This window comes from Glycine soja, chromosome 1 (assembly GCF_004193775.1).
Source record: "Glycine soja cultivar W05 chromosome 1, ASM419377v2, whole genome shotgun sequence".
Classification (NCBI taxonomy): domain Eukaryota; kingdom Viridiplantae; phylum Streptophyta; class Magnoliopsida; order Fabales; family Fabaceae; genus Glycine; species Glycine soja.
The window spans coordinates 2468205-2540293 of record NC_041002.1 but is presented as its reverse complement, the minus strand read 5'-3'; the positions used below and the strand labels follow the sequence as shown (position 1 = coordinate 2540293).

Here is a 72089-nt window from a genome sequence, read left to right as displayed (position 1 = left end):
ATTAAAAGAAAAAATTAAAACTCATAGCTAAATTGTAGAAAATGAAATTTGATATTATATAATATGTTATTTAATCATAATTTTAATTATTCTTTTTCTCATATATTATTTAAAAAATTTATTTACCCGGCATGACAAGGGTCACTACATTCTAGTTTTTGTACATTCATAAATACTTTCTGATTGCCATTCCTTAATTTCACACTTAAATGTTTTCTCTTAAATATTTTAACATAATGAGTCAAGATGATGATTAATTGAAGTTATTGTATTTGTAAATTTGATTATTAATGTTTTTGGTTTATTTTTGCCTTGATATGAGATACCTTTATTTTATTTTGATTCAAATATATATAACCTTTATTTCATCCTTAACTGTATGTCTATAAATAATCTTGCTATGCATCTTACATAATGATAATTAGTTTAATTATTTAGCAAAAGATTAAAAAATATTACACTTTTGATTAAGCAATAATATTAAAAAAATAAACTTGATTAACTATATTTACAATAAGAGCCCCGCATTTTATCATTTTCTTCATACAACTTATTACCTAGTTGGGGATAGCCATTGGCCTTACTTAGTAACATTTTATGCTAAATCCAAAAATTAAAGATGAATAACAATCTTTTATTCCATTTTCTTCATTCTAAAATAGAAAAACAAATAGTTTAACGTACCTCGCACATAATAATTTGGCAGAATATCTTATTTGGTCCGTGAAAGTGTATGCAGTCCTAAATTTAGTCTTGAATGTTAATAAATTAAAAAAAGTCCATTAAAGTAGCTTTGGGCTATCCTTGGCCAGAAATATTTTAGTTAGCTTTTTATTAATAAAAAAATTTGTTTGGCTATTCTGGTAAATATATATATTTTTAGTAATTTGTTAGTAATTTTTAACATTTTTTGAAGTATCACTTGAAATAACAATTTTTTTAAAATATTAACTTCTAACTTTTTATATTTTCTTTCATTTTTATTTTTAATATATTTATTTATTTTCCTAGTTATTCTTTTTAACTAAATCATGATTTTATTATTTTTCTGTCATTTTATATTTTTTAATTACATTAACAATTTATTTTACTAAATACTTATAATTTAATAAATTAATTTTTCATTTCTTAACTTTGAGTGAGCTTTTCAGCTCATTTTAGCAAAAATAACCTTCATCCTTCATATTCTTCTTTCGTTTCAAATAGTGCATGTTATAATTAAAATGCAATTTAGTCCAGATATTCAAGGACTAAACTTCATTTTATAAATGATGTACTATAGTATGGTTTGTGCGTGTTTTGTCTGAAAGCTCTAAACAGTATTCGAAGGCTTTAGACAATGTTGTCAACTTGCTCAAGATATGGTTTGTGAGCTGCAAGAAAGAGTCTTGAACCTTCCTTTTTTTGGTTACATAGTCAAATATAAGAAATTGTACTGCTAGCTACAACAATTGAGAATATGTACATGTATAGTTTTCTTTTTGTTTTATTTGATCCAATAAAAATTCAATCCCTTCCTCTGAAGTAACTATTCTTCCCTTTTCTTTCTTCCATATTTTTGTGTTTATAAACATTTCATTTGATGAGTTATATTTATTCATCTCTAATAAATATATCGTTGATGCTTTTTACATTTCAACACTCTTTTTTTTTTTATTGGGTTAACCTAGAAAATAAGTGTTGAACACAAAGCGGTGGCAATAATTTTGCCACATATGAAGGAATATAATCCATGTAAAGGTTTATAATAACATAAATGTGAAACGAAAAGGGGGAAAGAGAGCCACCGTAGAAAAAAGAATTAAATTCTATAGGATCAAATGAAAATAAAGACATGCCTTCAGTTTAGTAATTTTAGGGGCATTGCACTTTTTTTTTTTTTATATATATACAAGATGCATTATAATGAAATGGAATTGTACGTTCTGTGTTGTTTGTGTATTTGTTTGTCGATTTTGGATGTATTTTTTTCGTATTGGAATATTGTATATTTGGAAGGTATGTAATTTTTTAAAATAGATTTTCTAAATCAATTGCGACTACAACTAATGTGAAAAGAAGACTTTCAATATTAGATATAAGCACAATTGATATAAAGAAATCTAATTTCTAAATCAATTATATTACTCAAAATCATCCATCTAAAAAATCATTTTTTACATTGGTTTTGAAATCGATTTAGAAAAATACAAACTTTCTATATTAATTGATTATACATTCAATTACAAAATTGATCTAAAATAATAAAAATAACTAACCTTGTCAGCCTTTTGTTGCTTGCACATTACCTTCTGTTCACAAAGAGTCACTACGTGTATTAAGGAGAAATCATGTGACTTACAACTCATAATCATAAAATTAGTAACTTTTTTTTTCATTTTCGCCCAAACATCTTATTATTATTACTAAGCCCTTGGATTAGAGACAAAAATTAGAAGAAAAAAAAGTAAGTAATTTTAGAAACTTAAATGAAATCATAAAAAAGTTCAAGAACATTTTTTTATATAATTTTAGGATTAATATAACAGAAAAATATAATTTTAAAGATTAAATTAATCATTTTTACTCAATCAAACTTATCTTTGTTAATGGCTAAGTGGGAGTTTTGTCCTTTTATATAAGAGACTACCTTATAATTTATTTTTTCTGTTTAACAAAAAGAAAACTCAAAATTAAAAGAGTTTAATGTTTATATACAAATAATATAAAATAGTTTTATATATTCATTCAATCAGACATTACTATTTAATTTATTTTAAGATATTTATTTTAAAAATTAATAAATTTATCGTTGGTAATTTGTAATTAAATAATCATATATTTTTTACACTATAAATGCATAATTTTTTTTCTCAAATTAAAATGCATCTTACATGTAGTTGTCCCATGACAAAATGTATACCATTCTCCAATCCACAATGGCCCCTCGAGATATGTAATTTGCAAATGCCACCCGCTATGAAACATGGTAACTGAAAAATGACAACAACAAAGGATGGATATAATTGTAACTATCATTGAAAAGATTAATCAGTAATCAACCTGGTCATGATGATTGGATCATTACATTGGCTGGATTGTTTAGCAGAACAATTTGACTAAACAAAACCAAAATCAAACAGAAAAAAACTACAAAGTGATTGTCTTTTATTTTTTCTGATGAAAAAAAAGGCTCAGGTTTTTCAATTCTATTTTCAAACTGGAAGGTTGTATATTACCTGTTTTGAGCAATTCATCATTCTACCACGTAATTTTTTAAATATCTGAAGAGAGAAAAAAAGTGCTCCGATAAATTGGGTTTTCTTCCAAAACTGGTGATGAATTGAAATGGATTACTTATTAATTGGGAAGGATTTTCAAAAGAACTTCTAATTGAACCCAAATTTATGGCGATTGATACAATGAAACTGATTCTATTTAATTACTTTAATTGAATTTGAATCTCCCTTTCATGAAGGTTACTTTCAAATGGAAATCTAAAAGATGCAAAAATCTTTCTTTTTCAAACTTTAGCAACACAAATTCCTAACCCTTTTTCGTCTCCTAGAGATGCTCCCTCTTTTCTCCTCTCTCTCATAAGATACTCTACCTTTCCATCCATCTCTTCTATGGGGTTGTCTCCCAAAAATTCCCCATATGGCCATATATGGGACACTTTATGACGCATACCAAATCACGTGTATTATCAATTTTAATGGCACCCCTTTATGGTTGTTAGAGTTAGAGATCTATGCATGCTCACCATGTTGTTAATACATAACATATATTTGGACTTGTATATATGGCACCATGGTGGTCCAGAACTAGTCTTCAATTCTTTATAGTATTATAACTTGCTTGTCTTGTAGATACATTCTATTGAAGAGTACTTTCTTTCTCTAAACAAGTGCAGATCAAAACCTTGTTTCTGAAAGTGGACAGAACATAAGCCATAGCAATTCCATAATTGGAATATAAAACCGAACCTCTGTGTCTTTGTAGATGAATGATGCCTCATGTGTTGCCCTTGTGCCTCGCCACTTGTGAATTAAAAAACCTCTTACACAACTACTTAGAATCTTGTATTAAAAATGTTTTCTTTTTTGTAATTTGGCATTCCAACCGAGGTAAAAGATAAATATCTTCTGCTACATATTAGAGTATATTAGACCAAAGAGTAAAGATATGAAAGGTGTGAAATTTTAATTAACCAACCATAGGTTGTCATTTAAGGCAAAGAAATTCAGTCATGGATCGACCAATATATTTGTTAAGGTATCTAAATGCTATATAAAAAGAGGGCCTCTATCTATGAGATGCTCTTGTGAGCACTTGAGTTGTTTGTCTGTGAAAACATCAATTTTTTTGTTGCAAGTTACTTTCCTTGTGTTAAGATTCCCCTTCTAAATGGGCTTAAGGTACCTGAAATCCACGGTCAAAGACTCAAAGAATGATTACTTTGAAGGGAAAATAATGATGAGTCTTTGTCCTCTAATGAGGGCAAACTTTTCCACCTTGAAACATCAGTGATTGATCATGAGCTTTTGGTTTTCAGAGACCACACCACACACACATAATACAGACACACACACCTTGAAAAAGAGCTTCGATTAATTAAGAGATGTGTTGATTGGAAACTACCCGCTATAGGGGTCTGATTGGTTTGAATAAAAGAAGCTTTTGCCCACAACATTACATCAATGATCCATGTGGGTTTGAGTACGCACCCTTCTTGAAATATGAGTTGCCTAGAGTTCTTAGTGAGAATGATGAGGTTTCTGTCTTGGTGTTAGCGATTTTGAAGTGTCCCACCACCAGGAAACAAAGTTCAAGAGGCAGTGGACACTTGCAAGGACAAAGGATATATAGGGGAAGAAGCGGGAATTTAATTGAATTGACCATGTCCATATGACCAAGTTATTATTGACCTATTGCTGGGAAATATGATTGGAAAATAGAAATAGCATATTTCAAGCGTGTGTTTGAGGCAATGAGCATTTGAAGTCTGAAATTAACTGATCAAAGATCATCCAACAATATCTCGAAGCTAGTGTGCTAAGTTGCCAAACAAAACTTTATGTGGGTGGATTTTAATTACATGCAGTATTTTTGTTTTATGGGTAAATGATTTTACATGCACTTTAAAGGTTTAAAACAAATTAAAACACTTGTGGCCTTAATTAGCAAAAGTCATTGGGACATGCTAGGTGCACCCAGCAACATTGTTGGTGCACCCAGCAATTAGGTGAATGGACAAAATTGCCCTTGTATTAAAAAAATAATTCCTTCTTTCGGAAAAAGGTTCTTCCGGTAGAACAATTTATTCTATCAGAAGAACCTTCTTCCGGAGAAGTTACCGGAAGAAGATCTTCCGGTAACTTCTCCGGAAGAAGGTTCTTCTGGATGAACAATTTGTTCTACCGGAAGAACCTTCTTCCAGAGAAGCTACCGGAAGAAGGTTTTTTCGGTAGAACAAATTGTTCATCCGGAAGAACCTTCTTCCGGAAAGTTTTCGAAAGAAGGTTCTTCCGGTAGAACAAATTGTTCATCTGGAAGAATCTTCTTCCGAAAGAATAAATTGTTCTACCGGAAGAACCTTCTTCCGGAAGAACAATAATTTGTTCTTCCGGAAGAACCTTCTTCCGGAAAGCTTCCGGAAAAAGGTTCTTCCGGTAGAACACAAATTATTCTTCCGAAAGAAGAAATTATTTTTTTTAACGCAAGGGCAATTTTACCCATTCACCTAATTATTGGGTGCACCAGCAATGTTGCTGGGTGCACCTAGCATGTCCCAAAGTCATTTTAGCATGATATTAGTAAATGCCACAGCAGACCATGTTCCTCCTGCAGTCCCTTTTAATAGGCTGTATGGGCCCAGGCTGTGTCAAAGATCAGTCCATCTAGCTTTGTGCTGGCTATTTGGTTGAGTTAAATTGCAACCTTAATATCACATAAAACTAATATTTATTATCGGTTAAAGTATTTTTTAATCATGTTATTAGTAAAAAATATTTATCGACTTTGTTAATGATTAATTTTTATCAAAAAACTTACTTACTTTTAGAGAGATTATCTTCTTCTAATTATATTTTTTTTATCCATAAGATTCAAATCAGAGATATTATTATTTGTTAATTCCTTTGAGTTTGTAGATTTTACTTTTTTATTTGGTTTTGAGAAGTTGGTCAAAAATAAGAAAAAAAGAAGTGGAAAATTTTCTTTTTACTTGAATGAGTGAATGAAAAAAAAATTGTATAAAATAGATGTTTATATTAATTAAAAGAATTAAAATTTTTAAATACATATTATTGTTTAACATAAAATTGTTTTTTCTGTTATAAAAATTATTTATTCCTAAAAAATAAAAAATATATAATGCAATAAACATTTCTCCTGCTTTGCATGACAAGTTGGGGAGGAAAATTACTTATATGTGAAAACTATAAAAGACATATTTCTTTCTTATTTATTTTATCATAAACAGTGAAATTGTGGTATTTTCATCCAATTATACTTATCATTATTTGATAAATGACGAAGATGATACTTTTATATCACGCTAATTAAATAATCTGACATGACTGACATCGAACTGCCTATAACTTAGATTTGATGTCACTCTTTTTTATGAGAAAGTTAGTATTTTTTTTAATTTTTAGTGTGTCTTTTTTTTAAATTATAATATAAAACATCAAAGTTCTAGATATTTAAAGAATCTATTTTAAGTAACTTTGAAAAAAAATTATAAGTACTTTCAATTTCAAAAAGTGTTTTTTATGATTACAATCAAATTAAAAAATATTTTTTCTTCTAGATAATCAAACAGAAAGCGAATCTAAAATAGTTATAACTAACAACTCCTTTATTAAGAAAATATTTAATATTAATAAGATAATAATTGAATTTTTTAAGAACTAGTTTTAAGATTAATTATATTTATGCAAAATTTATGTTTATTTCTAATGTAAATTATATTCCTTATGAAAATCATTTAAATTTCTATTATTACTCTAGTCAAAATGATTTATATGAATAATATATAAAAAATACATATATGAATAATAAAATTTATAAATAATTTGTTACAATATTTTCTTGATCATCATCATAATTTTTTAAAATTAATTTCATCAAACTAAAGTTAGATATTTATTATAAAAAATAGTTTTATTAATTTTAAAATAGTAAAATATGTTGGTGTGATTATTAATATTTTTCATAACATTGTGGAATTTTTCATTCTCTTTACTTTGAATTTTTTTAGGATGCCTACTAAAACATTTCTTACATATTATAACAATAATATTCTTAAATGATTTATTAATTAGAAATTGAAGATTTTTAAAAGAATTAAAAATAAAGTATTAAAAAGTATAGCATTTAATATATTTCTAAAATCAACACTATATATTTTATATTTTTTAATAAAAATTAGTAAACTATGAATATTTGTTATTAGTGTTTCTTATTCTTAAATTTAATTTTTTACATTATTTAATTTAATATGAATATTTTTCAAATTTTCAAATAAGTATGTTAAATGAACTAATAAGGATACTGTTGTATTTTTACATTAGTAATTTTTCTTCTCAATTCAAGAAAATTTGATTTTAACCTTTCACTGAAATATTTTTGTGAAAAACTATGAGTATAAGATATTCCTAAAGAACATTATTTTTTGAGAATATTTTTTTAAATTACATTTTAAACACACAAAGCTAATATTCTGTTTTAAAGTAAAAAGTTTAAAATTTTGCCCCTCCACATAGTAGAAGTGTTAATGGATTCGGATAACTCATGAACCTGAATGGACACAAACAAATGTCAAAGGGTTTTGATGCTGTTTGAAACTCATAAAATTGATGATCTAATTCACCGATATGATTTTTTTTTTAATTTTTATTCATGTATTTTTATATTTATTTAGTTGTGTTTTATTCAATACTTCATTGTAAAAAATTTAAGACAAAATGAAGTATTTTGAGTCCTTAGAAAAATATAGAAATTTGATCCAATTCAAAATGAAGTATTTTGTCCAATTTAGATGACTAATATAGTTAATCCAACTCAAATCAACTCATGTCCCTTAAATTTAAAGTAATAAATAAAGAGCAAACAATGACAACACGATCTATTTAGAAAAATGACAAGGACAACAATTAAAAAAATTTAAATGATTATTTTGGCCCTTTATTTTTTTTAGTTTAATCCTTCACCTATAAAAAAAATTATTTTTGTTTTATATCTTATTTAAAATAGTCATTTATCTTTTTAAAAAAATTATTTTGATTCTTTATCTTATTTAAAAGGTTCAAAATAATCCTTTAATTATCCATGAGTGTTATTTGAAGACAAAATCAAATATATTTGAATAGTTAAAGGATTATTTTAAAATTTTTAAATAAAATAAATTATCAAAATAAACTCTTTAAAAGATAAGTTGTCATTTTGAATATTTTAAATAAGATAAAGGATTAAAATAATTTTTTTTAAAGATAAAGAATTATTTTGAACAAAATAAATAAGATGAAAGACTAAAATTATCATTTATCCTTAAAAAAAAAACATTATGAAAGAAAAACTCAAAATACGCAATCTAGTCCCAAAATGATTACAGCCAACCTGATCCAGGATTTTTATCACACTGAATATCAACTTAACTTTTTTTTTTTTTCTCTCAGCTATGAAATTACTCAACACTTACCCTTTTGATGACCCAAAATGCCGCAATATATCTATAAGTCTGGACCTCAAATCCAACTTTGATCTAACAGAGAAACCAACGATTCAAGGAATTAATTTAACATATGCTTTGTAGCCATAAAATCGGACACCAGTTTATTAATAAAAAGATAAATAAAAAGAGACCCCAGTTTCCTTATAAACTAATTGAGTTGGACCTAAATAAACTTTAAAAAAGTCTTTATTGAATACCAAGAAAGATTTTCTATTAATAAAAAAATCATATCATATTTAATTAAAAATTTTAAATAATAGAAATAAATTTTATGATATCTAATTAAGAAAATTAAGATTTTTTAACGAATATAATAAAATCTATTGATATTAAATTAATATTTCTTGAAACTTATAAAAGGCATGCGATATTAAAAATATATAAACTTAGATCAATTTTTTTGTTAGGATAAATTTTATGGGACTTTCTAATACAAAATATCAATATCATACCCATGAAACAATCCCACCAAAAATTTTGGGTGCGTTTGGATAGAGAATTTTAATTAAGGAAAGAAATTTATCAGAGAATTTAAATTTCTTTAATTTAAAATTCATTGTTTGGATGTTTTTTTTTGAAGAATTTAAATTATTGGAATTTTAAACAACTAAAAATGTGGAATTTTAATTTCATTCTAAAAAGGTGAGAAATTGAAATTCTCTTCTTGAGAGAAGAACTTTCTAAAACTTTGGCGTATTTTCTTTATCACCTTCATTCTCGCTTCCACCTGCAAGTTCTCGAAATCTCGTTCTCGGCGACTCTTCCCTCACGCCGATGATCCTCTTCTTCAAGAAGAACACTGTCTGAGCTTGCGGAGCGCCGATCGGGTGCGGGCGTAAGGGGACACATAGAACTACACCCGCCGGTTAGGGGAGCAGCCATCGATGCCCATCACGCAACGGAGGTGATCGCGGGCACAGAGGGTCTGGGTCATGCCTTACGTCGTTGACTAAATGATGTGATCGAGTACGATGGTGTACGCCGTCATGTTTCGATTTCCATGCGACTCCTCATGCCCCTTCAATGTTTTTCTCTTTAGAAACGCACCAATCATATATTCTCTTCTCTTCTCTTTGCATTCATTTTCTTTCACCTTCACAATTTTAATTTTTTTATCTAAACACAAAATTTTGAAAATAAAAGAATTTCAGTTAAGTATTTGAAATTCTTATTTAAATTCTCTTGTCCAAATACACTCTTGTGATTTTCACATTTTCACATGCATGCTTTTTTCTAGCCGTTGCAGGTTTTTTTCTTAATTCTCCCATCACATATAATCCCATTAGCATTTTCAAAGGGATTACTTTGGACAAATCAATGATAATGGAGAGTGCGTCATTTCATGTGTGGTCTTGACTGCGAAGGTGGAACCAAATAATCTTCAAGGAAGCAAGTATAGATGTTGATCGTGTTTTTGATGCAGCCCGCTATCGTGCTTGGAGCTGGTGCAAGGTAAATATAAAAGGCTTTGTATGTATGCCACTTGGACCCGGGTAGTTGTCTAATGCACTTTAAATAGATGTTAGTGGTGGGCTGTGTAGTAAGGATATGTTCTCGTGAGGTAGTGCAGATTTGCTTAATTGGATGGCTCGTGGCAATGTTTTATGCTGCTGACTTTGTCTTTTAGACACTCACGTGTGGATCTATGTATCTCGGAAGGGGCACCGAGTGTGGTGAGCTTGATCAATTGTTCTATGTATGTTATCTTTTGTACTTATTGCTGTGCTTGGGATTGTCGTCACACCACTTAATTTTAATGATATTATATAATAACTCTTTTTTGCTATGAAAAACAAAAAACAAGCATGGGATGTCCAATACAAAAGCTAGCATTATTGATCTTTGCTCCCGGGTTAGCTAGATGAATGTTGATTCAGAATTCTGATTTTTGGTAAAGCTTTCTGGATTGGTCACAAAGTATGTTGTGCTCGGTTTGTGTCATATGCTCCTGTACTCCTGTACGAAGGCTGTTTTAGGCGGTGGTTGTTGTTGAATCCGATATTGGATGCTTTCCAGGTGTTCATTGGTCGAAGTTGGTAGTGGAAATATTTTTTATCAGGGTGAAAGTAAGTTGGCATCAGTTAGTGGAATAATTTAATTTAGTTAGTGTTCAAATTAGAGTCGTAGAGGTAGACAAATATCAATATTTAGGTTGGATAAAGAGTTGATTTATGTAAATAGAAAAAAATCTCAATTTCTATTCTAAGATAATGTAAATAGAAAAAAATATATGATTTTATTTTATCTTTTCTATAATAATAGATACTATTGGGTTTTAAGTGATATCCCTATCTTTCTTATATAAGATAGAGTTTTCCTCTTATCTTAATTAAATCTACCAGATTCTCTGAATTTAAATAGTCTACTTGGCCAGCTATTGAGTATGGAGGCTTGTCGAGTCCAAGTTGTATAGTTATTGTGTTGATCACACCTCGAAGTAAAGTTTTGGGTGAAGGGTTCTCATCCGGACGTGGTGCTTCTACTGCTTCGCAAGTTCTATTGTGTTCTCAACTCTTATCTCACTTCCGATCCTGATCACATGATTGACCTTTGACAAACCTCTATAGGTGCTCCTACTGGATCAGTTTTTCAATCTTATCCTTCAGGGTAGTGCAATTTTTAGTGTTGTGACTAGCGACTTGGTGATATCGACAACACTTGGATTTGTATGCTCCAAGAAGAGGTCGATTTTTAGCCGGCAACTAGATCAACTTGGTGATGCAAGCTTCTTCCCCTACTCGCCTTCGACTCTCTATTAGCAGGGTGTAATGGCTAAACTTGGACCGAGGCGGTCTATCGGCTCTAGATTTTCCTTGATTATGGTTGCTCTCGATTTTCACCTCTCGTTTCATTGGTTTTCTGGAAGGCTCTATGCGCACTTTCTCCTTACCTTTGGTCATCTTTTCCATCTGAATGAATTTGAAAACTTTTGCTCTTAACTCATCCAATGTTGCAGGTGGTTTCTTGCATAGGTTGTCCGAGAAGGAACTTGACTTCAGTGCTATAATCATTAAGATAAGCACGACTTTTGGGTTCAAGTTTTTAATCCGTACTGAGACTAATGAGAACCTCTCCATGAAATCGCGAAGTGGTTCATCTTCATTTTATCTGATGTTGGCGAGTGCCACAACAGTCAGGTGGTGTGGTATGCTCGTCATATATGGAGCTCCAAAGCGCATGATAAGTGTCACAAACGAGTCAATGGAGTTTCTCGTTAACCGAGTATACCAGTGGAATGTTGTACCTTTCAATGTCGTGGGGAACACTCAACACATGATTGTGTTGTTATTCATAAACAAATTGGTTTCGATGGTTGGCCACATTGGTGTTATCGTTGTTTGCAACCATTTATGATATAGTAGTCAAAAGAGAAGTTTTCTTTTAGTCTTACGGTGGATGCTAAATATTCTTATCAAATTTGGTAGAATCTTCTCACGGTGCCATTCCTCTATGAGCTCCTCTACGAACGATGGTAGGGTGTACCTGCAAAGACACTCCGATGCTAAGTTAGATTCGTAAAGGTAGGCATGTATCAATATTTAGGTTAGATTAAGAGTTAGTTTACCTGAACCTTGATAATTCCTTTTATAGAGGTGAAATTAGATGATAAGATCTCAATTTCCTTCTAAGATAATGTAAATAAAAAATAATATGATTTTATTTCATATTTTCTCTAATAATATATACTATATGTTTTAGGGGATATCCCTCTCTATCGAGTAGAAAATAGAGTTTCATTCTTACCTTAATTAAATATACTAGATTATCTAAGTTTGAGTAGTCTATTCAATCGACTATTGAGTATGGAGACTTGTGAGGTCTAAATAGTACAATTAACATTATTGTACATTGAAACAAATCACATATACATCATGGTTGTACTTATATATGATATTGGTATGTTGTTATGAATAGGTGGAGAAATGTTATATAGGAATATATGAAAATTAAGAACAATTAGTTATTAAAAGATTGAATTTTTTTATTGATTTTACTTTTTTTTATCTATATCTTATCATTTATTTGTAATCTCTTTCATCCACTCATTATAACTTTGATTATTTTTTAAAAATTCATGAACTTATTTAAAATCTTATAAATATATAAAGTCCTTTCAAATCCCATAAATTCATATATTATAAATTCATTAAAATTCAATCTACAAAATCCTAATTTTAAAAGTCTTTTAAAAAAATTTAAAAATCATTACATTCTTACAAAATCTTTTAAAATCTACAAATTTCTTTGTGTCTAAATAGTCTCTTAAAATCTTAATTTAATATATTGTATAGAATTGTGTTTTGGAAAGTAGTTTATAGAATTTTAAAAACAAAATATTATTTCAAAAATTAAATTCTATAATAATGATTTTGTATCAATGTTATAAATGTAAAAGATATATATGATAATAAAATTAGAAAATAAAATAAAATAGTAACGTATTTAGGAAAAAAAAGAAAAAAAGAGAAGTGAGTATAGCAAAAGACCGAAGTTAAGTTACCCTGTCAGTGCTTTGATCGTCAGTCCAAAACAGAAAGAGTGGGCCTTGGCAAGGCTTGTGGGTATACATCATTCGGTTTTGTGTAAAACCAAATCAAACCAAATTTAAATCAAATATATGCAGAGTTTTAAAATTAAACCACTTATGAAAAACTAAAAAAGAAACTATTTTGGTTTTCAACCAAGTTGGATTCAAACTAGCTTTTAAATCAGTTTATGGGCAAAATTGGATTTGGATTATGCTTAATTTTTTTTTGAATATAATGAAATCTCCAATTATGAATATATCTTCCAATAGCACTTTATTTTATTCTAATAACTTTCGGTGTTATTAGTAGCTAATTTTGGACATTTTATTATTAGTTTTAATATTTCAGAAAGTATAATGAAATTTTAAATACCTATACTATTGGTTTTGAAAATTCATCTTCTAAGGTCCTCAAAACTAGCTAACAATTATGTAAAAATAACAAGAGAAAAAATGTATAAAATCTTATTTACATTAAAATAGATTAAAATGTAATATATATTAATCTTTCGAGGGGTAAAAGATATATATATATATATATATATATATATATATATATATATATATATATATTAAAATAATAAGGAAAAAACGTGTAACTTAAGCATATCTTAAGAAAGGAAATTGTAATTTATTCATTATTTTTTATTAAATAAAATTTGTCCAAATAGTATTGTTATAAAATATTTTTATAAATAGTTCCAAAAATATTGGTTGAATTGTATTTTAGTATGTATGTATTTTTTGACGGCAACAATGTTTGAATATAAGAAACAAATATATATGAATAACTTAACTAATTTATCTGTAAAATATGATTGTGTTTGCAAAACATTAAAAATGAGTGAAATAATAAGGATAAAACTGAGTGCACACTTCATTTGCATATTTTGAGAAAATAATGATTGCTTTTATTAATTTTTGGAAAACTTAAAAATAAGATATTTTTTTAAGAAAAAAAACTATTCCAAACATATTATAACTTGATTGAATAGCTGGTGTATATTCTTACCGACAACAAAAGATAAATTAATGCCATTAAAATGAAATAATAGACCCTTTATTATGTTTAATATTAAAAGGGAATTCGTATGTCGTGAAAGAGTAAATAAGATATTTTTATTTAACCTTTTAGAAGAAAAATATTTTATTGTTTTATGACAAGCTTTTTTTTTTTCCAAATTTAACCTGTTACTAACACATACACAATAGCATACGGATACAATTTTTTTTCCAACTATCCTTACTTTTATCATCTAAAATAATTTATTTAGGTATCTCATTTGACCTAGAACAAACAATAAAATAAAAAAGTGAAAAATAATCTAAACTGTCCGTAAAAATAGAATCAGAGGGAAATGACATTTTATTGAATAAAATAGTAAAAAATACTAATATTTTGTATCCAAAAGGATAGTACACATCTACATATCAAAATGCAAGAAACTTAAAAATAAAATAAAACAATAAAAATAGGAAGAAAAAAAAAAAACAGAGAAAATGGAAAGAGAGAAAGCCGAAAACCCTAGAGGCAATATTTTGTATAAAAAGGGGCATTGAATCCCTAATGACTCATCTCACTCTTCAATTCAAATCCCTAATGTCTACCACTCTCTCGAACCTTCCTAACGCCTCCTCTTTTCTTCCTAAACCTAAACCCAAACCCTCTCTTCCTCACCCACAAACACCTCTCACTCACTCCGCAGCACTTTTATCTCGTACGTTCTCTATTCCTTTTTATTCCTTATTCAATCCGAACCATAACCTATGATTCTTTCTATGTCAAGTTTTTTTAGTTTTTCTGTCTTAATTTTGCTAAAATGTTTTGTCTTCCTGGGTTGCATGGCGTCAATTGTGTCTCACTTTTGTCTGTTAAGCAGCTTTTGGAGCAAATGGTGTGATTGTGTTTTACTATTACTGAAGCTACATATTTGTGACTTTTTGTTGTTGTTGTTGTTGGGTTTTATGTCATGGCAGGGTCAATTTGCTTGAGGAATCTGTTGCCAAAGGCAACGTCTTCTGAAGAGCGATCCACTGGAGGAAGTCAATTTTTCAATGAGAAACGCGATGGTGTCATAATCCTGGAGAATGTTAAAGAGGATAATAAGAATGAGTTCGATAAAACGGTGATTGAAGACACAAAAGAAGAAGAGTTGTCTGATGATGGACAGGGTCTGTCATTTGATTTGATGGATAAGCTCAATGTAAGGGTCACTTTAAACCACCTTGCCTATTAAGAATTTTCTGATCTCTGTAGTTTCTATTCGCATATATTTACTATGAATTTGATGGTTCAGATTTGTTTGTGTTTCAAATATTGAGTTGTTGTGATATGACAATTCAGTTTATTGATGGCATTTTTGGAATATGAATTTGGTGGTTCCAAGGCACATGTTATTTTTTCCCTGATGGTTTAGATTTGTTTCTATTTCAAATATGGAGTTGCTATGATGATAATCCAGTTTATTTATGGCATTTATAGAATGCTTGATGATACTTCGGCAGTCATGTCGAACCTGAGCGGTTACCTGAGCAACTCCACACAGTTACCTTTTGTATTTGTGAAATTTTTGATGAGTTTGACTTATGGGAAGTTTACTTGAATATATTTGTTATCTATTTTTATTTTTGTTTGCTTGAATATGCTAGTATTACCTATGAAACCCACAGCTTCAAAAGCCATTGTGAAAAATATTTTGTCCGAAGAAACCATTAAAGCATGGGTGTCTTCATTTTCTTTACTAAAGTGGTTGGATGTTACATCTTAAATCAATGATGCAGCATCATTAAATTGTTTCTTGTTTGACTTAAATTTTTCTGATGCATCGTTACTGACTGGCGTTTGTGAAACTCACTGCTTTTTTCCCCACATACTGAAAGAGGGTTGACTGTAATTTTTGCTGCCTGTGGTGTCTGCATTGCATTACTGATATAATATTAAGAATTAAAATGACCTGGTTTTAAGCCTTGTTTTTTAATCTAACCTTGCCCTCAAATTTTGTCTTTTACAGTTTGATACAGATGACACTGGTTCTATTGTCTTGTATGGGGGTGGTGCCTTGGTGGCTCTGTGGCTAACATCAGCTGTTATTGGTGCAATTGATTCTATCCCATTGGTGTGTATCAAACAAACATCGATCCTGTAAATATTTCAAACCCAAACCCAACTGTTTCGTATGCTGATATTTTTGTTGATTAACAGATTCCGAAGTTGTTGGAAGTTGTTGGGCTTGCATATACAGTATGGTTCACTTCCCGTTATCTGCTTTTCAAGGTACTTACCTAATTTTTGCTAGTTTGGCTGATTTGTTGTCTTGATTACCAGATTAATTAAATTTGTTAACCTGCAGCAAAATAGAGATGAATTGGGTGCTAAAATAGAAGAGCTCAAGGGACAAATTTTCGGTTCAGAAGATAATTGATTGTTCTGAACGGATGAAATGTTTGTGCTGTCTCTTAAACAATGTACAGTAACAGTTACCTTTGTTTTAGTTTTGGCTGAGAAGGAAAAATATAGTCAGCACCAGATTTCTCGTATTCAAGTTATTGACTGCTATTGCCAAATTGCCTCTAGTGCATTGTGGGTGCATGTTGCATTTTTTATTGTTTACATACGGTCTATATTTTTTTTAAAAAATTGTAACTAGAAAAATTGAGGACGTCTGGTTTCCAAAAGCACACTCGATATCTAACATTAAGGATGCAATGTAGAGGAGGGAATTTCTTGTACATTCATTATTTTTTGTTTTTTCCAAAACTACCTCAGCTCAAATGGATTCTTAATCTGTAAGCAGGGATACTTTTGGAATTTATAATAATTTGTTGGGTGCATGATGCAATTGCCTGTAGAGGATCATTAAATATAGCTATATTTGATGATTAAAACTATGATGCGTTTTAGTGATTATATATCATTTAGAATCCCGTCATTGAAATTTCAATAGTGGTGAAGTAATACGAAGGTTGTAAAATGAATGAGTACAAGAATTGTGAGGAATGCTGAGATTTCAGTCTCCATCTTAGATATGCGATACAGAGATAGACATCAGTCATCCCAATTCCCACATGCCTAACCCCTCTTTTTTATTTGTCTTGCTGTAAAAATTACTATGAAAAATTTTAGATGGGAACAACATTATGGAATATAAGTCACTGTTTCTATTACTGAAAAAAAAAATTGAAGCTAGCTTCAAATATTAGTCAACGTTTGGCATTAAAAGACTGAAGTTTGTGTGGAGATATATTAGGATTCTATCAGTGAGTTATAGGCTGGTTATAACGAAAAATAACAATACTTTTTTGTATTTAAAAATAACAGAAAAATTTGTCCTCCACCTTTTATTTTTTGAAGAGGTAAAAGCAAAATTCATTTTGAGAAACATTGTCAAAGCCACAAGCGTGACAAAGACAAGAAAAAAAGAAAAAGCTTACAAAAGTTGAGCTGCTGTTTAACGGCAACCACAGTACACTATCCAAAACATTAAAAAGTCCCAAATATAACAAAGTATTGCAGCATATTAACGGAACATACAGTACCACACTCATAAGTCATAACCGCTGAATACCTTCCCATCTTGAAACTTATTGAGCGTCTGTGCAATAAACAAAAACCAGTACGTACCACAATTATGCCATCCCAGGTCGCATATAAACACTATCTAGGACCTTTCCACCAACAAGCTAATGAATATGAAATGACACCTTTTGTAGACAACCATTGCCACGACAAAATCATAATCTTTTCCACCATATCTTGCAGGTCTTGTTGCTGCCCTGAAAAAGCTCAAATTTCTGGTCTTCCAAATAACCCAGATGACAGAAAACCAGATCACATGCCATATACGTATGGGGGGGATTACGCTCACTGTGGTTACCATTCAGATACGCAATAAGCATTTTTAACAAAGTCATATCCTTCCACCAACACGAACAACTTCTCTACCTTAAATATTTAAACTTACATACAGGGCATCTTCCAAGTCACTGTATCATATGCAAAGAAACGCAATAAGTGTTTTTTTGAAAGTTATCTGTATAATTTTCAACAAATACTCATACATCATAGTAATCTGTATCATAATTTAAACTTTCAAATATGGCATCTGTCATGCGGTCTTCTATTTCTTCTGTATCATATCCATAGTAGTCAAAACCATCTTCTATTTCTTCTGTATCATATCCATAGTAGTCAAAACCATCCTCGGAACTTCTCCTACGTATGTAGACAGTTCCGGTATTACTGCCATCTGCTTCTTGTGTGGCACCACGTGCATGCATTTCAAGTATGAAATCAGAAATGGAACGAATGTTGACGAGCAAATAGCAGAACAATGCGGCAACTGGAGCTAACTTGAAGCTCATCTTCATCACTGTGACCAAGAAACATCCAACCAAGAAGTTAAACACACCAACTTCGAATCCAAGTTGGAGTTGCCGCGACAAGCTCATAGCCATCAATGCAAATGCGCCACTGGAAGTGAGGTTCATCATTTTGCCGTGCGCATTTTCCACCTTCCCTTCTTCACTACGGTCTTCGAAAACAGACCACAGAGAGGTGAGCGTTAAGACCACAAAACCCACTTGTGCTTTCAACAAGAAACTCCTCCCATGTCCCCAGCTACATCTTTTAATGAAGAACATGAAGATAGATAAAAGTGAGCTTACGACAGTGTACATGAAGATCTTCAGCGCGTTCCAGTGTCCGAACATGTTGTGGAAAGAGGGACTGAGGGCATAACAGCTGAATCCAACTATGCTTGAGACAAAGCCTGTTAGTCTCCACAGCAAAGGGTGGATTAGGAGTTTTGATATTGAGGTTTGAATGGCTTGAATTTTGGTCATTGTGGCAAGGAAGAAGAGTAGGCTCAAATGGAAGAGTTAGAAATTAGGAGGAGGATTTAAAAGAATTACCAGTTTGCCAAACAGAGGATACCCTCGCTTGCGGAAAGGCAGGTTTTCTCCGTGTGGGGACACAGTTAACTTGGAAAATGCCTCGAAGGTCTCTTCTTGACCATAAACGAGAAGAAATTCTGGGACATTCTTCTTATCAAAGTTTCTTTTTGAAAAGCCAAAGGAAATACAATTTTATAGGAGGAACTTGCCATTTTTTCTTGTTTATTTGTGTTTAGATTGAATTTCTAGTGTAAATACAACAGTTTGCTTTTTGATTTGCATGTTTGTGTACAAATGTTCAGCCATGGAAGCGGTGTCATCTGTTAATTGAGAACTAAAATTAGTTATAAATCGTTTGCTAGAAGTGCAAGCTGGCCTTGTTGGGCAAGACTCGTGAGAATCAAATTGTAGGTTGTTATCCCAAGTATCGAAAAAAGAGAGTGACCAAAATTAAACAAAAAAAAAAAACCTTTATTGGAATTGATACAAGAAAAAAGTTATTTAATCCTTGATATTTCAATAACTAGTATATATGAGTACGTACATGTATAGTAGTATTTTACTAGATTTCCACACGGCTGATGCAAGAGATTTTTTGTGTTCAATAACACGTGGATGAAACAATAATGATTTAAATAAATAAAAATATAAAAATTATTTGATTTAAAAAGCAATATATTTTTTGATAATTTGATTCAATATCATACCAACAGTATTATAAAAACCAATCCAGTCGAGAACCTAGGTTAATAGATTAGAAGTCGAATTGATGGATTATTTATTGGTATGATTGATATGCTATATATATTAAAAAATTAAAAATATATATAATATAGCTAATAGAATATGAACAATCCATAGTTTATATTTTAAAATTACATAATTATTTATTACTATAAATTATTTTGTTGGGTATTATCATTAAATTACTAAGGAAATTATTATTATTTTCTATGACTAAATACAAAAATTGTCAAATGATCATGAACAAATATGATGAAGATGTGCAAAATACATAAATATTAAATTATATCAAAGATCAAAATAATAATAATTAGTTATTGTATATTTTTATCAAGATCAAAATAATATTATATGTTAGTATTCAATAATTATCTATTAATAGTTTAATATGTTTTAGGAATTGTAAAAATCTGTAAAAAAAAAGAAAAAAGGATCAACCAAGTGAAATCATACCAATTTAGTGTCATCACAGGGTCTTGGTCAAACTCAAATGGGTCAAATCGGGTTGACCATAGTTGACTATATTTCTGGTTCGATGACATAACCAAACTAGCGAAGCCACCAATTCCCATTTGAACTAATCCAATCGATCGAATCGATCCAATTTTCGCAACTATAATATCACAATAACATCATTAATAACACATGTCTTATTTCACTCTAACATGACATGTCTACTATTATTCATAATCAATCTACTATCCCTAATTAAATTTGTTTAGATAATACTTTAACAAAAAATTAATTTGAATCATAGTTATTGGACCCAACTCAAACTAGTTGGGTTGACCCATTGGCTCAGGAATCCAATCGGTCTGAATCACTTGTTGGATTGATTATGCATGAAACATGGTGTAACCCACTTTGACTTGGCCTGGAACTAATCAACTTGGTTAACTTGGTGGGTCATGCATTCTTAAGTTTTTTTTTTTTTTACAATTGAACATCACTCATGTTGGAAAATTCAATTTAAATTTTACACGTGTATTGTTTGTAAATTTGCTTATTTTACCAAGCATAACCGCATTTTAAAATGTGAGATAATAAAGTTGTTGTCATTTTCTATTTTTTCTTGACTAATTTGTGTGTATTAAATTATGTCTGCCATTGTACAATGATGATATATATTTTAAATTCTAGCTTAAAGTTGTTTATATTGAATTCTGAAAAAAAAATGTTGCATGTTCAGTTTTAAACAAATTCATAACTATATATGCTTCTAAATATGTTGAACATTATTAAACTTTAAATCTTAAGTGTACAAGGTTATGTGTTATAAAATTATTTAGATTTTTTTAATATAGGTCGGGTCATGCGAGTCAAGTAATGACTCATTGGATCAACTTATGACCTAATGACTTAGTACCCTGATCGAGTCAATAACTAGTATAAGATCATTGGTTTAAATAACATTTTAGGAAGCAAAAACAAAATTTAAAATTACTAGTGACCAACAATATATTTTTTTATTAGGGACCAAAAATAAAATTCAATAATTTATTAAGAATAAAAATATCATTAAACAATAAAAAATATTTTTTGCCCACTTCAAACCCTAATATCACATCTTATAAAATGCTTTAAATATTAGTATCAATTTCCACTAAATTTATAATTGATAAACTTTTGTTCTTTCACATTTCAAATCACTAATATTATTCTTTTACAACGAAAGCAAATTTTTTATTCTTTTTTATTATAATTTTTAGAGAAAAAAACAAATAAAAATTTTGCAATTAAAAAGTGATAACAAAATGTAAAAATGAAAGGAAAAGCCCCCTAGTAATAATAAGTTCCAACTTGAACATATAATACTAAAGTCCCCACTTAATTAATAAAAATAATAATATTACTCAATAGAAGCATGATACGAAATAACACATATAAATTAAAAATAATAAAATGAAGTAGTACAAATCAACTATCTACTAAAGACTTAGATAATAACTAATAAGTCTTTTTGTCTCAATGAAATTGAGCTTAGAATTTAGATCATGTAAGTAAGACTTTGGATTTAAATTTTGTAAATAAAAATAACTAAATAAGTAGTTGAGTGATAATATCTCAGTAAAGGTAGTTTAATTATTTTTTATATAAATTAATTATTAATAAAATCAATGAATATTTTAATCAAATAAAATTATTAAAAAAATATTCTTAAAAACACTATGATTAAAAAATAACTTCTACCTTTCTACTTCTATCATATTTCGTACAGAACATCTCCAATTTTTATTATTTTATTTTCATTAGAACATCATTTTTTTGGCGACCCCCTTTTTCTTTCATTAAAACTATGTAACTATTATAATTTATGCTTTTACATATTTTTTAAATACGCTTTTACATTTTAGTTTAAAAGAAAGAGTACATATCCTCTGCAAGAAAATACAGTAGTATTTGGAACAATAACAAGATTATTGATGAATCTAAGACTTAAATCATATATAAGGCTATGTTTGGTAAGCCTTTTCATGAATTTATAAGTTTCTTTCATCGAATTAAGCTTGTTTGGCACACAAATTTATTTTTTAAAAATTATTTCAAGTAGCTTATGAAAAATAAGTCAACTTATAAGCTATTAATTTTTTTCTCCTCACTTTTATCTTCAATATTTTATTTTCTTCTTTTATTCAATTTGAAAACTCTCTTGTTGTTCTTTGTCTAAAAAATCCTCATATCTAATTTTCTTTCTTATCATGCAACTTGAATATTCAAGTTCTTTTAGTACAAATAAAAAAATGAATTTTTAAGAAAAATTATAAATAAAATATTATTTTATTTTATTTTTTGTTTTAAAATAATAATATTAATAAATTATTTAAATGTTAAAAAAAGTATTCTAAACAATATAATTATAATAGAGTTAATTTAATTTAATTTTACTTTTTCAAAAACAAATAAAAAATTTATAATTCAAAATTAAAAAAAATATTATCATTATTAAAAATAAAATTCAAATATTAAATATATCATTTTAGTTAATTTTTAATTTTTGAGTTCCTAACTTATAAGCACTTAATTAACTTATAAGATAATTTTACCAAATATCTTCATAGACCTGATTACACGAGATCCATAATTATAACATCTCATTTATTTTATTATTTTTCACTTTTCACATGTAAAAGTTGGAAGAGAGAAGAACACCAACAGACAAAACTAGAAGACTCAAGGGAACAAAAAAAATACCGAATCCGAATACAACCAGCCTCCGGCTTTCAATTCAATTCCAATTCCAGTAATTTCAGCAATTCAATTCCAGCAATTCAGCAGGTCCGGGACGTACAAAGGTGCACCCACTGTACCCGAAATGCATGCACACTTTGCTTCGTTATAAAATTCGTTTCTTTGTCTGTCTTTTTTTTTTTTTTTTTACAGCAATAGAATTACCTCATATCATTAATAATAAAGGATTCAATATACCTTGGTGTTATATGATGTATTTGTGGACTAACATACTAGTGACTGCCCTGGCAAGAGTGTGAGCCACCATATTTGCATGTTGTCTAGCAAACTTTACAGAGATGTATAAGAGGAAAGGAGGTTCCTACAATCATAAGAAATGACCCCAACCTCAAAAAAACAAAAACAAATCCGGTTTGGGCCCCAAAACTGAGTCCACATTGCATTACTGACATAAAATTAAATGAACTGAATTTTGTTGGTTTTTTTTTTTATATAAAAAAATCTAACATGCGTCCTCGTTTTTGCCTTTTATAGCTTGATACAGATGACACTGGTTCTATTGCCATGTATGGATGGGGGTGGGTTGGTGCCTAAGTGGCTCTGGTTAACCACAGTTGATATTGGTGCAATTGATTCTATCCCGGCCCATTATATTGGTTTGCGTCAAACATCGATCATGTAAATATTTCAAACCCGAAGCAACTGTTTCACATGCTGATATTTTTTGGTTCATATCATGCCACTGTTTCCAAAGTTGTTGGAAGTTGTAAGGCTTACATATATAATTGGTGAATACAAATAGAATGATTTATTTTTATTTTTTAAAACTAATGTTAGAAAACAAAGTCTAAGGACTGCAACCTTCTTGAACAGAGATTTATATTAATAATTAAACTTGAAAACACAGAAGCATTGTTACTGAAAAGACTCATACTGTAATGGTAAGAATTTTAATTTTAATTTCAATACTTTCTCTTTGTTTTGCTTAATTTTTTAATAGAGGGTTATGATGTGAGGATGAATAACTAATGAGGAGATGAATTTTGTTTAGTGACATTGAAGTGTTGAGAATATTGATGTATGATAATAATTTATTAGGTGTATTTATGAAGGATGAACTAAAAAAGAAAATGATTAAAGCAGATAGTTCACAAAATTTATAAAACATCTAAGATTCTACTAATTGGACAAATGATATATATTCAAAAGTCAAAGGATCATGTGTTGTCTTGGCAAGCTTCCACATCAAGCAAGTTCATCTCAAGTTCCTTAAAATGCGATTTGCAGAAGATCCACAAATTAATTAAGTCTTAGAAGTTATAGATCAAGAGGTGAGGATTTATAATTCAACTTATTCAAAGATTTAATAATGATATGATACTTTACAAAAAAAACATTCTTCTAACTTAGGTACCTATAAATGGTTCTACTAGTAAAAACCATCGGAGTACAAACGATCTCAACTAAGGGTGAGTTGAAATTTAATAATTAATATATTGACAATATCGTTTTTGTTAGCATATGATATAGCTTGTAGTGTATCCGTACTATTAATGTATGTAGTAAGTTGACATTTAATGATTAATATGTTGACAACTAGAGGTGATTATTTATAATATCATTGATTCTTCTTATTAATCCAATTCACAAACTCATAGCTTTTATGTTTATCCTTTTATATGACAGAAGTCCAATCTAGTGTTTATAGCCCAATCTAGTCAAATGTGTTTTTTTAAATACATGTTTATTCTTAGCCAATTGTTTATTCTAGTATTTAACTATATATTAAATTGAAGAATAAATTCATTTAATCATTTCTTGATTTTTAAGATAGGACCTATTGTGGAAAAACTTACAAATGACTCCATGAGATTAGGTGCATTTGAAAGAGTTGCTATCATTTTGTGAATGAAAGAAATTTTCATAACTTACAAAGGATGTTTTGATTGCCCATTGCTCCTAATGTTCTTGGAACCAAATACTTAATTAATTGTTTCATAATTTCTTGACATAGACGCCCAGAAAGTTTTGTATGGTTGTCTTTCTATCTTACTCGCCTATATTTATAAATTTTCATTTATCACCACTTTGTTTAAATTTGACCAATAAATATGACTTTTTAGATTTTTTTTTTTTGAAATATAGATGCTTATATTTTGTTCAATATTGGTTTATGATATTAGCGATGTTATTCTTAATAAGTGATATTGTTATTCCAGGAATATGATTTAGATGGTGATGAAGATGTAATAATGCTTTGATTGGAAAGACATTGATATTCTAGATCTCTTGAGTGGATGCTAATTAAATTCTAAATTGTACATATGATTGTCTTTACTCATTGACTTGTGAAATTCAAGTATACAAGAAATTCAAACAAAAGATATAGGAAGTAATATTTTAAGTTTCAACTTTCAAGTGTATAAATTGTTGGTGGTTCCTTCTATTTCAAGTTTCAATAATCGTTCTTTCAATTATATTATTTTTTTAAAAGAAAAAAGAAAATATATTTAATTAAAAATTATAATCATCAAAGAGTGTAATTAGGAATTATTTTTATTATTATTATGGCATTTACATACAAAAGACCGTAGGTACAAGTAAATGACTTTTACCTATAGTTAGAGATTATAAATATAAATTAATCCTTATGAAAAAATAATCTCATCAGAACGTTTCCGCGGTCGAATACATTTTGAATTTGATAAATGCATTGCTTGTGAAGTATGTGTTCGTGTATGTCCCATCGATCTACCTGTTGTTGATTGGAAACTAGAAACTGATATTCGAAAGAAACAGTTGCTTAATTATAGTATTGATTTCGGAATCTGTATATTTTGTGGTAACTGTATTGAATATTGTCCAACAAATTGTTTATCAATGACCGAAGAATATCTTTTATTTATACATTTAAAATTGTAGGTGTTATCTATAGTGATAGTCAAATTTGACTATAGGTAAAAATATATCCATAGGTAAAGCCTATGGTGACAGACTATTAGCTATCATTGTATGTTCTCTTAAGGTTGATGCCTAAAACATCACAAGAATAAAGTCTTTTATACATCTACCTATAAATTTTGGACTTCTAAAGATAGTTTTTGTCGGTAAATTTAAGTCATTTTCCTTGTAGTGATAATTGACTCATTATATTTTTGGAAATTCAAAGGACATTGTACAATATTAAAAGTTTTTAGTGTTTCTTCTTAGTTATGGGAATGACAATTATAAATCTTCTATTTCTAAATTAAATTTGATGAGTTATTACTCTACAAAGTTATTACTCTATTTAATTAATTAAGCAAAGGAGGATTCTAATTTGGTCTTTAATTTTATAAAATATACTTAACTTTGAAAAAATAATGAAATCTTAGAAATGAAAGACTAAATTATGTTTTTATAGTTCTTATATTTTTCTATAATAATAATTGAAGAAATTAATAAAGGTAATTTTCTTAAATTTACCAATATAATTAGTTTGTGTTCTTTTTGGTGAACATATAGTTAGTTTAATGTTACCAGTAATAAGCTAATAAAAGCTATACATGACAATCCCGACTAAACAATTGTGCTAGGTATCGTTACTTAATTAAGGTCATATTCAAATTCATTTGAAAGCTATGGTTTTGCAATAAATATCATGAAGTTGATGAGAAATATTTTATTTTAGATAAGCAAGCATTATTTTATTTGTGCACTCTAACATCATTTGGTATATGCTTCTACGTATCCTTGTCACTAGGATTGGGGCAGGGTAATGCTAGAAAATGAAAAAAAAAAAAAGAAGTGGCATTATTACATTCTCTTAAAAATATAGTATTCATTATTAGTTACGACTTTAATACTTTCTAAGATGGTCCCAGCTAATAACCGCCTTAGAAAATGTTCTAAAACAATCGTTAGCTAATAACTGTTGAAGAAAGTTTAACTATTTTACGACGGTTACCGTCGTAGAAAGTTAGACTTTTTTACGACTCGTCCAATGCGTTTTTTAATCATCGTTAAATACCTTTTCCCATCTTTTAAGACTTCAGGCTCCGAAGAACTTGACTCATCTCTATCACGTCCAGGGACATTAGAATTTGCCTCATGTTCAATTAATACATCTAAATTTGCTTCAAGGTTTGACGAACTTGCCTCATCCATATCATCTGCAAAGATATCAGAATTTGCTTCAAGGTGTATGAAATTTGCATATTCTATATATATAATCTAGGAACTCAATTGAAGCTTGAATAAATTCGATAAATAGTTATTTTCATCCCTAAATATGTAGAATATTGATAAATTCATTTCCGAAAGGTGAAAATTCAAATTTTAGTTTTGGAAAGTGAAAAAAGTGGGACAAATTTATTTATCTGTTAATTTTTGTTTGTTACTGTTAATGAAAGAACTTACATACGTAATACATTCAGGGATAAATTTGTCAGCGCTTTACACATCTAAGGATGAAAATAGCTAGCTACCCAAAATAATTTAATCTTCATCTTCTGTATTTTTTTAATCATTACAAACATAACATTACAATAAACACTTAAAAAAAAACAAACATAAGTTAAAACAAACATAAACAATAAACATAACATTGATTAATAAACATATAATTTGTCTAGTGCTCTAAAAATTTCTATTGTGAAACATTAGATAGTGACAAAATCAAATTAGATCTATTATTTTTGTAAGGATTAACTTAATAGTTGTACATTTGTGTTTTAGTCTTATATTTTGGATAAAATACTGTCACATTAGAACTTTCAAAGTAATAGATAAACTATACTTATTAATCAATATTATATTATTATTATGTTTGTTTCAACTTAAATTTGTTTTTCTATTTTTAACGTATTTATTATAATATTATGTTTGCAATGATTACAAAAGAAAAAATATAAAGATTAAATTATATTTTAGATAAATAATCATTTTTGTCCCTGAATGTTTAAAGTGCTAACTAATTTGCTCCTCAATATGTTATGTAAGCTCTTTCATTAACACAGAAGTTAACAGATAAATAGACTCATTGTACTTTTTTCACTTTCGGGGACTAAAATTTAAATTTTTATATTTCGGAGATGAATTTGTTAGCACTCTACATATTGAAAGACGAAAATAGTCACTAACCCAAATAAAAAAGGATCAAATTAAAAAAAATAAAAGGCTAAAAGTGTATTTTAGCAAAAAGATTCATAATTTCATAATTTGTATATTTTAATCCTTATAGTTTGAAAGTAGTCTTTTTAGTCCTTATAATTTACATTTTAATTATTTTTAGTTCTTCTAGTTTGAAAGTAAATTTTTTAGTCATGTACTTTATATTTTAATTTTCTATTAGTTATTATCATTAAAATATAAGTAATATTATCAATTACAATTAACTATAAAAACATTAATAAGTAATTCATAATCAATTTATTACAAGAAAATTTATAATAAAAAATAATTGATAATTTATAACTAATTTGTAACTAATTATTTATATTTATATATATATATATATATATATACATATATTTGTTATAACAAAAATTAAAAGATAATTAAAATACAAATTATAAAAACTAAAAAAATTATTTTTAAATTATAAGGACTAAAAAAAATTGAAATATAAATGATAAGAAATAAAAAATTCACTTTCCAACTATAATAAATAAAAGATATGAATCATAAAACTATATTAAGTTTACCTTTGAACTTCCGAAGAAAAAATTTCAGGACTTCACATCCACACGTCTTTAGAAAAAGCACTTCTTTAGATTTCGCTATATTCTTTGGAGAAAAAATACTACGAATTTCATTACACCAATACTTCTTTAGATCAAGGATCTCGCGAGATCTGCGGCTGATAACTGCTCTTTTCGAATCCCCTAATTCAATATCTTTCAAACTTGGCTCCTCTTCATGATCATCTGCTACATGTTGTGTGGCAGCACATGCACGCAATTTAAGCAGGGAATCAGAAATGGAACGGTTGTTGACAAGCAAATAACAGAACTATGCCGCAAGTGGAGCTAACTTAAGGTTCATCTTCATCAACGTCACCAAGAAGCATCCAACCAAGAAGTTAGTGACGCCAACATCGAATCCAATTTGAAGTTGCCGCAACAAACTCAAGGCCATCAAGGCAAATGCTCCAATTGAAGCGAGGTTCATCATTTTCCGGAACCTGTTTTCCACTTTCCCTAGTTCGCAACGGTCTTCCCAGAAAAACCACAAAGAGGTAAGCGCTAAGACCACAAAAACCACATGTCCTTTCAGCAACAAACTCTTCCCGAGTCGTCCCAAGCTCCTCTGAGGGAATATGACTCAATGACATCATCAGAATCATAAGTAGCTTCTCTTATTTCTGAAATCCAATTCCTTAGGCTTTCATTACCATCTTGCTTTCTATCTGCAACTTGCAAGTAAGACCTCATCATCCTCAATTCAGTTTGCAGTTGCAACACTTTGTCTTCCGCCCCATAAAGGAACATTCCTTCTTGAATGAGCAAATCACCAAGACTTTGCACTATGAAGTTCACTATAGCCTACGACATCTTTCAAGGTTTTCCTTCTTTCTCCCAAGCAAAAGCTTTTCCTGATTAATCACAACCCTTTTGCTAATTCTCAAGCTTATAACACTGCTAGTGCTATTTATTGAACAAAGGGAAGAGAATAACCAAAGCAACAATAGAGGGTTGAATGAGCTTTTACTCAATTAAGTTCCTTTATGGTTGCAAAGTTAATAGAACAATCCTCTTTACGGCCACTATCAAACTCATGAATTAGTGTAATCAAGATACTTGTATTAAAAAGAAAGGTTTTATTGATGACCAATCCTCTTTAGCTGTATTCTTCAACTCGTAATTTAACAAAATTTTCTAATTACAATTGAATAATTAGAATCATGCAATTAATTGGCTGATTAGGCTAAAAACAAACATTAAGTATCTAAAGAAGTTTCAGCATAACAGCAATAGTCCAAACCCAAACACAAAACACCAAATTTCTCGAAACCAAGCCAAATGAAATTCCGAAAACCATACACACATAAAAGGATTGATTGGAATTTGTGTGGTTTAGTGATGGAATTTGTGGTAAACATTTGCATATCATGGTTAAGACTAGAGGATTAGGCCGTGCGTTAGGTAGGATTGTTGCCAGAGGTCTAGGGAGAGGGGATGGTGATGATTCTGACGGTGCTCCCCAGCACCGAAGGCTGACCGCATCGGCACGCAAGCGACATCTACTTGTCATTGTTGACGATGATGTGCCTGCGATACCTGTAGACTCGCCTGCTGTACTAGAGGCAGAGGCTGCTGTAGTTGGGGATGAGCCCATGGTAGATGTTGCCACACAGGACATCGATGCAGAGACTGACGCACAGGATACCGGTGCATAGGATGCTGTAGATGAGCCTGAGGGATTTCCTGGTGGAACCAGGGACCCATCAGTGCTTATGGAGTATGCTGACCATGTTGCGGCCAGCGTATGGTATGGACAGGCATTTATAATATTTAAGTCTGTTAAGTATTCTTTTTTATTGAGTTTTTGGTTATTGATTGACGTTATTTGAACAAATTGTGTGTTCCTTTGTACTTCAATTCAGGAACATCCTGAGTTGAAGTTATCCTCTCATGGAAGGAAGGTGCATAACTTAGGCAGGCTTGTTCCTGCAATTGAGGACATGGTTGCTGGGACAGGATTAAGTCCTTTGATCGCATGTTCGATAGACACCGGCGATCATGGACTTATATCCTCCTTTGTGGGGGAGGTTTCGATCATGCTGGACGACATCGTGTCTCTTCTCCATCTGTTGATCGTTGGCACATTCCATGACTTCTAGCCTCTGCGCAGCGACGAGGCGGTGCTGTTGTTGGTTGCGTTACTGATGGTCTCACCAGAGGTGGCCATGGCCGAGATAGGCCAATGTGGTGGACCATACGTGCGCCTGCAGTGGCTACAAGACATATACCAGCACAGATGTCAAACACAACACTAGACAACTGCCGCTCGCGCTTATCTTCTGCATCTTTTGGGTTGCACTCTTTTTTCTAATAAGAGTGCAACCCATGTTCATGTTGTCTACTTACACACCCTGTGTGGCCTCACTCTTGCTGGGAGGTATGCATGGGGAGCTGCTGGCCTCATCCATATGTACAATTAGCTTAATGATGCCAGTATCAGCACCAACCGACAGCTTGTTAGTTACATCACGTTGTTATAGGTAATTAACATGTATTTCATAATTTAATTACAAAAATGTTTTAATGAGGGTATATTTAATTAACATGTATGACTTTCGTGTAAATCCTGTAGTGTTGGATATACAAGCACTTTTCGTCAATTGCGGAGTGCAATGCTGATCCGAACTACGACGAGGTGTCACCACGTGCGTGTTGGTGGATTGCGACAAAGAAGATTGTGGAGAAGGTATCTACAACGACGTACAGGTAACGCTTAGATCGTCTGAGGATCTCAGATGTTTGTTGTATGCCATGTACGAAGCACCGACCTGTGCAGGACTTTCATCTGATTTCGTGCTTCTCAGGACAGCTTTGCTAGGGGCCTGTTGTTGTCAGATACAGACCAGAGAGGGTTATGCACCAGTTCGGCTATGTCCAGTGCATTCTTGTGTCCATTCATGGGTGTCATATGATGACGTAGATGATACATAGACACACTACTCAGACCATCTGGTGGCAGCAGGTGATCTATGTGTTGTGCCAAGTCAATGTGCGTCTAACTACATAGACTAGTTCTTCTTCATATCTCATCCATTCATGATTGCGCCACAAACGGATCCTCCTCGAGATGCATATACAACGCAGCCAAGTCATATCCCTCATGAGGTAGCACCGACATCGACACATGTGGATCCTGATGCAGACGAGCTTAGACATGCAATGGTAAGTGTTACTATTTTGTTAGATGTATGTCATTTACTTCAATTATTTTAATACTAATTTATATAATTCGTTTGTTTTTTTATTTAACAGGAGGCTTGCCATGCAATCGCTGACACGTTGGAGCGTCATCTCATCCTAAATGAAGTCACATCAGGCACATCGACACATGATGTCATTCTAAAATGCCTCAGGATTACCAAGGGTGTCACAGAAGACGACAATGTATATGTGAGGTCTTGACGTAGGCGGCGCACAAATCAACAATAGTTTATTCACACTTTAGATATCATTAGTTTTTGACGATGTATTTGACTTAACATTTTGTATATTTTAAGTTATTTTGATTAATAATATTAGTTTATAATATTAGTGTTATTTTGTTAATTATGTTTAAATTACTTGATCCGAAATTCATACCAAATTCATTTGAAATTCATCGACATATTATAAAAGGAAGTAAGTAAATTACAAATGTTAAACTAATATTACAAATGTCATTTAAAATTAGGTTTCAATAAAATTAAACTTTTTAAAAAAATTCAGTCTCCTACATATCAAGTTGATCTGTGAAAAACTTGTGGATCAAGTTGATCCGTGTAAGACTCGCGAATCAAGTTGATCCGCATTTGGTCCGCGAGACTTACACGGATTAACTTGATCCGCAGGAGACTTTCGCAGATCAAGTTAATCCGTAAGTTTTCTACGGATCAACTTGATCCGCATATCGAAACATTAGAGAAACATTTCTAACATTTTTAAGTGATGCTGGATGCACCAACAATAACGCTGGGTGCACCTAGCAACACCCTTTGTTGATATATAAGAGTATTAATTTTATAATACCAATAACAAATTCATTTCAATACCCATTCCTAAAGCTGAGTGCTCGACCTCATCATGTTGTTGCATATATCTATGCAGAATCAACAAAATCAAACATCGAAGGAAAAAAACTCTCGCGAGCTTCGAAACCTGAAAATAGAGTGGTGATACCTTGGCTAGATTAACATAGAAGAAGAGGGGCTTCTTGGTGTTAGAGACCTGAATGTGATTCTTCTTATATGAATCAGAGATGCTGATGTTGTTCACTCCCTTTGTTATGCCTTCAATTGTTCTCTCTCACTCTCACTCGCACAACCAAAAACCCTAACAATTTGTTAATGAGGGATTGTGAAGTAACTACGCCGGTGAGGGATTGCAAAGGTGCAGGTGAAGGATTTGGAGTCCACGGCAGTGGATTTTGCAGTGCTTCGACTGCGCCAACATCAAAAGGGAACTCGTCAATCCCAAACCCCCTTAGTGTACCAAAAACTAGAAGCAGAAGCAAGAAGGCAATTAGAGTGAAATAAAGGCAAAGAGCGTTAATTGGAGAGTTAGAGTTTTGAATTGACTGACTTCGATTTCTCCTTGGTCAAATTAAGCAACAGAGAGGACGCATGTGCCGTAGCGATGGACCTCATCGGAATGACAGCGGCAGCCGCCTGGACGCTTGAATGGAGGAGATAAGCCGGTGAGGAAACACCAAAGATAGTAGATTTTTTTTTAGTGGAAGAATTAGGAGACTAAATTTTAAACACAATGCTATTAAAATCGTTACTCAACATTAAGACCATTTTTATAAAATTTTATTTGTATATCTCTTGTTATTTGTAAAATTGGTATCATATTTTATTTTAAGATAATTTTTGAAAACGGCGGTTGATTTTGTGTAGTAAAATATAATTTTGTAGTAGTGTCACTTAATTAAAAATTTTAAAAATCAATTTTTTTAGAAAAAGAAAAATCAACGAAAAATCAATTTTTTTGCAAAATAAATTTTGAATACTTAGCCTAACTTTAAATAATCAATGATATCATCATTTTAAAATTTCATGAGTTTTAAAATAAAAAATATTAATTAAATCCTCCCCTAGATATTCACACCTACAAACAAAACAAGCTATAAAATATCTTGTCATGAAATGTAAGCCCTAAATATCTATGGTAAATTGTAAATCATATAAATATAAAAGCAGAAATTTAGAAAAATGACAAAAACATTTCATGTCTACCTAATAGTCTACGTGTGTTATGTTATTTTTTAACTTTTAGGTGTGTTAGTTTGGCTCCGGATAAGTCTAGATTGATTTTGATTTCTTGAATAATTGTAAATTTAATTTTTTTCCAACCAGATTTGTCGAAATCATGGTAGGCTAAGTTGATCCATCAATTTTGATCCGTTTTGATGGCTTTAGAGTAAGAAACTATCAACTATTTAATTAGTAATCATTTGTTGAAATTTAACACTATTTGATTACAAATTCAAAGAACTACGCTGTCTCATTGACATTATTTTAAACTTTGGATATTAAAGCGGTTAAAGTGTTAAGAAAAGTAAATTTGTTATTTGATCGTACAAATTATGTTTAATCAAAACAAATTTTATTTATAAAATATATCATTATAAATTCTAAAAGTCTCTTATGAATATATAACATCATTTAACTAAGTTTATCTTTTGAGAGCTTCTTCAACAACTTCTTTCCAGATGTCAGCAACTTCTGAATCTTCTTTGAAGCACCTACTTCTTTAGATTTCTCTATATTCTGAATATCATTCTCACTAGAACTAAGCCTATCTGCTTCTTCAGAGATTTCATTAGAATATGCTTCACCATGTTGCAAAGGTGCCACGTCTGTCTCATGTTCACAAACACCAGAATTTGCTTTATTTGTAACACATGCAAAGTTATCAGAATTTGTTTGATCAGGGTCTTGAGAACTTGGCTCGTCTGTACCACAGGCAAGGACATTAGGATTTGCTTGAATGTCTTCCTCATTTGTATCACGTGCAAGGTCATTAAAATTTGCTTTAGGGTCTTGAGAATCTGCCTCATTTTTTTCATGTTCAGAGACATCAGAATTTGCCTCATGGTCTTGAAAATTTGCCGTATTTGTATCATGTGCAAAGGCATCATCATCAGAATTTGATTCAAGGTCTTGGAATCTTGCCTCACCCTTATCATCTGCAAAGATATCAGAATTTGCTTCAAGGTGTAGGAAATTTGCATACTCTATATATATAATTTAGGAACACAATTGATCTTGGAATAATATGGGTAAATAACTATTTTCATCCATGAATGTATAGAATGTTAATAAATTTATTTTCAAAAGATGAAAATTCAAATTTATAATTCTTGAAAATGAAAAAAATATGACAAATTAATTCATATGTTAACTTTTATTTATTACTATTAATAAAAAAATTTAGGTGATACATTTAAGGATAAATTTCTCAGCAAGTTACACATCTATGAACGAAAATGACTATTTATTTCAAATATAATTTAATCTTCATCTTCCTCATTTTTTAATTGTTACAAATATAACATTACAAAAAAATACTTAAAAAAACAAGCATAAGTTAGAACAAACATCACAATAAACATAATATTGATTGATAAATATAATTTGTCTCGTGCTTTGAAATTTCTATTCTAACAACATTAGGTGGTGACAAAATTAAATTGGATCTATTATTCTTATAAGGATAAACTTAATAGTTATGCATTTTTCTTTGAGTTATAATTATTAATCAATATTATTCTTATTATTATGTTTGTTTTAATTTATGCTTATTTTTTTGTTTTTTATTTTTTTAAGTATTTATTGTAATGTTATGTTTGCAACGATTAAAAAAAGGATAAATAGAGATTAAATTATATTTTGAATAAATAGTTATTTTTGTTCCTGAATATGTAGAGCGTTGACAAATTTGTCCTTGAATATGCTATATAAACTCTTTCATAAATGATAATAGATGAAAGTTAACAAATGATAAATTTGTCACACTTTCTTCACCTTTGAGGATTAAAATTTGAATTTTCATATTTCAAAAATAAATTTATGAGCGCTCTATACATTTAGAGAGAAAAATAACCATTAATCCAAATAAAAAGGATCAAATTTAAAACAAAAGACTAAAAGTGCATTTTAGTAAGAAGGAAAAAATAAATGACACCATTCACCATAAATTTAAACCAGTTAATCTTTAATGATATAAATTTTATTCTCATTATGTATTAAATATATCTTATTTTTAGTTGATTTTGACTTGAAACTCAACTATATATATATATATATAAAATTTATGAACCAATATTAGAATAAACAAGGATCAAATTAAAAAAAAAGTGTATTTTAGTAAAAAGAAAAAGATATATAACTATCTTTAATAAGTTTACCTTTGAACTTCCGAAGAAAAAATTTCCGGACTTCACATCCACACTTCTTTAGAAAAAGTACTTCTTTAGATTTGGCTATATTCTTTGGAGAAAGAATACTACGAATTTCATTCCACCAATTCTTCTTTGGATCAAGAATCTCACGAGATCTGTGGCTGATAACTGCTCCTTTCGAATCCCCTGATTCAATATCTTTCGAACTTGGCCCCTCTTCACGATCATCTGCTGCATGTTGTGTGGCGGCACGTGCACGCAATTTAAGCAGGGAATCAGAAATGGAACGGTTGTTGACAAGCAAATAACAGAACAATGCCGCAAGTGGAGCTAACTTAAGGTTCATCTTCATCAACGTCACCATGAAGCATCCAACCAAGAAGTTGGTGACGCCAGCATCGAATCCAATTCGAAGTTGCCGCGACAAACTCAAGGCCATCAAGGCAAATGCTCCAATTGAAGTGAGGTTCATAATTTTCCGGAACCTGTTTTCCACTTTCCCTTGTTGGCAACGGTCTTCCCAGAAAGACCACAGATTGGTAAGCGCTAATACCACAAAAACCACATGTCCTTTCAGCATCAAACTCTTCCCGTGTCGTCCCAAGCTCCATTTTTTAACGAAGAGCATGGAGATTGATAAAAGTGAGCTTACCACGCTGTACGCCACGATCTTCTTCGGGCTCCATTCTTTGACCAAGTATAGGAAAGAGGGGCTGAGGGCATAACAGCTAAACCCTACTATGCTTGACCCAAAGCCTGTGAGTTTCCATAGCAAAGGTTTTGATATAGCACTTTGAAAGGATGGGATACTTGTCATTGTTGCAAGGAAAAATAGTAATGCATATGGATAAGAAGAATGAGTGGAATTGGAATAACTCAATGCATTATCAAACATTTTTATTGTTGCTATATCACTGTTATTATTAAAGTTGACTCGAGACTAAAGACTAAAAGAGTCCACTCTATGCATTAACGCGTTAATACATTAACGTGTGATATGTGACAGACCCATGATTGGGCTTTTTGCTCAGTGTGCTAGCTAGCTATAGATGGGAAGTAAATTTGCCTAGTTTGATGTAACTTGTGAAAAACTAATTTTCGTAGATCATGTAATCGGACAACACGATACACTACTAACATAATAATATTTTTGTGATGGATTCACAAGTAGATCAACACATCTGAAGTTAAAACAGAAGTTTAAATATTAATTTATTATATTTATAAGAACTTTGTTTAAATTTAGGTAGATTAATATTTTATTAGTAAAAGAAGTTAAAAAAATATTTAAAATGTTTATGAGAATAACAATAATTTAAATTTACAGAAAATTAAATCAAATAAGAGGATAAATTAAATATGAATTAATTAAAGATAGAAAAGATGAGAAATTCAATAATATTGTAGAAGAAAATTTAGAAGATGAGAACTTAGTCTACCAAAGTTACTCTTTTATGTAATGTTAATGATTTTTCTCTACTTATAATTATTTTAATTTACACCTGCATTTATTAGTATATTGTAACTTTGGTCTCCACATGAAAGAACTTTATTTATCTATTTTCTCTCCTAAATCTCCTTTACAGAACTAAAATAGTAAATTGCATTAAAAATAAAGATGTACAAGAGGCTAAACAAACATCAACATATCCCTAGTGATGACTTTATATTTTGATATTCTTTCTCAGTTATATTAGAAAATCAACAAACGCTACTCCTAAATCTTACTATGCAAATGGATAATCAAGTTGCAAGCAATAATATTAAGTACGGGAAAAGATAATACAAATGTAATATTAATAAATAGATAGGAGGAGAAATGACATCAAAAGTGGTTGGTTGCCAAGTTTTTAACAAATGAAGTTTAGTCTCTCATTGTCATGGAGGTTTTGCAATTGCAAAGAGAGGAATATATCTCGTAAAGGGGGAAAATATAAGAAAGGGAATGGAAGGAAGGAATGACTTCCAATGCTTACTTTTCCTTCTTCTAGTCTTTGTCTTCTAGAAAGAATTGCATTCTCTCATAATTTATGTGTATATTTTTCTCATTCTGTCTTCTTCTTTTATAAGTGCAAATTAGTGGACTCCTTGCACTAAGTCTGTGTTTACTTTCCTTAATTATCCTTTCTTTTCTTAATTAATCTTCTTTCTTAATTAGTTCTAATTTTCCTTGATTATTTATGTTTTTCAGGGCTTTATTTTACTCATTAAGTGATGAGAATCCTGAAACTGGCCAAATACAGGCTAAAGGTCCAAGTGGAGAAGGACAAAGTCCCCAAGTGGAGAAGGATGAAGACCCAGAGGCAAAGACACTATCAAGACTATTAATTGTTGTTGAAGACCCAAACTAATTTGAAGGCCCAAGTTAAATAAGTTTAGTTATAATTATTATTTATTGTAATTTTGGCCCAAACAATTTAGAAGACCCATGTCTATTTTTATCTTTTTGTTCACATACACTATAAGTATTTGTTTTTGTTTTCAATAAAGAAACTTTTGGGCATTTTCATAAAATTAGGTGAGAGTTTCTCTCTAGGTTCCTTGTTGAACCAATTATCAGACTTATCAAGGTAATCCTTGTGGCGTCTACCCTGACTTATCTTCCTTCACTGGAAGTGGCGTCATCCAAATCTCCGTAACCTGTATCAAATGATCCGCTCCTACTCATGTTCACATCATCTAGTATCAGAGCTTCGGCTCTTGATACAGGTTCTATCCTATCCTATTATTTTTCATTGTAATATGTCCAGGTTTGTGTTTTGTTCTTGTTCTGTTATTTGTTTTCTTGTTTGCGTCTTGTTGCATTCTTGTTTGTGTCTTTATTTTGTTCTTGTTCTTGTCACATTTTTTGTTCTTGTTCTTGTTTCTTGTGTCTTTCAGACTTTGTGTAAAAAAAAATCTGTTTGAGTTCTGTTTCAGGTAAAAAAAAAAAAGTTGCAGAAATTTAAAAAAAAAAAGAAAAAAAAGAAAGAAAGAAAGTGGGTGTTTGATCTTTGAACACGAAATTGAGGCAGTTAGAGGATTTTTTTTGGCTGAAAATCGTGTACCAAATCCCCTTATTTGGATTCTCCTTTGAATTCTAAGTGTTTTGATATATAGTGGACCTCAAACGGACAACCGTAGCAAAAGTTATGAGCATTTGAAGTTTACTGGTCATATCTGTTATCTAATTTGTTATCCTATCCGTTATCTTATTTGTTATTATCCAAATTAAATCTAATTTGTTATCCAAATCCAATATAATCTATTATCCAAATCAAATCTAATATATTATCCAAATCAAATCTAATCTTTTATCCAAATCAAATCCAATCTGCTATCCAAATCAAGTCCAAGTTGTTATCCCAAATCAAATCTGTTACTCAGTCTGTGATGATTATATTGTCTTTCCTTTTATTTTATATTACCTTGTGTGTCTAATTTGATCCATCTAGGAACTTAAGAGGGAACACGGGTGGTAAAAGGCAAGAGTGAAAACATCACACAAAAGCCTATATTGAGAGCATCAAACACGAGTGAACTACCATCAAAGAGAGAAACACGTGAGTAGAGTGTGGTGAGGTCCAGAATTTTTTTTTAATTTACTGCAAAATTCTTTGTTCCTTAATCATGGCAGGAGCTGGTGACAATGGTGGTGTATATCATCAACTGGACGGATTTCAGCGCTTATTACTGGACGCGATGACTACACAAATACAACGTTTGTTGAAACGTAACAATGAAGAGCTCTACAGGTGAATAGAAAGACTAGAGCACCAAATGAATCCAAATGCTGGGAGACCTTATGGTGGAAACAGAAGGGTCAATGATGGATCGAACCGAATAGAGGGGCAAGACAGAATTGAGGGAGTAAAACTCAATGTATCCTCTTTTAAAGGCACCGGATGCCTACCTTACCTGGGAGATGAAGATTCAGCATGCATTCTTCTACGATGATTATCCGGAAGAGCAGAAGGTGAAGTTAGCAGCAGCTACATTCTCAAACTATGCCCTTGTTTGGTGGAAGAAAAATGAAAGAGAAATGAAGAGAGAAGGGCGAGAGATAGATACATGGACTGAGATGAGAAGGGTTATGCGAAAGACGTATGTTCCAACTAGCTACAGTAGAACCATGCGACAAAAACTCCAGAGGTTATCCCAGGGAAGTTTGATTGTTGAGGACAAGGAGATGGAGATGGCACTAGTGAAGGCCAACATTGAAAAGGACACCAAAGCAGTGCATGATGGCTTCACCAACAAGATTTCTTTCCAGCACCATGACCAGAAAATTATTCATAAACCTCTATCCCTCAGAGAAGTGTGTGATAACCAAATCAGAAGGAGAGAAAAGAGAGAACACGAGAGAGACAATAGTGAGGCACCACAGAGGAATAGAAAAAGGAAGAGTGATACACTTGAGAGATGGAGTGATACACAAGAGAGAGAGAGCGATAATTATAATCAGTTAACTATTTATGTTTCTCCTAGTGTTCAACCCTTATTGCAGGAATTTAAAGATGTCTTTCCTAAGGAGATTCCTCATGGACAGCCACCTTCAAGAAGCATAGAACATCAAGTTGATCTCTTTCCAGAAGCTTCATTGCCTAACAGGCCAACTTACAATAACAAGCCCCAAGAGACTCAACATAAGCATGCACAAGCCAAAGTTGAGTATGTGAGAAGATTATATGACCAAGTGAAGGTGCAAATTGCAAAGAAGAATGAAAGCTATGCCAAGCAAGCCAACAAGAAAAGGAAGGAAGTGGTACTTAAACACGGTGATGATCCTGGACATTTGAGGGCAAATGTTTTCCAAGAAGGAGGGAATGATGAGAATCCTGAAACTGGTCAAATACAGACTAAAGGCCCAAGTGGAGAAGGACAAAGCCCCCAAGTGGAGAAGGATGAAGGCCCAAAGGCAGAGACATTATCAAGACTATTAATTGTTGCTGAAGGCCCAAACTAATTTGAAGACCCAAGTTAAATAAGTTTTTAGTTATAATTTTTATTTATTGTAATTTTGGCCCAAACAGTTTAGCAGACCCATGTCTATTTTTATCTTTTTGTTTAGATACACTATAAGTATTTGTTTTTGTTTTCAATAAAGAAACTTTTAGGCATTTTCATAAAATTGGGTGAGAGTTTCTCTCTAGGTTCCTTGTTGAACCAATTATCAGACTTATCAAGGTAATCCTTGTGGCATTTACCCTGACTTATCTTCCTTCACTGGAAGTGGCGTCTACCCTGACTTATCCTCCTTCACTGGAAGTAGCGTCATCCAAATCTCCGTAGCCTGTATCAAACGTTCCCCCCGTAAGGTTCACATCACTAAGCTTCATAAATCCATCACTTTTAATATTTTCTGCGCAAAAACTTAAATGATGTTAATTTAACAATTATTTTCTCAAAAAAGAAAAATTAGAAGAGAAAAATTACAAATTCCTCTATAATTTAACCCCTAACATATACTCATAATTAACTGTTATCAATTTCACAACGTAATATCGACTATGGTTCCAAGAAAATTATCGTAAAAAAAGGCAATAACAATGTCGTAATTAAGATGAAATGGACTAATTCGGTTTCGTTAAAATTGTCTTTATTTATTGAGTTCAATGATGGTTTTTAGTAGAAACTATCCCTCTTGGAGAAATCTAATTTCAACTTAAACCTCGTCATCTTTTTTACTCTCGTGTTCATCTTTCTTTGAACCTCTCTATTCTTGTCACTGCCTCTCGTGCCCTTGTCTTTGTGTTTCATCATCTTTGTTTCCCCTCATTGTTATTGTCCTTTGTTCTCGACCTCGTCATTGTATAGATCTATCACATTTGGCTTTTCATCCCAATCAGAGAAAAGTTAGGGTTCACAACTTTCCCTTTTACTTGCAAATCTGAATCGAATAATAATCAATCATTCATCATGTCATTGGCAAAGAAGATCACGTTGAAGATTTTGGACGATAAGGCTTGTGAGGTGGACGAGGCGCTTAAGTCTTAGATGATAAAGCACATGATCAAGGACGACTGCGCTGACAGCGACATCCCTCTACTGAACGTGACGGGGAAGATCCTAACAAAGGTGATTTAGTTCTACAAGAAACATGTCAAGGCCAAAAATCCTGAACACAAACCCTTTGAGGACGATCTAAAGGCTTGAGATGCCGATTTCGTCAAGGTCGACTAGATCATACTCTTCGATCTTATCCTGGTCTGTTCCCTTTTTGATTCAACATTGTTATTGTTGTTGTTCACTACACATGTATTTCTGTTTCTTGGTTTTTATTAAAATACAAATAAAAAGCCTTTTACTACATTTTTTTCTCTTTCAAGATTCTCTTTTTGCTTCTTCTCCATGTCGACTCTTGTTGAACAAGTTTCGTAAAGTAAGAGAAACAATGTAAGCAAGAAGAAGGAGGAGAACTTCAACACCATCGTTGTTGTCGTCGTTGCCATGGAGCTCATAGCTGCCACCAGTACTCTCACAAAGAAACTATCAAATTGCGATGGCTACAACATCTCAAGAAGATCTGCGTACAACGACATTTTTGCCACTCCAATCAAGCTCTGCGCTCCGAGCTTCTCCTTCAGTTCGACAATTGCCACAAGATTTTTTGCACCATCGCTGGAGCCTCGATTCAGATCCTCAAACTTGTATAGCTCAATGATAGAAGAAATAAAAATGATGTTCGGTGCTCCATGTTCAATTTCTTGAATGCCTTTAACGGGTTAAAAAATCTAGGCACTGTTGTGGTGCCTTTCTAGGAGCTTGTTGTTGAGCCAAAGAAGAAAGATAGCTTTAGAACATGGTGAGTTTGTTTCCAGAGTTTTTTTTTTGCATTAGGGTTTTAACTTAATGTGACTTTGGATATTAAGTGTGCATGTGCTTTTGCTTGAAATCCATATTCGATTCGAGAAAGTTTGTTCTTTGAATTTGGTTGTCAGTCATGTGAGTTCTTTTTTAGAGGAGAAAGGAGAAGCTATGTTTTCTTTTGCTCTTTTTATTTATTAGTTAATTATGAATTATTTGTGGTCTGGTTATGCTCTAGAGCAAGTAAGTGGAGAGCAAACTAATAATACATTACTTTTTTCACTTTTTTTTTAAAAAAAAAAAAGAAAGAACAAATCAATGGTCCCTTTCACCATTCCTTTTATTGTACTTTACTAGTGGAGAAGAGATCTTGTAGGTTAAGGTTAATGGGGCTTGATTCACTTCCAAATACCAACTTGGCATCAAACACATACCAACACCACCTCACATTCTGTTCCAAGAAGTAGGTCAATGAACTTTGTTGATTACTTGCTTAAATTTTACACATGTTAACCCAACCAAGTGAAAACCTCAACATCATTCAGAGAGGTTCCTTTATTTCTTTAGCACAAAAAAAAACCATGGACCTTGTTGTGTTCTACTGGGATGATGAGAGTGAAGATCAAGAAATTGTGTCCATTTTTAGGAAACAATAAATGGGGTTGGGAGAATCTATGCAGAGAGAGATGCAGGGGAGCAAGAACAAGGAGATTGCTAATGTAACAAAGGAGAGGAACTACATAGTCTACACTAAGAGAAAGAAGATTTCCAAGTTTGAGAATGAGCCAAGAGTAGTTCTTCCTTTGAAGCATAGTTGAAAGGTTTGAAATGACAATGAAGCCAAAGTTTTGGCACAAGTTTTGTTAGAGTTTTGTGGTCTTAGTCCCACATCACTTGGATTGTTAGAGTTTTGTAGTCTTAGTCTCACATCGCTTGGTTTGTAAAAACTTGTGTCTCATTAGTGTTATATATAGAGACACCTTGCAAGTTTTTATGTGTACAAGTAATAAAAGTGATCCTACTATAGTCGTGGACGTTGGCACATACATTGTGTGTTGAACCACGTTAAAACTTTTATTTTTTCTCTCTTCTCCTTATTTCTCTTTTTTGTTATTGCTCTACCCAATAACTGGTATCAAGAGCTTTTGGTTACTCCACGGGATTTCCTTAGTTTAAAGGAATTAGTTAGAGTCTTCTCAATTTAGAGGAGGTAGTGGAAGCAATGGCATTAGAAAAGGGAAAGGTAAAGATCGAGAAGTTCGATGACAGAGATTTCAGCTTTTGGAAGATGCAGATAGAGGATTATCTATATCAGAAGAAGTTGTATCAACCCTTATCAGGGGTTAAGCCAGACGACATGAAGCAAGAAGAATGGAACTTGCTAGATCGACAAGAGAGGAAAGGTCAGACAAAATTTAAAAGTGGCATTACTTGCTGGAATTTTGACAAGAGAGGTCACTTTAGCAATCAGTGCAAGGCACCAAAGAAGAACAAGTCTCACAAAAACAAGAAGCGCGATGATGATGAATCCACAAATGCAGCAACTGATGAATTTGATGAGGGGCATCACACCACTTTTGGAGATAGAGCTTGAAAGGTAACAAATGGCAATCTCGATGTGGCTCGTGGAAAGAAGCAAGGATCTCTTTACATGATTGTCGATGAGGATATGGTAACAGTTACTGAGGCTGTCAATAATTCAACCATGTGGCATCAAAGACTTGGACACGTGAGTGAAAAAGGAATGAAGCTTATGGCGGCAAAGGGTAAGCTATCAAGCCTTAAGCATGTTGATGTTGGTGTTTGTGAACATTGTATCCTTGGAAAGCAGAAAAATGCCAACTTCTCAAGGGCAGGGAAGACTCCTAAAGTTGAAAAGCTGGAATTGGTTCACACAGATGTTTGGGGGCCAACCCTAGTGAAATCTGTTGGAAACTCACACTATTATGTCACCTTTATCGATGACTCTACCAAAAAGGTATGGGTTTATTTTCTTAAAAATAAATTTCATGTGTTTTTTGTGTTTAAAAGATGAAAAACAGAAGTTGAAAATCAGACAGGTCTAAAGGTTAAAAGTCTGAAATCTGCCAGTGGCTGAGAGTATGATAGTCACGAGTTTAAAGACTTTTGTTTAGAGACTTGTTAACCGTTGGATTGTCCTGAAATTCTGACACAGCCTTTGGGACTCATTTTCGCACCTTTCCATTGTTTAGATTTGCGAAATAATGTTCATAGAGAGAGAAATATTTCTTGCACAAAGACAGTGAAATTAAGGCTCTAATTCATTCTCCTTCTCTCTATTACTTGGAAACCCTAGCATAGTAACTAGAGGAAAAAACTTGAAGAATCTTAGAAAATTGTTAGAGACACTACTATACACACGTGAGTCCGCTTAAAGGTAAGGGATGAGTTTATCCCCATTGGGGTTAAAATGAACTTGTGTAGGGATTCTTAAAAGATCAAATTGTGATTTATTTTGGGGTGTTTATTGTATTTTATCTTTATGATTATAATCACAAGATTTTCATGTTTGACGAGACAATTGATGCATTAATGTGAATTAGGTGATAAAATTGAGTGCTCTTAATTTTTTTGTGTTTTTGAACCTATGATTTTGATATGATTATGTGAAATTATTTGAGGGACTTTACTCTCCATGTTGTGAGAAACATTTCTATATAATTAATTTGTGTTTTGGACAAGATTTACTAGATTAGCACGAGAACACACACACACACACACACACACACACACACACACACACACACACACACACACACACACACACACACACACACACACACACACACACATTTGTGTTATGTAAATATTAATATTGTGTGATATTTATATGATTCATGAGGTGCGATAACAAGTTGCATTAGGATTATAGCATTGTGATTGAGATTGAGTATAAGTGTTTTATTAATACTTAATGTGATATTACTTGTGTTATGAATCATGAATTATGCAATAACTCGACTTGTGTTTATCTTGAGAAAAGTGCTTATATGTGAGGTTTTAAAAGAAAAGTGTATGCTTCCAAGTTATGAACCTTAGGTGTTAAAAGGAATGTGTAATATTCCATGTTAGAAACCTAAGGTTTTAAATTGTAACGCGATGTATTAAACGTGTTTGAAAACAAGTGTGAGATCGTGAGTATTGTATAATTCATTAATAATGTCTTTATGAAAAAAAATTAGGGAATGGACCTTTATCAGGAATGTGAGATCCTAACAGATTCTTCGGAGTCTAGGTCTTGGAGGTAAATACATTCGGTTTGAGTACTTTTTTAAGTCTATGTTGATCCCATGTGATTGGAACATTCTAGCAAAATAAAGTGACCTTGACCGATCACCTTATTATTTCACTTAGTGAAAGTGACCTAACATACTCATTGTGTGACGTGTCTTGTTATGTATTCCTAGCACCCTGATGTTATTTTTCACCAACATAGTATCACATTGCATATAAGATTGAGTCTTAGTTATATGTTATACAGTGTTTGTGTAATGATCATTATGACTTGTTACATGATAATGACTAATGAATTGTGTGAATGTGAGATGTTATGTTGTACTTGAAATGTGTTGGTCTGAATACATGATTAATGTGAAAGTGTGAAATGTAATTTTGTGGTTAAATCCTTGGGGACCATTGATGTTACACAATGAGTGATACAATGATTTGAATTATGCTAAGTTGAACTTGTTATACTTATATTATGTGTGTGTGTGTGTGTGTGTGTGTGCAAGCGCTTTTATTTATCTCTACCTATTTAGGAATGTGATAACTCATTTCATTTGTGTTATTTGTATTTGGATCCTATGATAACCTTGAACTTTGTGTTCATGGGAGCAGATGATTATGTGGATGACTTTAAAGAATATCGTGCTAAAGGACATTGAGACACAATGCTCTGATAAAATGTAACAATGGGGCATGAATTTTTGTATTAATTGCATGAAGTTTTGGGCATGTAATTTTTATCATTTTTGTTTCGCATGCTGAGTTTTTTGTTCATTCCCTGGAGTTTTGAACGACCTTGTTTTGAGTGGAAAATGTTTCCATACCCTTAATTGATAAGTCTTTAACTTGGTGATTAACTTGAATATGAATTTTTTACCTACATGAACTCCTTTATGTTTATTGAATAAAATCATTTTATGTAATTTTTTATTTTCATGTATTTTATTATATAAATATGTATATCAGGGTAGAAGGTATCACAACTGATGTCTATCAATTGTCATTGGTCGACATCGGCCAAAAAACAACCTTAATAAAAATCGATCAAAAAAAATTCTAGTTGACACTAGCAAAAAAATTGTTTCAACCAATATTGGAAAAAAAAACTAGTTAACACCAATAAAAAAAATAGTTATGGCCAATGTCGGCCAAAAACAGTCTCAACTGACTTTGACCCAAAAAAAAATTGGTCAATGTCTACTAAAAAATCCTAGTCAATGTTGATCAAAAAAAGTTTTAGTCGACGTCAATTGAAAAATCCCTAGCGGATGTTAATCAAAGAACATCATCGACTAACATTAACAAAAAAAAAACTCTAGTGACCTCAATCAAAAACAAAATACTTTTGACCGACATCGATCAAAAAATAACTCATGCAGAAATTGGCCTAAAATAACTTAATTAATATTGGCCATAAATATCGTCGATTGATGTCGGACAAAAAATTATTTCAACCAATATTAACTAAAAATTAGTCTCAATCGAAGTCAATCAAAAATAACCTTAGTCACCTTTTGTTTGGGCTACTATTATTATTTTAGAAACTATAAAAAAAGTTAAATATATTATTTAAAAAAATAGGTTTTAAAAAATATATCTTTGTGAAAGATATCCATCCATAAAAAAATATAGTATATTATCAAATGAATTGTATGATATTTATGAAATAATTTTTAATTGAACAAAATGAAATAATAAATTTTTTAATCTAATCCATTAAGATACAAATTAAAGATTAATTCAATTCATCCATTAGTCACACCTCGACACAAAAACAAGTTCTGCGACACCTAACTCTACAGCAGCTAAACTATGGGATAAACTAACGTTCCCCTACATGTCATTGAACAATACGCTACCCAAAGTCACAAACTGTAATTTTTTCAAAAATGCTTATTATGTAAAAGAATTATGTTCTTAAAATAAATAAATTAATTCAAATAAGTATAGGTATACTAAAATGTGTTAGATTTATTTGTACGGTTTAGCATGTGAATGTGATAATAGTTTCTGCTTAAAAATTATTTGTACGGAATGAATAGGAAATGAAAAATAAGTATTGTCATGTAAACTGAACAGAACTGGTCAATTTCACTGAAAAATCCATTATCCATCCTTGCCGTTATAGACTTCCATGTATTTGCTCGTATATCAAAGTAGTTTCTCACTTTAAAAATATTTGTGTGTTGTGTACAAATACTTAGTGATAAATGATAGTAGTATTTTAGATTTGTTGATTGTGAATTCAAAATGATTTATAAATGATTTAAATATTTTTAACTCTTATAATTTAATGTTTATTTTTCATCCTTACAAAATTATTTTTAGCTTTAGTTTTCTGAATTATGTTTATTTTTTAATCTGTTTAGATAATAATAAAATACTATTTAAAGCATTATAAAAATAAAAAATAATAATTAAACATCATTTACAAAAATTAAAAAATATAAGAAAAAAAACTAAATTATAAAAACTAAAAAAATATCTAAACCTTCATAAATGTGGACGGTTGATCTGATTAGAATTTCGGTTTTTGTTGCTAATATTACTGATGTAGTTAATAATTAGCATTTACGTTCATCACCAAACCTGTCACATCATCTGCTACCGTATCAGCTACGCATTCAACGCCAAGTTAAAAAAAAAAAAGTACATTAAATATTTAGCCGACTATTGATAAAGGACCATTAATTTTGGTATATACCTATTTATCTTTTATCCATTCTTTATTCAATATGCTCTATTTTTATCCTACTTTAAATAACATATTTGAAAGAGAGAAAAAAATCCCAGTTTCATATTAAATATGTACCGTATGTGCAAATAATTGGTCATCATGTTCGGAACTATGAGCATTTTAATTTGGTGGCCAGATTCAGTATTCTTGCCATCTGCATATCGTGTAGGCATCTCAAGCAGGTCATAATATGAACTTTCTCCGTGTGGGGTTCGAATTAACAGTGTGATTACTGGACATGGAAAAGGAAAATGGCTGGAAAATGTCAAGATCTCAAGTTCTTGACCAAAAACGAGAAGAACTTGTAGTTGTGGGACATTGTTCTTATCCAAGTTGTGACCCAAGAGTATTGCTTACAGCTCAAGCATACGCGTTCATGTAAAAATTGCATTTTCATGCTTGCATTAAAGAGAAATTTATAATTTGTCATATTTTTGTATCCACTTCAATTAATCTAACCAGCCAAGAATAATGCTTAATTAGCACCCCGCATAAGCCTTAACTAATGGTGTTTTCACTTGCGTTTGATAATTAATTGACGCAAAGTCAAAATAGAAATTGTTCTTAAGTAACCAAAATAAACAAAATGATTGATTGATTAACGGCAACTGTTACCACACAAAAGCATCCCCGGAGAAGATAAAAAAGATCAAGAGAGAAAGGAGTGAATAAATGCATCTATATATAATATGCAAGATTAGACCTCCTCAAGGGCTTAATGAGTCAGCACAATAGCAAATTCGGTTGAGAGTGTCAACAATTTTATTAATGCCATAAGGCCATCACTAATGGTATTGGTGGGAAGGCTAGTCTTCTCTATACAAATCCACTCCGTAAACTGGACTCAACAACACTACAGTCTTGCTGCAACCACTTCTCCTCAAAGCCACAAGATTTCAAAGATATTGAAGTTGTATTCTTTCTTGATTCTCTTCCCATCATCATAAATATTAGTATCTGACACTCTTTTTAATAGTCTCTTTATGTTTGACTGCAATTTATTAAAAATTATCAATTTTGATGAATCTCATTTATCATTTAATTATTTTCTCTCTTAATTTAAATTTGAAATTTATCAAAAATTGATAATTTTTAAAAATTTCAGCACGGAGACAGTGTTAAAAGAGTGAGAGAGTGTTTTAGCATTCCTCTCCCACCATATATTTGCATCTCTCTTCCCAAATCTCTCCCGGGTGCAGACAGAGTCAATAAACTGTCAAATTAAAACCTGCTAATTTTCTAAAAATAAATTTATTCTTACTCACTAGATGAAAATTTTAATTTTAATGAAATTTGGTAACATGCAATCTAGGAGCATTTCATCATTTCACCAAATCAAGTACATGTTCGTAGGATCATATTTTTGTGAAGGAACATGCATGTAACATCTTTTTGTGGAGGAATCTCTACAAAACATGGAGCATGCTTTTGACTAGCCTGATACTATATTACTTGAATCTGATACGGCGAAGCTCCCTTGTTCCATCAGCTAATTGCCTGATTGCAAGGTGCACTCCAGGTTCATCTAGCTCTGTCCACTCTGTCTCCATGAAACTGGCATTGCTCATAGAAGGCTCATATCTAGAAGAGGTGGTTATCCTTGATGCTTCTACAGATGGCCCTGCATGGAAGATTTGGCCACCACCGTGATCCATAGCTTCAGAAGATACCACTACAAAAAAAAATGAATGTATTAATGATAAAAATTGTGCTTTCTTGTGCAGACGTTAGTCTTGAGCATAGAAGAATCTCTTTTCTGTTCAAAGGCAATTATGTACATTGAAAATCTTGAACCGGATATCATTTGTTGAGGAAAAAAACACTTTAATTTGTTGCAAAGTCTTTTTAGTATTCCAAATCTGCAGCCTTAATTACCACATCTGAAGTATTACTCATTTTGGTGCTCATGTGAGTTAATGGAGGAAGGTGTTTATAAACCATCCTTGGCTACAACCTATGAAGCACGGACACTTCAGTTCCTTGTCGTGTCGGAGTCCGATACCGACACGACACCCGTACTACGTTCTATATTTTGAATATTACAGGTGTTCACATGTCTGTGTCCGATGTCCGTGTCGGTGTTGATGCTTCATAGGCTACAACTGCTAAAGAGTCGAGGCTAAGAATTGTTTATAATCACTCTCCTCTCTTAACCCATTGAAACATCTTTTATAGGCCCACATGAACAATAAAGCAGACAAAATCTCGGAAGTGGTGAGTCTAATCTTACAGCAAGCAATATCTCATGTTTGGTGAGTCTAAGCGAACTTTGAAGGCCACACACGTGAGGCCGCAAGGTCCTCTTGCCCTGATACTGGAAAAAATTGGAACTACCAACCTGACTTGTGAGTGATCTGATACTATCTGCTGCTCTTTTGGATTTCCCTGATTCCTTCTTGATTAAACTTTCTCTTTCATCATTAGTGTCACCTTCTAAGACACCAGAATTTGCTTCTAAATCTACATTCTCTCTTTCATTACCAGTATCACCAGGTGCAAAGACATGAGAATTTGCTTCTAAATCTACATTTTCTCTTTCACAACAGCATCACCTGCGAAGACTTGAGTATTTGCTTCCAAATCTACTAAATCTACAGAATCTGCATCTTGATGAAAGAGTAATCCGCAAGCCCGTTTTGTTGGACCACGTGATTGCATATCAAGAAAAGGAACGAATGGATCTAACTTAAAGTTCATCTTCATCAATGTCACTAAGAAAAAGTTAGTGAGACCAACTTTGAATCCAAGTTGGAGTTGTGGCGACAAGCTCACTGCCATCAGTGGAAGTCACGTTCGTCATTTTCCCATAGCTGTTTTCCACTTTCCCTTCTTCACTACGGTCTTCCAGATACGACCAAAGAGATGTAAGCGTTAAGACCACAAAACCAACTTGTGCTTTCAACAACAAACTCCTCCCACGTCCCTGGCTGCATCTTTCAACAAAGAGCATAAAGATACAAAAAAAAGTGTGCTAACAATGCTGTACACGATGAATTACCTCTAGTAGCAAAGCCATTGGATAAACTTATATTTCCGTACATGTCATTGTATTACTGAACAACACGCTACTCTAACTATTAATTTTTTTAAACGCCTCGTATAATGTAAAAAATTATGTTCCTAACTTAAACCGATTCAAATTATATACTAAAATGTGTTGCAAACTTAGAGTTTGTGTTAGGCTGAATGGAGGTGATTCAAGTCCTTTAACATGTGATCTAAGTTTCTACTTAAGAACTATTTGTACGAAATCATAGGAAATGAAAATTAAGAATTGTGATGGAAACTGAACAGAACTCTCCTATATTGATTTCCTTGCCATGTTATAGACCTTCCAAGTATTTGCTCATTCATTTATAAAATAGTTTCTAACAACAATCTTGGGACATCCACTTCTCCTCAAGGCCACAAGACTTCAAAGATATTGAACTTGTATTCTTTCTCGGTTCTCTTTCCACCATTTCTTTGCCCCTCCCTCCCCAAATCCCTTCCGGTTGCAGACAGAGTTGATAAACTGTCAAATCAAAACCTAATAATCTTCTAAAAATAAAGTTATTCTTACTCCCTAGGTGAAAATTTTAATTTTAATGAGATTTGGCAACATGTCAACGACATAATACATCCAATCTAATCTAGGACCATTTCATCATTTCACCAAATTAAGTACATGTTCCCAGGATCATATTTTTGTGGAGGAACATGCCACATCTTTTTGTGGAGGAATCACTACAAAACAAGGAACGTGCTTTTGACTAGCATGATATTATATTACCTGATTCTGCCACGGAGAAGATCCCTTGTTCCATCAGCTAATTGCCTATTTGTAAGTTACACTCCAGGTTCGTCATGCTCTGTCCACTCTGTCTCCATGTCACTGGCATTTCTCATTGATGGCTCATCTCTAGAAGAGGTGGTTGTCCTTGATGCTTCTACATATGACCCTGCATGGAAGTTTTGGCCACCACCAGAAAAGTGTTCTTAAAGCTTACACCAGAAAAATTAGGATTTATTTTGCATTCAAAATATACAATAATAATAAATAGAGAGAAATATAGATTTATGTATTTGAAGCAAAAAAAATAATTCTTCAATAGTCTAGAGACTCTGCATCCACACAAATATCGATTTCTCATGTCAACTCTTTAATGAAATGAAACTCTAAACAACAAATTATCTTTCTATTTTGTCTAAAAGTATAAAGCAAATTATCTTTCTATTTTGTCTAGAAGTATATTTGAATTTTTTTAGGTTGTGTCTGGTTTACTTTGAATGAATGGGGGTAAATGTTTCTCTATTTACAATGTTAGAGACATAGTATGGATTTGGGCCTTCTTCAAAGAAAAAATGAAAGATTTAAAATAATTTTATATCTTTATGTTTATAAAAATAAATATTATCTCATATATTTTATCTTAAGAATTCATGATATAAAGATAATTCACAGATAATCACATGATCATTAATCACATTTAATACGTAGTAATATGATATATTATTCATATTTTATGGATAACTTTCACATTTATAAAATAATACTCCCTTTCTTATATCAATTATATTCTTGGTGCTAACAAAAAATATAATAATATTCCACTAAAATATTTATTTGATTAAATTAAATCCTCTAATTTAATTATCAAGTAAATTATTTTCTTTTACGAAGATTGGAACACTCGTCTATGTGACCTATAGGTTCAATATTAAAACAGTAGTAAATTAATCATAATCAAGATAGGCATCTAACAACACCTCTAGCAACACTATCAACTTTTCATAAAATGATGGAAACCTAATTTTATCTCTTCACAAAAGATCAAATTTCTTATAATGAATTGTCTAATTATTGGAGCTATGGTAATAATAATAATAATAAAAACAAACTGAGCAATGAATTTGTAAGTAGGACAAAAATTATGGATAAGGAATTGATTTCTCTGGATATATTAGAAAACCGAATTTGATTGTCTAATGATGAAACTAAAATAAAATATTTAACTAAAATATATGATTATTTCCTGAACGGACGCTTTCATGGACAAATTGAAAATGTTTTTTCAACCTCAGTCCAATATAATAAAAAATGACAAAAAAAAATACCATTTTGATAAATAAAATTCATGGTATCCTTATTTCTAATAATACTTATTAAAAATAATAGTAATTATCCAGAACTAGGAAAAAAAAATATTTGATAGAAAATCGCTCAAGGTTAACTCTAAAGTATAATATTATTATCAAACTCTAGTAAGCTAACATATTTAATTAATAAATGGCTTAAGAAAGTCTTTTCTTCTTTCATTCTGGTGTCATTGTGGTCTAGATCTTAATTCTATCATAGAACTCAAACTCATTACCTAAAATTGATGGATTCATTCTTAATTAATAATTAATTTTACAAATATTTAATCATATCCAATATTCATTCAACTAATGTCCTAAGGCATTAGGTGTCTAAAATTAAAATATAACAAATAACTTTTTAATTACTATGATAATCTCATGTCAAAGAAAATTATTATATTTTTTCTTGAGAACTTCCTATTGACATGTCAAGGTAATATTAACTATTAAGAATTTTCAATTAAGTCAGTTCAATGATGACATCCATATATATATCAAGAATAATTTTTTACTAAAATTGATAACATGATGAATGGGATGTTGAGGGATAATGTGTTAAGGGATAAATTTTAGTGACAAAAATTGCTTTCCTATCCAGATGTCAATCTTGAGTAAGAAGAATCTCTTTCCTGTTCAAAGGAAATAATGTGCATTGAAAAATCTTGAACCCGTTATCGTTTGTTGACAGAAAATAAGCTTTGATTTGTGGCAAAGTCTTCTCAAGATAGTGATAAACATGGAGGTAAGTGTTATTACCGTTTTCTTTCCATACAAATTAACAAGGTCCATGAAATGGAGTGTTAACATCATATAGGTGTAAAAGTTTAGAATACCTCATCCTCTATCTGGACGTTATAAAGCTCCATGATTCTCTGTCATAATTCTCAGCCCACCATTAGCGAGCTTGCCACTCGTTGAACATATCTCTCGGCTTCAAATTTAAATGCTAAGTATTGTCAGTCTTTCAGCTTCGAATTGCAGGTTGTTCTTCGTTGCCATTGACTTTACATATTGGCATCAATGCATCAAATAAACAGGAAGGATGCAACCTGTGACTGTGAGTGGTGTATCAATTTTAGTAATGTTAGTAATCAGTTTTCACCATTAGATAATAAAACAAAATAAATAAATGAATTCTTAGAATGTTTGTCCAAACAACCGTTATTTCAGTCTTAAAAAAGACTGATTTTCTGTAGCTTGCAGTATCTCGTCTCTTGACATATCAGATTGCAAAGCATGATTCCATAGCTTAATTATACCATCAGCGTAGTTTAGATGCAATTTGATCCACAATGTTTTTGATGGATTTATTGTGGATGGATACAGAATAAATGGATTAATTTTTCACTCTTAGCCGACATTAGTCAAAACATTTCCCTAGCTAACAATCGATCAAAAAATCTCAGCTGACGTGTCAAAAAATAAAAAATAATCTTAACTGACATCGACCAAAAAAGTTCTAACCGGCACCAACAAAAAAAACTATCCGAGTCATCGTCAGCAAAAAAATAGTTATGGTCAATGTCATCCAAAAAATAGCCTCAGCTAATGACGACCAAAAAACCTACTCAACTTCAATCAAAAAATAGTCTTAATCAATTTCCACCGGAAAAACCTAGCTAATGTCAATCAAGAAACATCATTAGCGGACATTAACAAGAAAACCTAATCGACCTCAACCAAAAAAATATTTTTGGTCAACATCAGCTGAAAAATAGTCTAAACTTATGTCAACCGAAAAAACTTAGTCAATGTTAACAAAAAAACATCATCAGTCGACGATGGTTGAAAAATAATCTTTGCCGATGTCAGTCAAAAATTAACCTCGATTAAGATCATTTGAAAACAACATCAGTCGCCTTTTGTTTGGACTATTATTATTTTAAAAAATATTGTGAATTTTTTAAAATATATTATTTCTAAACTAAAAATAATTAAGTTTTAAATTTTTTTTTGGTGGATTGGATGGATATTCATTTATAAAAAAATGTTAATGGATGAATTGAATAGATTTTTTATCAAATGAATCAAATTCATTAAATAATTGGTAATGAATCAAAAGGGATTGTATTGATCCGATTCATTAGGACACACATTAGAATTGATCTAATTCATCTATTTATCACCCCTAGACGCAAAAACAAGTTTTGCGCCAACTAGCTCTAGTAGCTAAACTATGGGATAAACTTACATTCCCCTGTATGCCATTGAACAACACTTACTCAAAGTCTCAAACTATAATTTTTTTAAAAATATTATGTAAAAAATTATGTTCTTAACATAAACTAATTAATTCAAATAGGTAAAGGTATACTAAAATGTGTTACGATTTGCGTTAGGCTGAATGGAGGTGATTCAAGTCCTTTAACATGTGAATGTGATTTAACTTTCTACTTAAGAATTATTTGTACGGAATGATAGGAAATGAAAAATAAGTATTGTTATGAAAACTGAACAGAACTGGTCAATTTCACTGAAAAATCCATCCGTATTGTTCCCTATATTGATTTCCTTGCCGTGTTATAGACCTTCCATGTATTTGCTCATATATGAAAGTAGTTTCTGACGACATTAAAAATATTCGTGAGTTGTGTACAAATATTCACTGATGCATGATACAAGTATTTTAGATTTGTTGATTGAGAATTCAAAATGATTTATAAATCTTAGGCTAGGAGCGTGTGTTGGACAAGATTGAGAATTTGAGAATCAAGTTCTCCGATTGCTTGCCTTGGTCTTTGACTCTTTGAGAATTATAAATTACTAAATTAGTCCTAAATAAACGACTCATCATGCATGAAGGATGTATATGAACTAACAGCTGGAATACTTGCCTCTGCGCTGTTATGATATTTTACACAATCTATCAAATTCTGACTTCTAAGTCATATTTAAAATTATGCAGATAGTTTCAAATATTACAAATTAAACTCCTTTTTTGTTTTGCTTATGGCATAGAGTTGAAAATAAGAGTATAAATTGGTAGAAATGAACCAATTTTTCTGACTGGATTCCCTCTGTGACAAGTTTTTCCCTCATAAAAAAGCACTCAATTAAGGTTAAAACAAGAGTGAAAATGTAGGTAGGTTGAAAATAAGAAGAATGTGTTTGTCTTTTTGTTCACCTTTGGCTTAGATATGGAAGTATGGAGAGGATATTTGTTCAGTATTGTGTTTTCACTTGTTCAAAGTAAGAAGCTGAAATTAATTGTATCTTACCTTTTCTAGTCTTTCTTTATGAAGCATCTTGCGAATACTGAAATATCAGCATTCTACTCAGTTTCCACTCCCTCGTCATTTTCGATCACTCGCCATATGCATGATCAATACTAATTATTCTACAAGACGTCTTTTCCCAATTGACTCTGAAATGTTTCAGCGCCGTTAGTCCTAGCAAGCTGATAAGTAATTACCAAATTTCTGACACATTTTTCTTCAGTTTCACAGAATTCCACCTTGATACCATCCATTCTTTGAAAATGTCAATTTAAAGCAGCTCTGACAGATTTAAATGATATCGTATGTTAATAAAGATTGATGGAAATAAATTAAATGATCTCGTATGTTAAAATCGATGTTAACCGTGCGATGTTAAATCTATAAATTCTAGTAGTGGCATGTACAACCAAGATACTTGAATATGAAAAAACTATATTTTTTCATTGGCCATCGTACTTTTAATTTATTCAAAAATGTATGATAACTACCTTGTTTTCCAAGTTTTCTAATTTGTTTATTTCGGTTTGAATTTGTATGCAAATGAAAATTGGACTGATGCAGGTAATGAAGGGCAACTTCAAAGACTTTTGACAGATAAGCCGATGTTTTTTATATCTGTTGAATGACACTCTTGAAACCCGAAGTATGTGCAGAAAATTTCCAAACAATGTGAAAAATTGAAAATACGTATTTTGTTAAATTTGAGATTATTTCATGATCCTTTTTCTCTGTGGAGTATAGTATAGTATACGGTTTTTGTGAGTGTCAGAATAAAATCATTTTTGCGTTCAGGAATTCTTCCCAATTCCATCATAAAGATTTTGGATATGTTGCACCCAATAATTGAAAATTTGAGACTCGTTTGACATCATCGATTTATTGCCTTCCTGATGATGACAACTATGCCTATGTCGTAGATCATCTCGCGAAGCCTTCTTATTTCTGTCTACATGCAGACATCAACCATGTTGGTTCTAGCAGAATGGGATAATCCCACAATGTGGTTAACCAAAGTTCGAATCGCTACATGTCATTAGTGAACACAATTATCTCTAAATTAAGGATGATAGCTTTTGGAGGGAAAAAAATATCTACAGATTGACAGATGAGAAAACAACATGGCATGTGGGAATAATAGGACTTTCAACTTTGTAATCTCTTTTAGGAGATGTTACACCTAGCTAATTACTATATATATTATAGGGTCCATTATTGATTATGGGTATGGTGCTTCTTTGTGCCCCCGTAGAAAAGTGCACAATGCAAAATGCATAGTCAAGTGTAACTTTTGAAACACTCTTATTTGAGTAACCCAAAGTGGCCAAAGTGGAATATCTTGCAATTCCCACACACTCCCTTTCTAATATTTTGGTGTTGAGTGGGATTTTCAGTAACCAGTAACTCTGATTCAAAACCCACCTTATAAGGACCAGATTACTTATGGTCCCAGATGAATATGAATATATACCGAAATTCCGGTTTGATTATGAGTTTACTCTTTGGCTTTTATTTTATTTTTTTTATCTACCTGGCAGCCAATTTGGAAGTGTATGCAGTCCTAGCTCCAATTATAGTGTTGATTCGTGATCAATTATTGCTTTTAACTTTTAACTTTTTTCGGATATATTGTCTTACCTACTGATACGAAAATTCCATCCGAAATGTATTATTATTTTATGGAATCACTTATTTGTGTAGTTTACTTACCTGCTTGGTTAATTTCACCTGGTTGAAAAAGAAGGAGATTGATAATGAATCGTGGTAATAGCCAGGAAATTATATCTCTAGCTATCAAATTGCCACTTGCAATACATACACAACCTCAACAATCCAAAAATGTTGCATCACAATACGTACTCATACTTTGTCCATCAACTCGAAATGAATTGAAAGGGCGATAAACATGTGATGAAATTTAAATTAAAAATATTTCAATAAATTTTCAACTTTTTATTCGTGCACAACTCGTGATTTCTATACTCATATTCAATTAACGTGTGTGCCGTCACTACTATAAATGTGATATCTAGCAATATTTTTTTTAATCTAACACATAATAATAAAAATATTACTTAATTTTTTTAAAAAAATGTATTTAAAAACTTGTTTATCTAGTAATATCTTTTTATCTAACACTTAATACATTTAAAAAATATTATAAAATTATAAATAAATATTACTAATATGATTTATAATATATATCAAATAATGTGATGTATAATCTATATTATTAAAGTCATTTTATAATATTTTTAAGCTTTAACAACATAAATTATACACAATTTTTTATAAAATATCATAAAACATATTATTAACATGTATTCATAATTTGACAATATTTTTTTAATGTGATCAAAAAAATTTAATAATATTTTTATTAAGTGTTAGATAAAAAAAAATGTTATTAGAAATCATATAAGCTACGATGACTAATAAAATCAGAGTGGATCGTTGTTTTCGTCCACAACGTGTCTTAGCTGTAATGCTGGTTGTGCAGACATCCTACATGCAATCATGCATTATATGCGACTGCATCACAGTTCATAATGTTTGGTTGCGCCTTCTAAAGTCACAGGTTTGACTCTTTTTCTTCTTGGCATTCAAACTCACGATCAATCATAAACCATTTAGAACTAATCATTCACAAACCATAATCTACGAACATGTATATATGGCCATAAACAAATTAATTTTGAGATGTGTAAATTCACACTATCCACTTATCCGCGTGGTGTGTAAGTTTCTAATATAACATTACCTTTCCAATAATAATTTAAAACAATAAAATTAATAAGTTTTTTTAATGAGAATAACTCAGTCACTCACAGCATGAAAAATGAGACAAAAGATGACCTAGCATTAGCAAGCAAAAATATTTACAATGAAAAGGATAGAGGTTCTAAACCACCTAATACAAAGTCAAAGGATAAAGTACTACGACGAGTAGTCTAAATGATCAAGTCAAATAAAACATGTTTTAATAAATAATAAATTAATTTAGAAAGATGTTAACCTTTTTTATACATCAACATTGTCATTACATATACCCGTATAGTGCATGTAACAAGTTGTGAAATTATTGAAATTTAACAAAATGAGACATCAATACTTGATAATAAAGGTGTAAAACCTTTTGATCTCCTTTATTTCATAAATGAAAAACCTCAGGGTACAAAGAAAAATAAAGGTAACAATTTCTCTAATTTTGTGTAGCCTGTTCAAACTATCGTAAACGTATACTTAATAATTCTGACCTCCCTAGTGCTATTAAAAAGTGTATAAGATCATGTACAAAACATCCTATTTCAAATTTTGTGTCATATGGCAATTATTCCTTTCCTTTCGGGCTTTTACTAGCTATAAAACTACCAAAAAAAAAAGAAAAGAAGAAGATCAAAAGATATACGGACTGCCTTAAGGGTTTGTGAGTGGAAGGAATTAATTTGTCTAAGAAGAGATGAGAGCCTTTTCAAGAAGAAAAATAATACTTTTCATCTACAAAAATAAATTCAACTTAACACTGGGTGAAAATTATTGAAAATCGACTCAAGGAATTCGAAATTAATATTAAGAGTCTAAAGCTATGAGAAACTAATTTAACTTTGCATCTATCAATAGATCCATTTGTTTTATACGATGATAATTAATGACCCTAGCTATATAGTTGCATTTCCTCTAGCCAAGTCCTCTTTTGGCCGAGTCTAGTTTTTTTGGAGGGGTTCTCATATCCTTCAAGACAACTTCTTTCCGCTCGCGAGCAGTTTGTCTATCATTTGGAATTTTTAATTTTGCCAATATTGAAGTAAAAGCCCAAAAATAAAGAAATAAGTTTTCATATGACACAAGATTTGAAGTAGGAAGTTCTGTTCATGATCTTATTACACCTTTTCTGATATTTTCAACTCCCGATATTATTATTATTATTATTATTATTATTATTATTATTATTATTATTATTATTATTATTATTATTTTTTATAAGTAATATTAATTACATATATAATTAATGTCAGTTAACTAATATAATTAATTAATTGAATTCATTAATTATATATAATCAATGTTAATTATTATATATGAACTAATTATATTAAATTTAAATGGGAAAAATATATATTTGGAAGTCAAATTTAAAAAGTATTAATTTCGTACTAATAAAAAAATTATATTAATTTGGTCTCTATAAAAATAAAACATATTTTTATTATTTTTCAATGGTAATTCCGATGGACAATCCCACACTAGAACTCATTGTTCTTTCATCTTTTTCCTTAATCTCATCATAAAGTGTAGAAAAATCGTTCAGGAAACAACAAAAAATTATAATTTTTTGGGGTGCACCAAAAATTATTTAATTCATTTGGGGGATAAATGTCATAAATTGTTTAATTCATTTCTAATCAAATTACATGTGTAAATTTGTTAGCCATGATAAATTAGAGTTTAATAAAATTATCATTGAGGACCAACCAAAATATATTTTATTTTTACATGAATCAAATTAATATAAAAAATTATATGAGAACAAAATTAATACTTTTCAAATTTTACATGAATCCAAGTATATTTTACCCAATTAAAATTAATATAATATTAATGTCAACAATATAATTATGAAATATATCATCACTTAATATTTTTAAAATTATTTTGAATAATTAATTAATATTAACCTATAAATAAAGAAAAATACTAACAACACATTCTTTTGAACATACTTTTTATTATTGGTTTAAATTTATTTAAAAAACACAAAAAAAAATTGAATCGCACCTCTTAATGAAGCTTAGTCATAGTTTATAGTTGTTAATAAATTTTAACCATTATATAAAAACAAATAGATTTACTATTTTTTGCTGCTAAACTTTTTCAAATTTTTGTTTTTAGTTCCTAATTTAAATTTTGACCACTTAATTTTTCTGAGTTGTCACTTTTAATTCAGATTAGTAATATTGTTAATTGATAACATAGTAATAGCTTTGACTTCCCACAGACTTGCCACATCACAAAGAATATAATGGAGTAGACATGTGTAATTTTTCTAATAAAATATGTTTTTAATTATTTATTAAGTAGTCTAATATCATTAACTATTTTATTATATTATCCCATCCGTTGTTATTTGATAACAAAAACTAAAAACTAAAAGTGATAAAAAAAAATTAAAAACTTTAACTAGTCAAAATTTAGATCAGGAACTAAAAATAGAGATTTGAAAAAATTTAAGGACAAAAAAGATAATAAATCCTAAAAACTATTAAAGCTTTAGAAATAATGTAATAAAAAAAACATCAAATCTTAAAAAGAAATGTGTAGCTTTTTTTATGTAATAGAAAGTGTGTTATTAATGTTACTATGAAATAAACGGTTAATAAAGTATAAATACTCTCATATATTATACATTATATCAACACTAATTATTTTTTTTTAAAAAAAAATGTGTCTTATCACGTCGTATCATTTATTACATTTATACTTCTTTCTCTTTATCTCTCTAAATGTCTATCAAAATTTGGTGTCCCATTAATACCTTTCTAAATACATAATCCATGAGTTGCTTCTACCTTCTAGCATTAAGTACCAACCGATCGTAGAGAATAAAGTTGGAAGACCACAGATTAAAAAGAAGAGAAGACATTACAACAAACAAGCATGGGTTAAAAAAGAAGGAAAGACAATAAAACAAGCATATTTAAAAGAAGGAAAGGATAATCCTTGGCACTTTTTTTAGCACTTTGGTCACGCGTATGATATACATAGAGAAGGAGTGAGATACTTTACGCGTCTCATGACCCAACCCCCAAAATATCCAAGTGGGATATTTACTTTAGATTTTAGAACACCAATTACTCCGCAAACAATTGTGCTGTGTCGGGTCTAATGACTAATGTAAGTTCTGCGTGAGAAAGACACAATCGTCACTAATATCGCCACCTATTTCTAGATCTCACAAAACTTCATGAATACCATACTCTTGCAACATTTTCACCTTTCAAATCAAATACAGAATTCTTAAAATAAAACTAAAAAGATTCTCAGAATCTATAATTACGTGAGAATAAACAATTTGCCGTGTAGTATAAAAATTTGGTGCAGTAAAGACTCTAATACATTTTCATAAATGAACACGATTTATTAGACTAATGAGAGTCGTATATGATAAATAAAATTAGCCTTTTGATCTAATGAAAAAATAAGATTATCTAAGTTTAATTCGGAGAATAATGTGTGCTTCTCATTGATTAATAGAATAACAAAATTACCATTCCAGAACTACATCACTAGTATTAGAGCACAAGACAAACACAAAACGCATCTTATTGAAAAGGAAAGTGGCATACATCTTCGTCATCATCAGAAATCCTTAAGCAACTTGCGAACCTGTTCCAGAGTCACGAACAGCACAACAGTGAACGGTCCCTGCCTTGAGATCGTAGGAATAAAACCCTTATAAAGCGCCATGGGACCCTCCGCGCGCACCGTCTTCAGAGCACAATCCAACGCGCCGGCGTACGGCGGCGCCTCCCCGGGCTCCACCCTCATGTTCATCACCCTGGTCTTGATCACGTCGATGGGGTTGGACGCCACCGCCGCCACGAACCCCGCCGCGAAGCTCGCCGTGACGTGGGTCCCGAGGCCGTCGCGCATCACGCCGTTCTCGAGAATCATTTCTTTGAACTGGTCGTAGGAAGCCAGCTGCGACGCCGTCACGAGCATGGCGCGGTTCACCGTAAGCGATGAGCCTCTCCACAGGCTAGTGACGCCCTCTTGCTTCGCCATTCGCGTGATGGCGTCCACAACGGACTTGTAGTTGCGCCGCTGCGCCGGAGGGAGGCGCCCGTCGGCCTGCATTCGGACCATCGCCACGTCGGCGGGGTTTCCCACGGCGGCGCCGATGCCGCCGGCGATGAGCCCGGCCTCGATCTTTTTTCCGAGCGGCATGGTGCCGGTGACGGAGTCGGTCCACTTGGTCTTGAGCACGTCGTAGAGGCCCATGCGGGTGGTGGAGTAGAGCGTCTGGCGGAGGACGGTGGCGGAGACGCCGGAGAACAAGGCGGCGAGGCCCTCTTGCTGGACGAGGCGAACCCCAACCGAGATGGGGCCCACGCGGGGCGGCGGAACTGCAGCTGCCACGTGTAGGGTCGAACCGGTTTGGAAGGCGAGTGCGGGTCGGAGATTTTGAACCGGTTTGGGCAAATTGTTTTCACCCTGGAGCTGCATGCGGACCTTGATGAGATCAAGTGGGTGTGTGGAACATCCTGCGATGATGGAAGCGATGCCTCCTTCAACAAAACCTTTGACGCCCATGATGCTGTGTGAATGAGAAAGAATGGGATATATGAGATGCAGGAAAGAGGTAACTAATGGGACCAATTGGAGCTAGGGTTCATCTCACTGGAGACCAGGAGATGAGAGTGAAGGCCGCAGGCTATGGAAGAAGAGTGAGGAATCGTGGGCCTTTGAGACATATGCTGAAAAAACGATGTGTTTTGGTTATGGTCTGGGAAATGAGAAGGGGAATTTATACTTGTGAAAAACGCGATTACGGGCCGCACCAACTTGTGGAATGGAAAGGTCACGTTGGCTTATTAATTCACGCGGTTATAGGGAAGGGACCTTGCCTCCTTCTTTTCTGGAACAACACCTACCGGTTAGGTCCACTCTATGCTTTAAAATATGTATCAAATCAAACTATTTTATTTTTGTTTAGATTTTTTATTTACGAATAAGTTTTTTGGATAATTCATTTGTCGTTTGTTAGATTTGATAGGAGTTTTATATGATTGAGGAATGTGGTGTGTTTTTTGTGTTATTTTTTTTATTGGTTTACAATGATAAATTAATAAATGTTTTGTGTGCTCCATATTTGTATGGATTTTTCTTTTAACCAGTATCTTTCTGTTCAAGAATTATCGGTATTGAATATCACCATTCTCTGGTAGGATGTATAGAATATAATAAGACTAGAGGGCAAACAAAGTAATATATATATAAACTTCATTTCATTTTTATAAATTAAGTTATTTATTATTTGAAACAAATCTCCAAATTCTAAACTATCTGTTATCCAAAATTATCTTTTATATATGTAAATATATATATATTCTCAAATTATCTAATTCATCAATAGTATAAAAAATGATTAATTTAGTTGATAATAATAAATTTATTTTAAATTTATAACTTTTTTTAAATTATACTTATAATTAATATTTTTTATCTTTTAATTGTTTGTTAATACATTTTCTTTTTTTTAATTAAGAATATTTTAATCTAAAAATAATTAATACAAGAAACATCCTAAATTGAATTTTATAAATAAAAAACAACATCATTTCAAATTTTAATCTTATAAATAGAAACAAATAGAACATCTTATAAAAGAGCTAGATTATGAAACAAGTAGATAAATAAATATTTGAAACATCAAATATATATTTAACCAATATATGAGTATTAATTAGGAAAACACTTTCTAGCATACACCCATCTGAATACATTTTTTTTAATTGATTGTATTTTATTAAAATTTACAAAATTAAGAAAGAGAATCATTAAATTTGATATAAGACTCATAAACTTTTATCATTTTTAATATTAGTAAATTTCAACCAATAAGAGAGAATATGTTAAAACAATGCACTTGAGAGTGTGTTTTTAATATTTCTCTTAACAAACATATAATTGATCTAAGTGAAATTAGGTTAAAATTCTTTAAACAAAGTTTAGAATTCAAGTCTTCTAAATAAAAAAAAAATGTGATAGAAAAAAGAGATTGACTAAAGGTAATTAGACTTTTCAATAAAAAATAATTATCATAAAAATTAGTTGACTATTTCATATCAATAACATGATAATAAAATATATATAGAAGTCGCACAAATTATATATATATATATAGACTTGCAAATCTATTAACACATCACACTTTTTAATAAAAAAAAAAAGGTAAATAAAAGGTAAATAAATTATGTGTCAAAAATTTTACAAGTCAAACCTTTTAAAAATAGTTTATTGAAGTGACCCAAATGAGTCATTAAGCCAACAAGCAAATTATCCTAAGGATGATGTCATATTCGTTACAAGCATAAGAAATTAAATATCCTTCTATCTCCCAATTTCTGCAGCTAATTAAAAAAAATCCAAAGTAATACACAAAGAATAATTAGGAGAAAAAGACAGACGATGAACAAATGAAGATAAAGTAGAGAGAGACCAAAGAGAGATTGAAGAGAATTGAGTTGAAGAGGATCTTAGTCTCCAAGTTTAACGATATTCACAATAGTTGAAAAATTAAATGCTCGTTTTATTACCGTATGTTGCATCAAAATTATGTGTTAGTAATAAAAAAATTATAACTATAATTACTAAGATTTCTGACTTTTCGATCGAAGTTCGAGAAAATTTAAAACTCTTTATTCTTTTATAGAATTTGCATTATGTGAAAATTAAATTATTCTCGTAAACTCAACATGTTATTAATAAAAAAAAAATTCTCTATGTTGCCCCAAGGGTGTGTGTGTCTCTCTCCTACGTGGGCCATCCAGCAAATGAACAGGATTGTCAACTAAGTTAAGCTCATTAGGTGTTAGTAAAAAAAATTAAGTATAAAAAACTAAGAGTTATATTCATTTTTCATTCTCAATTACTCTTGAATTAACGCTTTGTTACTACTACAATTTTGGAGTTGACCATTTAAAGTCAACAATGATGACTTATAAATTAGTGCCTGATTAATGTAGTATCAAAATAAAGTTGAATCGAGTTAATTTAAAAAAATTAAGGAAAAAAATACTAACGTATGCTTTTCGTTGAAAAATATAGAGATTTTTTTTTTGGTAAAATCTAATTAATATTACACTGACTGAACTCAACTTGTTCCGTGATCGATAACAAAAATAAAAAAAAAATGTTGCAATATAGATCACCATTCACGCTTGTTTAAAAATCTTGATCAATTTTACGATTGACTTCATTTTTAATTATGCTATCTACTTTAACATCATTTAGTATTATACCGGCTCGAACAAATTACCTCTAGTAAAAAAAAACATTCTAGACAAAAACGATAATAGTAATATACTGCTTTTTTTAGAAGTAATGGTTACATAAAGAATAGCTACTGAGTTTTTATTTTATTTTTTTGGGAGGAGTTTTTCTTTTTCTTATAAACAATATCAAATATAATTTTACAAAAATTTCATGATAAATAAAATGAGAGTTTTAACAACAACAAAAAATGCATAACAGGAGTTTTTAAATAAACTAATGTTAATAATTTATCTTTATTTTTTTCCTTCTTTATTCTAAATCTTTGTTTTAATTTCTTTATTCTAAATCTTAAATCAAACAAAAAAAAAATAAACAACATACTACCTCAAAATTGGATCAGCAGGAAGTGAAAAACTGATTTTATTTTTTTAATTCAACTAAGTGAAAAAACTGACCAAATAACTGTCTAATAGTCGTATTAAGTTAAGAAAGGCTCGTTTAAGAATTGTTAATATTTAATCGCTTATTACTGGTTGTTTCATTTTACAAGGATTTATAATATAATTATTTTCTATTAATTTAAAGCTTGCATTAATTTATCATAAGTTTATGTAAATTATTAATTAGCATATTATATAAGAGGTCAGCTATCTCATTTTTTATTTTATTTTTTAAAATAATTATTTTAATAAACTGTGCATTTATTGCATTTAAAAAAAATTAAAGCTATAACTTATTAAATTGAAACAAGTTGATCAATATATATGTTAGCAAATTATATCTTTCATGTTTTCTTAGAAAGATAAAGTTATAACTAGTTAATATTTTTTATTTAATTACTTATTTGATTCTTATACTATAAAAAAAATATCTTTTAATTCTTATATTTAAAATATCATATTTCTAATTTTTCTAGTTCCTCGACTAAAAGTAAATTTTTTGCTACTATAAAAACTAAATATATAATTAAATATTTTTGGGTGAAATAGGGTATCTCTTAATTGAAAATCAAAAGTCTAATACTCCAATATATTAAGATCTATTTAAGGAATTGACATTTAGTAACTTATGTTTTTGATACACATGACCCAAGAACTAAACTCATAATAATATATTTAAAGAATAAGATTATTTATTAATCATGTCATATGATGAAATATTTTTCTTTTATAAAACAAGTAAGCATGTATTAATGAATTTGATTACATGTCATTAAAAATATTTTTATTTGTTACAATTTTTTTTTTTACAATTTATTATTGTTTATTGATTATTATTAGACTCATAAATTATAATCTAATAGTAGTATCTTGCTCAGTCTAATAACCAGTTTGATTTTTAAAAGTCACAGCATGTAATAACACGTTAATTAGTTCAGCCAACATCCGGGAGGTGGCAATGAATTCACAAGGGTGGACTTTGGAAAATAACCTAAATATAATATCCATCCAACATAAATGCCATCTACTTCAACGTTAACCAGTAACCACTTGCATAAAAGAGAGAATTAGTAAGCAGAATTGAAAAAGAGAGGCACCCTGACGAAGAGTCCAATGACCAATGGTTAAAGGCGTCCATTGAAGAGAACCAAATGCCATTCTAGATTCTTGACTATGCCAATTTGCCCTCTTCAAATATGAACCAAAAATGGATTTAATCAACGTACGTTACATACACTTAGAATAAAGTGTTTTTAGTGTCAATTATTTATGAACTATTGTATTCTTCTAAGCTATTGATTTCTATTATATTTAACATGTTATTTAATTAATTATTAATAGTATAGAAATTTTATTTTCAACAATATATCAAAATTAAACTTAGCAAAAAGTTCCTCCTTATACATGCCTTGTGACCTTCCATGTGTCCTAGATGCTGGGAAGGATTGGTTCAGATGATGACTACAATACAGCCACAGTTGCAACCAGTAGTTTGTCTCAAAGAATAAGAATATTGTGTAAAAAAAATAATTGGAATATATACACATTAGTGATTATAAGAATTTTTTAAAATAAAATATTCATATCAAATTGAATAGGAAAATGCTATTCAACTAACTATTTAAAAGCAATTATTGCATGGTATGAATGATTCATGAAATGAAAAAGAAAAAATAGAAGGATTTAGGTCAGAGGTGGTGTCCGGGGCCGGCAAGAGGGAAAGACGAAACTCGACCTTCCCCAGTTCGCAACTAACCATTGTGGGCCCTACTTTGGAAATTTCTTCCAAAATTTAAATTGCAAAATCCAAAAAAGAAGAAAAAAAAAAGAGTGTCGTCGCCTGAGAGATTCGAACTCTCGCGGGGAAACCCCATGTACTTAGCAGGCACACGCCTTAACCACTCGGCCAAAGCGACAACTTGCTTCCTCTTCTTTAAATATATTAATTGTACTTACTTAAGATTTTTTGTTTTCGCGACAGAAAAATGTTGTTTCACATAGTCCCACGCATATGCTTTTTATCGAGTAACCAGAACATATTCTATTATTCTTTATGTCAATGTTAATAGAAAATCTAAATATTTATTGTTTTCCTACAAAATAATTTAATCCCTTAAAATATTTTAAGTATAATAATAAAAATATTTAGCTTAACTATGTTATTCTCAATTCCATCCTTGATATTGATATTATTATTATTATTATTATGGAAATAATAGGAAGAGAAAAATAGAAGATGGGAAAATGATATCTAATTATCTAAAAAGGTAATGTATGAGAGAGTCTAAAGAGAGAGGAGGCTGAATAAAAAGTATAAAGTAAAAAAGTGTGCAGTTAAAGCAATTAAAGGTAAAATAGCCAACAAAATTGTGTGAATAAAAAATTTGTGTTATCTTTATTACTATTGTTATTGTTATAGATTATTATTAATAAAATTGTCAATGTTATAAAAAAAAGTAATGAAATGACAATGTTACATTTATTTAATTACTATTTTGGTATATAAGGTATGACAGGTGAAAAAAAGAAGTAGTACTTTTTTACTTTGATGATTTATTATTTAAGATTTTAAAATGAATTTCATATATTATCTCACAAATATTTTTATTTATTCATAAGAATCAACTACTTGCGTTAGAATCCATTTTCTCCTTTAAATGCTTATAAAAAAGATTCTAATTTGTTGGTGTTATATGGAAAATTAGCTTCTATCTAAGTTGAAGAAAATCAATTAAATAAAGGATGTTTTAAATTTTGGGTGAAAGTGTTTTAAAAGTATATTTGAGGATAAAATCAATTTATGTTTGGATACCCATATAAAAGTATGTTTGAGAGAAAAATTTTACCTAAAAATTTAACTTTGAGAAAAAAAAAAAAGAGATATTTTTACAAACTCAATACATGTTTGGATTGTCATTCCGAAAAATTGAAAATTCTAACATAAGTTTCAAGAACAAGTTCCTCAATACTTTTGCATTAAAGTTGTATGAGACTTCGTGCTGAAACACGATGGTTAGAGAAACAAACATGTATTTAGTTTGTAAACTTAAGTTTAATCCAAACATAGGTTTACAAACATTAATCCAAATATGTACAAAGTTGAAAGAAGAAATTGCCACCAGCACGAGACAAAGTAGCACCTGCTTACTCTTGTTTTTACGAAAATGGGACTTGTGACAATAAAAAAAAGGATGTGCATCAAAATTAAGCTAATGTTTGATAAAGAGGTAAGAAATGGATTGAAAATAAATGAAAAAGTAAGAAATGAAAAATAATGAAAAGAGATGAAATAGAGTATAAAGAGGATGGAAATTAAGAAGGTTTGATTGAGATGAAAGAGAGTTGAAATGAGATAAAAGAAAAAAATTAAAGCGGTTTGATAGGTAAAAAAAGAAGAAGAAAAAATATGCATTATGAAAATTTTCATTTTACCTTTGTTTTAAAAAAATGTCCAGATTATTTTTAAGTTATGACACTTTTTTATATAAAAAAAGCATATAATTGATATAATCGACTATATGTCAAAGCTGAATTATTACGATTTTGCTTTTAGCATGACCAATTATTGTAACAACATAATTGGTGAAAATGAATAAAAATGCAGCACATCATCCAATACGAACATTTCATTTTTTAAATTTTGCTCCCTAATTTTCAGATAGGGGCACATGTTAGTTAATTAGGTTACCGTTGGCTGCTCGCTTATATATTCTTAAATTAGATGTAATGGCTAAAGCCTAAAGGTATGATGTGACATTTCATTTCTATAGGTGGGTGATATGGAAATAGCCAAATAGGTGTTGAAATTTCAAGCTCGAATAATAAAGTTAATATTAATAAAGAATGGACTAAGGATTGTTTAGTGTTCAAAATAAAATTAATGAAGTTTAATCTTACTTTTGTGTTTTCAACTATAACTTTAAAAAATATTTTTATATAGTTATTATTTTAAAAGTTTAAGATACATTATTGTTATTTTTTAATTAGGCACATACATGATAATAATTTAAAAATAAAATTTATTAAAAAGAAAGTATTATATAAAAATACAAAAAGCATTCAACATTTTTTTGACAAAAAAGTATTCAACATTTATTTATGTTGAAATAATTTAAATAATTTAACAAGATAAATTTAAATCTCTTTAATTATAAAATCTTTGGTAATTAATACCATAACCAGCCTAACCTCTATAGAGGCCTTGCTTATATTTGGAGCGTGGGTTTTTCTGGTGTAAATAATATTTGTGAATAAATAAATAAATAAAATATTCTTAATAGAAATCACACATTAAAAAGTACAGTATATATTAAAAATCATAATATGAGCATATTAATGATATTTTTTAATGATTTTTATTATTTTTAACTTT

The 72089-nt window shown here is 30.8% G+C and overlaps 5 protein-coding genes, 1 long non-coding RNA gene and 2 other non-coding genes across 10 annotated transcripts; 2 read left to right on the top strand and 6 right to left on the bottom strand.

The window, feature by feature from the left end:
• The first annotated feature begins 14802 nt into the window (after nucleotides 1-14802).
• LOC114409448 (protein CURVATURE THYLAKOID 1D, chloroplastic-like) lies at nucleotides 14803-19113 on the top strand. 2 transcript variants are annotated; one of them, XM_028372924.1, is made up of 5 exons: nucleotides 14803-14962; nucleotides 15222-15448; nucleotides 16256-16360; nucleotides 16447-16518; nucleotides 18004-19113. In XM_028372924.1, the coding sequence occupies exons 1-5, from the start codon at nucleotides 14812-14814 to the stop codon at nucleotides 18019-18021; spliced, it is 573 nt and encodes a 190-aa protein (XP_028228725.1). In that variant the 5' UTR covers nucleotides 14803-14811; the 3' UTR covers nucleotides 18022-19113. The 2 variants fall into 2 exon arrangements, with proteins under 2 accessions (XP_028228725.1, XP_028228717.1); XM_028372916.1 differs by lacking the exon at nucleotides 18004-19113 and adding an exon at nucleotides 16595-17075 and having other exon boundaries at nucleotides 14804-14962.
• On the top strand, nucleotides 15687-15780 carry LOC114368764. The gene has a single exon (XR_003657409.1). It is a non-coding gene; the product is annotated as a small nucleolar RNA snoR128 (small nucleolar RNA).
• On the bottom strand, nucleotides 17557-19117 carry LOC114409434. 2 transcript variants are annotated; one of them, XM_028372906.1, is made up of 2 exons: nucleotides 18440-19117; nucleotides 17557-18397 (listed from the first exon to the last, which is right to left on the bottom strand). In XM_028372906.1, exons 1-2 carry the CDS (start codon nucleotides 19083-19085, stop codon nucleotides 18297-18299), a joined length of 747 nt encoding a protein of 248 aa, XP_028228707.1. In that variant the 5' UTR covers nucleotides 19086-19117; the 3' UTR covers nucleotides 17557-18296. The 2 variants fall into 2 exon arrangements, with proteins under 2 accessions (XP_028228707.1, XP_028228700.1); XM_028372899.1 differs by having other exon boundaries at nucleotides 17557-19117.
• Nucleotides 19118-26728: 7611 nt separating this feature from the next.
• LOC114409428 lies at nucleotides 26729-33603 on the bottom strand. Its single transcript, XR_003666088.1, has 3 exons — nucleotides 33350-33603; nucleotides 28754-33265; nucleotides 26729-27220 (listed from the first exon to the last, which is right to left on the bottom strand). It is a non-coding gene; the product is annotated as an uncharacterized LOC114409428 (long non-coding RNA).
• Nucleotides 33604-34316: 713 nt separating this feature from the next.
• Nucleotides 34317-37054, bottom strand: LOC114409421. The gene is made up of 2 exons (XM_028372881.1): nucleotides 36180-37054; nucleotides 34317-34958 (listed from the first exon to the last, which is right to left on the bottom strand). Exons 1-2 carry the CDS (start codon nucleotides 36988-36990, stop codon nucleotides 34435-34437), a joined length of 1335 nt encoding a protein of 444 aa, XP_028228682.1. The 5' UTR covers nucleotides 36991-37054; the 3' UTR covers nucleotides 34317-34434.
• Nucleotides 37055-50211: 13157 nt separating this feature from the next.
• On the bottom strand, nucleotides 50212-52914 carry LOC114409413 (protein BREVIS RADIX-like). Its single transcript, XM_028372869.1, has 2 exons — nucleotides 52718-52914; nucleotides 50212-50617 (listed from the first exon to the last, which is right to left on the bottom strand). The coding sequence occupies exons 1-2, from the start codon at nucleotides 52749-52751 to the stop codon at nucleotides 50394-50396; spliced, it is 258 nt and encodes an 85-aa protein (XP_028228670.1). The 5' UTR covers nucleotides 52752-52914; the 3' UTR covers nucleotides 50212-50393.
• A 10574-nt stretch (nucleotides 52915-63488) lies between these two features.
• Nucleotides 63489-64802, bottom strand: LOC114409407 (mitochondrial uncoupling protein 5-like). Its single transcript, XM_028372856.1, has one exon. It carries the CDS (start codon nucleotides 64590-64592, stop codon nucleotides 63639-63641), a length of 954 nt encoding a protein of 317 aa, XP_028228657.1. The 5' UTR covers nucleotides 64593-64802; the 3' UTR covers nucleotides 63489-63638.
• Nucleotides 64803-69551: 4749 nt separating this feature from the next.
• TRNAS-GCU lies at nucleotides 69552-69633 on the bottom strand. The gene has a single exon. It is a non-coding gene; the product is annotated as a tRNA-Ser (tRNA).
• Nucleotides 69634-72089: the final 2456 nt, after the last annotated feature.

Bases quoted from the DNA above. Each gene is read 5' to 3' on its own strand.
- LOC114409448 (XM_028372916.1), top strand. From the start codon at position 14,812: ATGACTCATCTCACTCTTCAATTCAAATCCCTAATGTCTACCACTCTC. The intron at 15,449-16,255 runs GTAAGGGTCACT...TGTCTTTTACAG, and splicing joins ATTTGATGGATAAGCTCAAT to TTTGATACAGATGACACTGG. The intron at 16,519-16,594 runs GTACTTACCTAA...GTTAACCTGCAG, and splicing joins CCCGTTATCTGCTTTTCAAG to CAAAATAGAGATGAATTGGG.
- LOC114409434 (XM_028372899.1), bottom strand. From the start codon at position 19,085: ATGACCAAAATTCAAGCCATTCAAACCTCAATATCAAAACTCCTAATC.
- LOC114409421 (XM_028372881.1), bottom strand. From the start codon at position 36,990: ATGACAAGTATCCCATCCTTTCAAAGTGCTATATCAAAACCTTTGCTA. The intron at 34,959-36,179 runs GTAAACTTATTA...ATATCTTTGCAG, and splicing joins TTTTCTTCGGAAGTTCAAAG to ATGATAAGGGTGAGGCAAGA.
- LOC114409413 (XM_028372869.1), bottom strand. From the start codon at position 52,751: ATGGAACAAGGGATCTTCTCCGTGGCAGAATCAG. The intron at 50,618-52,717 runs GTAATATAATAT...TTTTTTTTGTAG, and splicing joins CTTCTCCGTGGCAGAATCAG to TGGTATCTTCTGAAGCTATG.
- LOC114409407 (XM_028372856.1), bottom strand. From the start codon at position 64,592: ATGGGCGTCAAAGGTTTTGTTGAAGGAGGCATCGCTTCCATCATCGCA.